Source organism: Sander lucioperca, chromosome 7, assembly GCF_008315115.2.
Source record: "Sander lucioperca isolate FBNREF2018 chromosome 7, SLUC_FBN_1.2, whole genome shotgun sequence".
Taxonomy (NCBI): domain Eukaryota; kingdom Metazoa; phylum Chordata; class Actinopteri; order Perciformes; family Percidae; genus Sander; species Sander lucioperca.
Genome location: NC_050179.1, coordinates 28242440 through 28303387, shown reverse-complemented (window position 1 = coordinate 28303387; position 60948 = coordinate 28242440). Strand labels below are relative to the sequence as shown.

The 60948-nt window shown below is 39.5% G+C and overlaps 2 protein-coding genes across 7 annotated transcripts; one reads left to right on the top strand and one right to left on the bottom strand.

Moving 5' to 3' along the window:
• Positions 1–5227: 5227 nt before the first annotated feature.
• Positions 5228–18002, bottom strand: LOC116057692 (DEP domain-containing protein 7-like). The gene is made up of 12 exons (XM_031310279.2): positions 17751–18002; positions 17241–17426; positions 16872–17013; positions 16671–16766; positions 15553–15716; positions 14348–14546; positions 13797–13948; positions 13325–13516; positions 11491–11633; positions 11146–11271; positions 8318–8393; positions 5228–5709 (listed from the first exon to the last, which is right to left on the bottom strand). Exons 1-12 carry the CDS (start codon positions 17845–17847, stop codon positions 5498–5500), a joined length of 1785 nt encoding a protein of 594 aa, XP_031166139.1. The 5' UTR covers positions 17848–18002; the 3' UTR covers positions 5228–5497.
• A 1213-nt stretch (positions 18003–19215) lies between these two features.
• On the top strand, positions 19216–49873 carry LOC116057600 (sporulation-specific protein 15). 6 transcript variants are annotated; one of them, XM_036002702.1, is made up of 23 exons: positions 19306–19476; positions 21449–21531; positions 21948–22088; positions 24678–24749; positions 24939–25010; positions 25113–25148; positions 25338–25412; positions 28501–28539; positions 32165–32300; positions 33565–33644; positions 34910–35032; positions 35135–35194; positions 37037–37141; positions 38456–38569; positions 38766–38906; positions 39703–39922; positions 40084–40976; positions 41034–41582; positions 45850–45978; positions 46825–46924; positions 47113–47249; positions 48675–48760; positions 49301–49873. In XM_036002702.1, exons 2-23 carry the CDS (start codon positions 21487–21489, stop codon positions 49476–49478), a joined length of 3531 nt encoding a protein of 1176 aa, XP_035858595.1. In that variant the 5' UTR covers positions 19306–19476; positions 21449–21486; the 3' UTR covers positions 49479–49873. The 6 variants fall into 6 exon arrangements, with proteins under 6 accessions (XP_031166001.2, XP_035858595.1, XP_035858593.1 ...); XM_031310141.2 differs by lacking the exon at positions 19306–19476 and adding an exon at positions 19216–19236 and having other exon boundaries at positions 40084–41582; XM_036002700.1 differs by having other exon boundaries at positions 40084–41582.
• Positions 49874–60948: the final 11075 nt, after the last annotated feature.

The following is a 60948-nucleotide window of genomic DNA, read 5'->3' as shown; positions in this document are numbered from 1 at the left end:
ATTTTTGTTCTGCCCTAGGTGCGACTGTGAGTCTCTCATCTGGTTTTCACCCACAATCTAACGGTCAGACAGAAAGAGCCAATCAGGACCTGGAAGCATCCCTCCGTTGTGTGGCAGCTCAACATCCAGCTTCCTGGGCGAGACACCTTCCCTGGATTGAGTATGCCCACAACTCCCTCACCACCTCTGCTACCGGCCTGTCCCCTTTCGAGGCGTCACTGGGGTACCAACCTCCTCTGTTTCCTGACCAGGAGAAGGAATTAGCGGTTCCCTCTGTTCAGGAGAACCTGCGTCGCTGTCACCAAGTGTGGAGGGACGCCCGTGAAGCGTTGCTCAGGACCACGGAGCAGAACAAGAGTTCGGCGGACCGGCACAGGAATCCAGCCCCCCTGTACCAGCCCGGACAACAGGTGTGGCTTTCTTCTAAGAACATTCCTCTGCGGTTTGACTCACGCAAGTTGGCACCTCCTTTTTTGGGGCCGTTTGTTATTGACTCAGTTATCAATCCCTCTGCTGTACGGTTAAAGTTGCCACGGACGATGAGGTGTCATCCTACGTTTCATGTATTGCAACTGAAGCCGGTCTCAGTCAGCCCTCTGTGCCCACCTGCGGTTTCGCCACCACCTGTACGCATTATTGACGACCATCCGGCCTACACAGTCCAAGGCATCTTGGATGTTCGACAGCGAGGTAGGGGGCTCCAGTACCTCGTTGACTGGGAGGGTTATGGGCCGGAGGAGCGGTCCTGGATCCCCAGACGTTTTATTTTGGATCCTCAACTGGTCAGAGACTTTCATCGTGCTCACCTTGACAAGCCGAGGCCTACAGGGACGCCGGGAGGCGTCCGTTGAGGCGGGGGTCCTGTTATGGGTAGCTCCCTCTCCAACCTGTGTTGGGTTTTTTTTTCTTTGTCTCTGTTTGTCTGTGTGTCTCTATGTGTGTGGCCGTGTGTTTCCACTTGGAGTGCTGGAGGCGTGTCCTGGAGGAAGTAGGTCAAGGGGAGTGGCCGATTCACCTGCACAGCCGTTTTCTTCTCAGCTGCAGCTCATCTACTACAATCACCCAGCAATACTTAAGATCTGGCTGATTCCCCTGTCGGCACCAGTTCGTTATCAACATTCAAGTGGTAACTTGGCTCTGTGTATCTAGCTCTTGTATCCAAGTTAGTTTTGTTGTCTAGTCCTGATTTCCTTTAGTTGATACTTACCTTGTGTTTCTGTTGTGCAGTGTCCGCTCCGAGCCAGCTCCTGCCTCTGCTGTACCTACAACCTCCAGTCTCACCACCAGCCTAATTCTCCGCCTGTGGAAGCCACTCCAACCCAACTCGATACTCATCCTCCCTGGATCCTCCTCTCTCAGCTCGGTTCCGCAACTCGGACAGCCAGGAATCCCCTCGCTCCTGCATTATCCTCACTCTTCAATTGAGTATAACTGTTCATTAAAACCTTTACAAACCACTCTTTCTGTCTGTGCGTGTGTAATCTCTGCGTTCTGGGTCAGAACAAACCCTAACAAATTCCTCTATGCGACAGTAAGTCGCGTGGTTATGACATAATCGTTAGCCTATTTTTACAAAAACGTCTGCTATGGAGCCATAACGTGAGGTACAAGGTAATGGAGCCTTTTATACATTGTCGTGTTTCTTTAGAAATAAACAATGGACAAATAGTCTTTAAACGCTTGAGATGTAAAGTTATTCGCTGTCAAAGTGGCGCCAAAATGAATGGCAGTCAATGGAATGCTAACGGGAGGTGATCGCTTTGTAGCATTAAAATGGCGCCATAGGAGGTTCGCGGTCCGAGGAGAAGCTTACCCCCTTGGTGTCTCCTCATAACCCGAACCTCCTATGGCGCCATTTTGATGCTAATAAGCCATCACTCCCCGTTAGCATTCCATTAACTGCTGTTCATTTTGACGCCACTTTGACAGCAAATAACTTTACATCTGAAGCGTTTAAAGACTATTTGTCCATTGTTTATTTCTAAAGAAACACGATAATGTATAAAAGGCTCCATTACCTTGTACCTCACGTTATGGCTCCGTAGCAGACGTTTTTGTAAAAATAGGCTAACGATTGTGTCATAACCACGCAACTTACTGTCGCATAGTAGAGAAATTACCGTATAGTACAGGAGAAGGTCGCAGACAGTTTCGACTTACATTAGCTGTTTAATTTAAATTACTAATGTTAACTATCATTTTAGTGATCAATAATTAGCCTGTGCCTATGTTATCTCCTTACATATACCTACGCTCTCCATCTCTGCTAGATTGGGAATGATTGAGATTTCTCTTGGCACAGCTACCAGAAGACTTCCAACTTTCAGACACGTTGCTCACGTCACATTTACGTTGTCTCTCTCAGTTGGAGGCTGCGCAGTAACGCTTGGCGCTCACCGGAAAAGTGCTTCTAATGGCCTTCACTGGTCTCCGTCCAGAGCAATGGGATCTGTTGATCCACTCTTATATATATACTGTCTATGGTTCATGGACATCGGAAAAAAAAATTTCCGAGTGAAAACGTCATCATTCACGTCACTTCCTGTGGGAATCAGAGGTGGGAAACTCGGGCTGGATTTTGCTAACCGAGTTTCCCAGTTGGTGACGCGTTGTTGACAACTGACGTTTGATGTAGGCGACTTTGGTTCACTGAACATATTTCAATGACAATAAACTTTGTCAAAACAGAGCAACGGGATCTGTTGGTCCATTCTATATACAGTTTATGGTAAGCTCCTATGGCGCCATTTTGATGCTACCAAGCCATCACCTCCCATTAGCATTCCATTGACTGCCATTCATTTTGGCGCCACTTTAACAGCGAATAACTTTACATTTGAAGCGTTTAAAGACTCTTATTTGTCCACTGTTTATTTCTAAAGAAACACGACAATGTATAAAATGCTCCATTACCTTGTATCTCACGTTATGGCTCCGTAGTAGACGTTTTTGTAAAAATAGGCAAACGACTGTGTCATAACCACACGACTTACTGTCGCATAGTAGAGGAATTACTGTATAGTACAGGAGAAGCTCGCAGGCAGTTTGCTGTTTAAGTGTTATTACTAGGGCTGTCAGCATTAACGCGTTAATCGCGATGCGATTAAGGGCCGAGCATAATGCATTACATTTTTTTAATCGCATGCCGCCATTTATTAATTTATTTTCACTTCACTCGCCTTTGCGTCGTGCCTAACAGGCTACTATTTTGCTGTACTTCCTCGTAACACATCCTGCTGCTGCAGGAATAGCAACGTGGATTTCGGTGCCTCATTCTGGTGCCACTGATATGCCTGCACTTCTCTCTGATGCTCTGAAACAGACGTTACAGGCAACAGAAACATTGCTGCACGTGACGCTAGTTAACACTATACTCAACAGCAGCTAACGTTAGCCTACCGCTAGCTAGTAGCTGGATTAAACACGGTTACAATGCTGACGGCTAACGCTACACGGTGTAAAGTGTGACTGTATTTCACTGTAGAGGATTCTGACACCGGGTTGTAACAATCTGCAGCTGCTGTTGTGGAACAACACAGATGGTGCGTTCAATGAAACTGGTAATTTACAGCGTCGTGGTGCATTCAAAGTTGTTGTTAAATGCCCTTTTCCCATCTGGTGGTTGTTTTTGTCATTCAACAGCTATTTACTAGTGAAATAAATTATTGTTTTAGTGATTACATTATTATTAAACATTTAATTTTGACGATATGGCCTTAGCAATAAACAAGCCGTTCTTTAATGTCGCCAACTGTTTAGTACCCTTCTTTTTTTTAACTTTCTTAAAAAGTATCGGTTCAGGCACCGTTAAGGCACCGGTACCGTTTTAAAAGTACCGCTTTAGCACCAGTATCTTAATCATGTGATAAAACATGCGATTAATCGCGATTAACTATAGAAATTCAGCGATTAATCGCGATTAAGAAAATTTAATCGTTTGACAGCCCTAGTAATTACTCATGTTAACTAGCATTTTAGTTAGCAATAATTAGCCTGTGCCTATGTTATCTCCTTACATATACCTACGCTCTCCGTCTCTGTAAGATTGGGAATGATTGAGATTTCTCTTGGCACAGCTACCAGAAGACTTTCAGACAGGTTGCTCACGTCACATCTACGTCATCAAGCTCAGTTGGAGGCTGCTCAGCCATCACCGGAAAAGTGCTTCTAATATCCTTCACTGGTCTCCATCCAGAGCAACGGGATCTGTTGGTCCAGTTTATATACAGTCTATGGTACTGACCCGGTTCTTTTTACTGTCTATGGTACTGACACCCCCCCCTCCTCACCAGCATGAGTTCCACTAATCAGAGGCATCACTGTGGGATCGTTCAGGATTGTGGGTAATGAAGTACTTATCCATGACATCGCGAGTAAAAGACATTTATTTCAAAACAAGGTTGGTGCCCCATGAACTTTTGGCGTTTATATGAGCATATACAATCGCTTAGTCATGTCGTAGCTGGTTTTAAGTCTACCATCGACGGTTACGATTTATGGCTTATACTCCAATTGTCAATTTTTTCGGAACCTGCTGTGGGCGGAACTGTTGAGCTCTATGAGGGTGTGATCTAGCATCTACCATAACCCGAAGCGACTCTTCCTGTACGGGTGAGGCTAACATGAAGTAACAGTCAAGCCCACACACACACAGTCTCACATTGCCAGACCATAGATATAAAACAATAGATGTGACATGAAGTCATAACTAATGGGATAACTGTCCGCCATCTTACTTGAAATTGTGTTGAGAAGATCTGAAGGTTATGTCCAATTCCCCAAATTAAATTTGGTTGTAAAGTGAGCTAGGTTAATGAAATAACAACTTTTAGATAATTCGGTAGAGAATTTTCACAACATATCTTGCAAGAAGACACTTTTTTGATTCACTGTTATAGTCAGTCCATCAATCCATATTTTTCAAAATTTGCTACACAAATTAAATTAAAATACACAAATACAGGGGTTGAGTATATCAGGAAACATACACATATTTACAGACTAAGAAAATTTTAATTCACAAAAGGCACTTTTTTGTTGTAGCATATAGATTTAGTTACTTTTGTTTGACATTCTACAATTGTTTTAATTAGCTTTACAAATAATAGGATACATCTTTTTGTTTCTGTTCCATTTGTTTTGTTAACCCTCACACCCATAAAAGAAAAAAACACATGTTTAAGCTTAACCACAGGAATATACTATATATGTTCTAAATTTTTTTTCAAAAGAAACAAGGCCAAACACATATCAACTGTTTATTTATTTTTTTCTTCAATAAAAGCAAATACATACATACAAGCGCAATTATATGCTGGAGGTATCTTTAAAATCTCCGCTAAGATTTATTGTCAGTCACAAATATGTCTTTTAAGTCAGTTAGCTTTTGTCTGAAAGACCAACAATTTACCAAAAATGTAAAAGGCAAAAAGTAGCTACTGTTGAAACTGACTGTAAAAGACAGAGAGATATATACTGTGTCATAGTCTTCACAAAACTACAGCACATTAACAGCAGATTCACCAAAGTACTGGGTAAATATCTCTGGGTGGGCTTGATAAAACTGTCCAAGTAGGCGCTTTTTCTCCTTGGCAGATCTCTTGGTGTCCAGGTGGATGCTGTTTAGCATAATCCACAGTTCCTGGTTGGTGGTCTTCTTTGTAGAGTCAGCGCAAGTCCTGCTGGAGACACGCTGACAGAACGTAAAGCCTGAAGGACAGAAAATAAAAACTAGTTTTAAAAGGGAGGGACTTAAGAGTTAAAATTAACTGCCACAATCATGAACATTGCATTAAGGCCCAAACAGAATCTGCTTGTTATTATTATTTTACAGTTTTCAGCAGTGATCCAGATTTAAATCTGCATAATTTAGCGGACTGTTTTTCTGCTTGTAGTGGAGATTTGTTAACATTCTGAGTTTAATTTAATTATTTTTTAATCTGCAGAAAATTCTGCGGAAAATTTTGCGTCTGCAGATTCAGTGTGGCCTTGGTTATTAGTTGTGGCCACTCAGGGGCAACACAACGTTGACACATGATTGCTAAGGGTGTTAAGTGTGGCCACTTACAAATCAGGCAGAAATGGAGCAACATTAGCATTCAATTTAAGTTTCTGCCCACTCGACAAATGTCTGGTCAATATTCACTTTGCTTTCAGCTCTGTTTTGTGTCCACCATCCTCTGATGGGAATATATAGCTCTATACCTGCTAAATACTCCGCTCTGTAAAGCAGCTAGTTGCTAACCTTGTCTGCAGTTTGGTGTTGGGGAGGTTTATCAGAACGTATTTGAGATTGATAAGAGGCCGTAAGAGTAAACAAAAACTAGCCGTAAAAATCAAACAATGAGCTAAAAGACACTAAGACACTCCACAGAGTTGAGGAGAACTGTAGGGTCCCGTGTTAATTATCTGTGGGTTCATCACGCGACCCCTGTCACATTTGATCTGTTGTAATATGAAAACATTGGTTAGTGTAGCTTTTAAGCAAGGCTGTGTAACATTTACTATAATAAATAACACATTCTCTCTTTTACAAATTGAATTTAATTCATAAACAATACAATGCACCTTTCCTTAATTCAGCACAGAGATGTTACTGTTATAACCGTTCTGTGTCTCCCCCCCCGAGTGTTCTGTAACTAGATACATGGTGGTATAGAGCTCAACAGCGGGTTCCGGAAGTAAAAATACAATGCAATTTCTCCATTGACAAATTGTATAAGCCATAAAATCGTAACCGTCGATGGTAGACTTAAAACCAGCTACGACATGACTAAGCGATTGTATATGCTCATATAGATGCCAAAGGTTCATGGGGCACCAACCTTGTTTTGAGATAAATGTCTTTTATTCTCGATGTCTTGGATAAGTACTCCATTACCCACAATCCTGAACAATGCCGGGAGCTGCCTGCACGATCAGTCATGTGCATGCCCAAAATGATAATCTTGTTTTACGAGGATTGACGACACTGCACGAAACACGATCGGTTCCACGCTTCTGTCGTTAGCCTCCACCGGGAAGCTAACCAGGGCTTAATTTGAGCCGGAACATGTTCCCTCACCTCCAACGTTGGATCCTGAACCTTTTTTATTGGATCCGGCACCTCCTGTGTCACCATGAAAAATTCGCCTAAATGAAAAAAATAAATTACTGTTTGTGTAGTATTCAATGTTGTTATCTGTCTTGTTAGTCTTTATTCCCCATTGAAGTTCCACAAAAATCTTGCGTTTGTATTTTCGATGCATTTTGAGGTGAATTTTCAGGGTAAGAGTGGGGAGAGGGATGGAGGGAGGGGAGGCACTTCAACAGCACGGCGCTGCACTTCAAGTGACACAAGCGCTTGTGCTGGTTGAGATTGCTGTTATAGCCTCATTTCACTCGGGAAAAATGTCAAAAAGACAACAAAGTTTGCTTAACTTTTTCAAATACGCTGGCCAGTCGGATCCCAAACAAGCAAAAAATGTTTCTGCCGATCAAGAATGTGGAGACCACGGTGGGTTTTTTGGTTAATTTAATAGTCCGATGGATAATTGCTGCTTGTGAAAACGATTGTTAGTGTATTTTTTTTACATTTCGCACCAATGCAGTGCATGTTATGAAATAAAAATAAACCATGCCCTAATGTACACACAGCGTTGTTTAGGCTTTTTTAGTCAGAGAAGCTACGTAGCCAGTGTAAATTCTTTTTTTTTTCGTTACCTCCAACCCCTGTTTTGACTCGCCGGATCCACCTCCCCTCTGCCTCCGGGACCTCCCACTTTACAAATAAAGCACTGAAGCTAACGTTAGTTTAGCTAACAGCTAATTTGGCTAACTGCTAGCTGACAGCTTGATTCAGTCTAAAATAACGTTAACTCAAACTAAACACTGGTTAAAGCAGGCTACAGCTGACGTAACAGCTGTTATATAGTTTAACGGTTATTTTCAGGTTTTATTTTGAGGGTCCTTTAAAGTTATTACATGCTCTCTCAGCTAGCGGTTAGCTGAATTAGCTGTTAGCTAAACTAACGTAGCTTCCTTTATTCAGTGGTGCGCGGTGGTTTATGGGATGAGTAGTTCCTTCGCTCGATAATGAAACTATGTACACAGTCTTGTACCTTTGACTTTTTTTGGATTTTCTGTTCGTTTTTTCACTCTAAATTATATGTTGTATGCTTAGGAGTCACGTCGTAGCTGGTTAGCCTAAGGCATGGTCTAAAACTCTTTATGTATGGATTTTTCCAGACGTCAATGGGAGAAATGAATGGGAAATTTACTTCCGGAACCCAAGGTCGGAGGAGGGGCGTGACTGTTGAGCTCTATTGCAGTCATTTACCAGTCACATCGGGCTGCTTCCCCTGTACGAGACTGGCCAGCTTGTCACTCACTCCTTTGTGCAGAGCCCCTGGTATCTGGAACAAAGAAAATAAAATCTTGGTGGCAAATTACTTACTGGCAGAAAATGCTTTGGGGATAAAATTACACTTGAGAAATTTCAATTTAAGTTTCCACTTATCCTTTTTACTGAAGCCCACACAAATGTCTGAGAAAGCATTTTCTATGGCTGTCCCGAATATCACTTTTGGGGCTTCAAAGCTAGTGGGATTACTATTTCTAATTTCATGGGCTATTTAAAATGTTTGGGGTAATGCATATAATAATAATAATAATAATAATAATAATAATAATAAAAAAGAAGCATAATAATAACAAAAAAAGAAGCAATTGAATACTGATTTGGGCATCGATTTCCATGGCAATGATCGAAGCTTTGAAGCATTAGGATCAGCCCAAGCATTTTCTAAAATATATTTTGCAACTCAATTTGAGAAATTTGTTCACGCAACAATGAGTTACAGTAGCACTGAGTGTTAAAGCTCAAACAAATACTTTAACGTCAGCCTCAAACCAATAAAGCAAATCCTGGGTTGACATTTTGATAACAAATTGTCAGGGCCATACTCTGGTTTACAGTTTGAGTTCAAGATATCAGATTTTCATTAGCCTATATTTAATCAGAAACAACACGTGAGTTTTGGTCTTTATTTTATGTGGTAGGCGTACAGAGTATTACTCAACCTGTGAAAACAGTTGCATAATGTCATCTGTGCCTCTGGAGCTTTGTCAAGTCTGAGAAACCCAGATGACATCATAGTGATGTCATCAGGGTTATCTAGGCTCAGCTTTAGGCTCGGGGCTACACATTTTTAACAGGCTTTGTTACACATTGCGGGCGTGGAGTTTAAAAAACATGCAAGGAGTGCTTAGGAAAAATTATATTCAGTTGTATTATGGGAGCTTTACCCATTTTAGGCATTAGAAGTTAGGACATCACAACCTTTTAAATTTGGACTATTCTTTTTTTAGGCATGCTAGCGGTGTGACTCTAGGGATGGCAATGTTGGGGCTGCCGGTCAACTCGGCCTAACACTTTGGTCCAGACTGAAATCTCAAAGCTATTAAAAGGTCCAATATGTAATATATTTACTGTAATAAATCCAAAAATGACCCCAATGCGTCATCAGATATTAAGGAAACATGCTAAGTTGAAATACTATCTTTTCTGACAACAATGCTAATGCCAGTATTTTCTCCTTTTGAAATTTCTGTTTCGTGATGGAATTTCTGTTTGTGTTTTGGCCTGTTTGTTGTTATCAACTGCCCAGTTTGTCAGCCAGGCCGGGTTGCCAGATATACCTGTAAAAACATAAACCCAGCGCGCTACAGCTGTAAGGTTAGTACAGCCATAAAAGCAACAAACAAATGAACAGGATCAACGGAGATTGATTTTGCCCGACAAAAAAAAACGGCATGTTTCTAATAGTTGCGTGACCAGAGGGAGATGTATTTGAAAGATGGAGACAGCTTAGAGCCTAAAAGGATTCTAGAGTTGGCTAATTTCCTCCTGAACAGGTAAGCATTAGCTTCAGGCTAATTTATCACAGCTACTAGGGACGGGCATTTTATGTCATTTCAACATTTGTGTAGCTAGAGTACCCGAGTTGGTTACTCGCAAAAACAATTGAGATGCAGCCAGTGAAGTGATCCGGCTAACGGCGCCATGCTAACCCTGCTAACTACTAACGTTACCAGGAGGACTAGGCAAGCAGCCACGGCTGTTTACAACGTGTAGCCTGTTCAGCGGCTGTAGCCGACAACGGTGAGTTATTTGAAGCCAAGAGAGGGGGGCTGTAAATCGGAAAGAGAGGACCTTGAGTTTGCAGTGTGTTTAGCGATTGTTGCCGTAATTCTAAGCCAATAAAGTGTGTTCAATCGGGTGGAAAAGGACGGCGAGGTAGTGGTATTTTTAGTGGTTCCTATCGTAAATCTAAGCCGAGGAAGTGTGTCTGTCTGGCGTGTGGAGAGGATGGCGAGGTTGTGGGATTTTTAGCAGTTCCTACGGTAATTCTAAGCCGAAAAAGTGTGTCTGTCAGTGGGGTACAGAGCTCCACGTGAGCATGGGCTTTTATGACTGTCAATATAGCCAGCATCTAACGTTAGCTACTCCGCTGTGCTGTGGAGTAAAGTCTGGCTATGTGAGACAAGCGTCTAGCAACATTGTTGTGGATGCTCCGGTATCAGCCTGGCAACCAACGTGAACTTCGAGTCTGGGGAGGAGGGGGTGGGGGAGATGACTCTCTCCAGTATTTTGAATTTGTACTGCAGTAACTATTTTAAACACTAGCTGTCAATTACATATTGCACCTTTAAATTACTTTAAAATGATACCTGCTGAACATCAGCGCGTTAGCATTGTCAATGTGAGCATAGCTCAAAGCACCACTGTACAGAGACGCTAGCATAGCTGTAGACTCTTAGGTGACCAAAACCACTTCCCTGTTCCCTCATTCACTACTCTTGCTATATAATATACACTCTGTGCTGTAAACTGAGATGTCTGACATTTATGATTCATCGTCATTTTTAAAATCACTGACAGATGTTGAGTCACAACTGTAGTTTTTGTATCTAAATGTGATACACTGCATTATGGGATTGTTAGCAGAATATGTAAATGCAATGGACACTACTTTTTATTCCATTGTGGGAATTCTTCAGGGCACAAGAGGAGAAGTATAATGTCCACCAAAGCATATTCTTGTAAGTGTTACTTACTTGGCAATAAACCCTTTTCTGATTCTGATTATTCTGACATTCCCTTACCTTAAAAATGTCCTTTATGTTGCTGAGTATGAAGACCACCATCAGGTCCTCTTTCTCTTTTGAAAGAACCCTGCTGTAGAGTATTGCCCTCGAGAAAGACCTCTTCACTGCCTGTCTGTTCTCCATCTACACATTCCGCAGTACAACTTTAATGTCAAATTACAGAAAAAACAGGTTGCACAGTTTTGGAAAAACAAGCCCTCTATTTTACATGCTTCTTACTTCTCTAGCTAAAGACAGGTGGAAAAGTGGTGCCATGGTGATGACTTTCAACTTTCAGACATTATTTTCTTGGACATTTTAATAATGCATTATCCAACACTCGATTTAGTCTCCAACTCTTACCTCCTTGTCCAGTTTTATCCCTTGCGGGTCAGCTGCCAGAGCCATGAATGTAAGCAGCTTGCGCAGCTCATCTCTGCAGCCAGAAGGCAGCAACTTCAGACACAACTGCAGAGCTTCAAGAGCTATGCCCAATTTAGCATTTACTGGGAAGGCAAGAGACACACACTAATTTGATATAAAAGGGTTAATGCCCAATACCAGAACCGTCCGACGAGCAGCCAGAGTTCCTTAATTCCTGATATTGGACACCTGGAATGTCATTAACCGGCTCATACCATGGTCAATTGCACACAAAAAATTTAAGACCATTAATTTATATTTTCATGAGTTTATCAATCAAAATATAAAGTTATTTCAAATAAGTAATTTGTTTCCTTGGTAACACCTGAGGCTTTGACTAATACCGGGAAAATTCATTCCAATCCCATGAGTTCCTTATGCAATGCAAACGTTGTTCACTGCTCCAGTAAATAGGACAGATCTTAGATCTGACCTGGCAACAGATTTCTAGTCCGCTCAGCTCATAAAACTGTTTGGCTCAGCCAAAGCCTGTCTACGGAAAGCCTTTTCACTCCCTATTTAGCCCCATTGTACCGAATTTGGTTGCAGTTCCAACAGAGTTCCACTGGGGGTGATCGCAGGCGAGTGCAAAATGAAGGGGACTCTATTGAGCTAGACGGCTAAATTTGTCTCTTTCGCTTGATTGCCGTTGAGAAAGCTCAGATTTGATTATAGTTTTTGCAAGTTCAACATGGATTATAGGTCGAAAGTTGAATCAACAAGCACTTATGTCCTTTCAATTTCTTACAGGTTTAGTCGTTGTTGCCCATAACACGCTAGCATTCTGCTAATGAATGCTGATTGGTCAGTGAAGGACTGATTACGACCAGAGATCCAGCCTGACGGCATCCGAAGCGGAACCAGAATGTCAGAGTGAAGATTTCGGCGTAGTCTTTAAAACATTAGCAAACCTCTTTCTAGCACGTATATTGACAGGGAGAGCTTGCCGTAAAGCAGTATCTCTGGCCGTACGTTGTGTATGACGTCATTGACATTTTACTTTTAAAATGTCAATGACGTCATACACAACGTTTAGAACAAAAAAGCGACTTTAAAAAAAATCTAACACCCAGCAGTGTATATTTTCTTTGCCTCCCCTTTCGAATGCAACATTCAAATTACTAGACAAAAAATTATATCCTGAGAAAAGTGGATTTTGAGGGGTATAGTATATATTATCGAGAGTGAAACTTCTTCCCTTATTAGAAATTCTTTGACTGCCATGTTAATGTTGCCAAATCAATATCAAGACTTTTACAACAAATTATCAACATGTGTACTGTCAGCCACAGCCTGAAATAGCTTGTTGAACAGCGACTGGGATGAAAGATGATCGCTGTGAAACAGTAAAAGTAAGTTCAGAGGGGCAGTGCAATTATTTCTTGCAGCTTGTGTGTTAGCGCCATTCTGTGGTGTTCAGAGGACGAGGCACTGTTATTTCCACACTCAGTGTTGGAAATAACAGGTTTACATTTTTATTTTTCATTTAATGCAGTACATTAATTTCGAATGGTGAACAGTCAGTTTCACTGGAACTCCTTTACTAAGTGTCCAACATCACTTTTTTATGGACACCCTGCAGCCAATCAGAATCAAGTATTCACCCAGACCATGGTGTAATGAAGTTAAAATGCAATGGGGGCAACTTGGGTAGGGAAACAGGCTTGGTTGCGAACCCTGGTTTGTTTTTGCTAGGACAGTGTTAATCTAAATATGCGACAAAATCATTCTTGTGAGAAACCACAGTTTCTAAAGTCACAATCCTAGTTATTACCCAGCAGGTCAGTGATGGCTGTGTAGATGTCAGTCATGTGCTGGGGCAGCAGTGGAGGTCTGTCTGCGTGGCTGTAATGTTTCACCAGGGTCCCGTACAGCAGCAGCTTACATTGGGCCAAACCCCTCTGGGAGAGAGGAGGCTGCTCATCACTGTTGTTGACTGGGGTGGACACAGACCTCAGAGACTGCACTGAAGCCAGAAATACAGAAATTAAAATGTATACTGTAATATTGTTAACATTGGCAGTTGTATGCTTCCAACACAAACCTGACACACAGTATTAAACCTAACAAACATTTCTTTAGAGCTGACACGAGTAGACTGTAAAAAAAGCATATACATATTGTATTTCTAAAAGTGAGGACACCAAACACAATCAGGTAGTGGCACTAGCCTTTGTAAGACACCAGTTTCTTGCCTTGCTCTTGAAGACCAACCCCCCCATTGTGATACTCATCCAAGCACTTGCCTCGATCTTGTGAACTGCTACCAGCTGGCACTTGCTCACAGCTGTCCTGATCTTGCGGGAAACAGTGCGGCAGCTCCCTGCTCAGCTCCACCACTGGCTGATCAGGGAGGAAGTCCAGACAGTCCAGAGCTGCACAGATCCACTCATCCTCCCTGAGGGATAATCAACAAAGATTTTTTCATTAAATTAAAGATACTATATCTTTATATTTATATACGCTATATATTTGATTGAAACCACTCTGTCTGCACTGTAAATATGAAGCTACCACCAGCTACTAGTTAATTTAGCTTAGCACAAAGACTGGAAATGGGGAAACCACTAATGTGGTTCTGTCTTATATTTTTTTAATGTTTGAAAGAAGTGATAACATGGAATGCAGGCATACTTTTTTAATCCAATATTTTGGATAACAATAACATTTGCATTAATAGCAATCGGCTGAGGAACCAGTAACAGATGTATGGAAAATATAAATATGCAGCACAGTATTGCAGCTTAGATCGCTAATTAGTGTTAAGTAAGCAGCAAATAATTAAAGCCATACATACTGAGAGTCCCTGAAGGCCCTGATGATCTGCCTGTCCAGGTGGTTACTGCTGTAGATCAGGTCTGGGTTACTGTGAGCCAGCAGGTTAATTGGAGGAGGGGATGGGGTCTGGCTGCATTGAAGCACCCCTTCCAGCAGGGGGAGCTCCACCAGGTTTAACAGCCTGAGCAGAGTCTGCTCCTGCCATACCTCGTTTACCACTGGGGAGTGGAGCGAGACAACAAATATTAATCATACTGTACTGTTGTATGGTTTTCTATTCCAAGGGAAACAGGCCTTTTTAAAAATAAAACTAGAACCGGACAACCCGAAAACATAATGCCTTCGGCCATGGCTGTCTCTGGCACTGAGGCATAAAAAGAAATCTCCCCTAGTATATTAATTTTCTGTCTTTCCTCTCCTCACTTTTTAGTCTTTGATTCCAAAGGTGCATAACACACTCAGGCTTTTTCCAATCACACTACTGTATCAGCTAAAAATGTAAATTAAGGAAAAGAGTAATGTCTGGAAAAAGAAGACAACACCTAGTAATGGGATGTGGTCAGTACTTCTGAATTGATCCAGAGTGAAAATAAAATATGAAATGTGGTAATAATTTGGTGTCAAAAATGCTTTGTAGGCATTAAGATGACTATCAATCAATAGGGTTCCATTTGAAGGAACTGGCACTCATGACCAAAACTATATCATGACATGTACTTTGGTAAAACTCAGATCTGCCTCTTAAAATTCAATGGAACTCAACCCTGGTGGTACCCTAATGTACCCTTAACACTGCAGACATTTAGACTTGTCATAGTAGGAAAAGCACAGGTGAAATTAACAGTGATTCAGTTCCATTGAGAGTCCCAGTAAGTTATTCCAGTAAGCCAGCATGCAATACCAGGGGCTCCATAAGTGGAATACAACCATCATTAATGCTATTAAATGCACCTGTGCTTTTCCTACTATGATTATGTCTAAACTTCTGCTGTGAAAAAGGTCTATTTGAAAGAGCTATTTCTTTCATTTTTTCTCTTTGGTGTCCTACTACGGGGGTTTTCTTGCCTTTCACTCAGTGTATGTTGAGAGAGGCTCAAAGCCCTGTGACCATGAGTAAGTTTGTAACATTAGGAGAAAAAATATTAAAATAATTAATTTATGCTTTAACAGAGGAAAAGTGGCACAACAGGAAGAAATACACACATGCTGACATTAGTGTCTTACATGATTGTGGTAAAACAGTGTCAGTCTGCACTCTGCTGGGACTCACACTGTCCACCAGAGGCTCTGGAGTGTCCAGTTGGTTGGCTTTTATGGATGCCTGAGTACATTTGACAGGGGTGGACATCTGAACATGTGAGCCAGTGGGACATGTCTGCTCTTCCTGCCTGGAATGCAAAACAGAGACAGCTGAGAGCTTATGCTGGTGACATGATAAAAAAATGGGACTTCTTGTAGAGATTTTGCCACATATTTATAGTGTCTGCTCTCCCTTTAATATCTCTGCTTGTATTAGACATTGTGGGCAATGTTCCAAATCAATGAACCGGACTGTTTAATGGCAACGTTAGATTTACAGGGTTTTGCATCAATGTGATTAAGTACTTGGATTTGTCAGGTATTCAATTTACTTGACAAAAAACAAAAACATTCATATCTGTTAATTTTCAAATCTTTAAAGGGGAACTGATAAATTGCCTTTTAAAATCTAAAAAATCTGGAGGGGTGGAGTTAGAAAGAAGTGAGCTAATCAGACCCACTCCTCATCTCTTGCTTGAGGCTACTGGCTCTAGCTACATTAGCCGTTACTAGCATAACACACACACAAATCTCCAGCTAATCTGTTGGTGATTGTGTTGCATTGTGGGTAATGTGGGTGCCAGATTTTGACAAGGAAGAAGAATGCAAAGAATAAAAAAAAGATGTCTCTGGTTCTGCTGCACAGATTTTTTTCCCTTTGAAACTGTCCATCGTTGAATCTGACAATATTATAGTGCAATGCTAAATCGGTGAAGTACTCTTTTAAATGTTTTTTAATAGACTTTCCAGAAAATGTAAATCATGGTATATACTTTTATGCTATAAAATGCTGTATACCGCGATCAAAGAATATATATATATATATATATATATATATATACACACACACACACACACATTTACTGAGCAGTTTACTGAGTACACAGACAATTTTTGTGTGACTTTGCAGAGACTGTATGAGATAGGTTTAACTATATGGTTATTGCGGAGGCTGTAGTTAGTGGTGGTGTTGTATTGAACTGCATTATATGATGTTTTTTTAATGTAGACTTGTGACTCATAAAATGATTTAGACGTTGTACCTGTCTGAAGGAGCACTGCAGAAGAGTCTTTGGATCCCTTTCACAAGCAAACCTCTTTCCAACTCATCGACCGAAGGAGAACACACACCTACAAACCTGTGTGTAAAAAAGGCACCATGTTAACACATTCACAGCCATTGTGAAGACATTTTAACTGCCGAAAAAAACAGGTAACTTGATGAGTATGTTTGTGTGTATAACCTGTAAAGAGCACTCTTGCTGTCCTGAAACACATCTTGCTTCTTGTCTTTGCCAAACACTTTGGTACCCACTGCCTCAAACACATTGCAGTCCAACAGAGCCTGGCACACACACACCACTTTGTCCCGTGACACATTGGCACCTTACATTTTAACCAAGCAGAAAGGGGAAATGGCAATTTGTTGAATGTCTTTTGGTTCATAAAGAAAAAATGATGAGATGGCTTGAGTCAAATGGAACCCTTAAATGTAAAATCGAGGCAAATATTTGATGTAAAACTTAAGAACACAGAATGCTACCATATATCAAATCCACTGCCCAACAAACAAACACACACACACACACACACACACACACACACACACACACCCTCAAAGACTTTGACACAGCTGATGTGTTCTGCCACCACATCAACAGCCTCTGAGCCGGGGAAACAGTCATTGTGAGACTTAAGGTGAACTCGTCGACGTTTCACTGTCACATTAGACCTGAGGTGGGAGATGAGGCCACTCCAAATGGAGGGAGACTGGACTGGTTTACTGGCCACTCCATGAGCTAAGACAAAGGCACACAGGAAATCAAGAGTCATATTTTAGGCTACATAGAGGAGGGTGTATAGAACAATCTGAGAGATGACAAAACATGGAGAAGAGGAAAGGCTTGTGGAGGAATATGAATGACAGACAGTCGAACTAACTACTTCACCAGCGGGGGGTTGCTTGTTAATAAGTGAGAATTGACCAACAACTTAAGTACATTTTAGTGCGTTTAGTTTATCGTAGTTGGCCAAGATAAAATGAACTAATCAGACACATGAACAGGCCTCCATGATCTGCAGAAGTCCAAACACCTCGTTGAAATGCGGTTTGATTAACATACCTTGAGGAGGCACACACAGTTTTTCTGCAAGGTTTAACGCCGCGGCTCTTTCTTTTATTGAAGCCATGTATACCAAATGATGGAAAAGCCGATGCATATAAGCTCGTTTCTTTAGTTAATAAAAGGTGGGTGGACACGCAGGAGAAAGCAACCAGTGAAACAAACCACGTCCAAGCAGAAGCTCCTTCAGTATGTACAAGTTTAATATTTAACCGCTAGATGGCACAAATGGCTAAGTCACACCGTGACTTAGCCATTTGTGCCATCTGACACAGGAGTTTAATGGATCCATTTGTAGCCTACATAGGCATACCGCCAAATATTCTCCAGGTCCACTATGTTGACATGATGTGTTCATATTACACGCTGAAACAACAAATCCTAGTGCCAAAAATGTAAAGAGCACTGCCTGAAACCTGTTTACATAATTTAAATCAGTTAATTAATTTGTGCAATTTTACCTATTAGTATGCTACAAAAATAGATGGAGATATATGAATGTGTATTCATATCTTGTGTGTGTTTGGACTATTTCAATCATTTCATTTGTGTTTTGAACATAGGCGGAGTTTGACATTCGAGCCAGGGGGGGCAAAAAAAAAAAAAAAAAAACTCATTGTAGAAGCTGAGACCTGGCCTACCACTTGGGGAACACAGCACGAGCACATATGGATAAAACAAACATGCTAAATAAACATATATGTTTATTTTTAAAGAAGATTTTAAATTACATTCTAACAATTTAACAATTCGCTCTTATGAAATCCAATCGCGGTACGGCTATCTGGATGTGGGGGAATGCCCTGACACTTAAATTCAACTAAAATGTAACAGTGAACAATCAGTGTTGGACCTCTAGTCTGTTGAGATGTCTCTCCAAACGCAGAAACCAAGCGCAGTCACACCATAAACCGTTAAGACACGTTAAGAAATAAGATCCGTATTTTGCCGTAATCCAATGACACGGAAAAAAGTAATCCACAGCGATCAGTAGATCCACGCCGTTTAAACAATGTGGAATAAAACGTATAAAAGTCCAAATCTACACAAAACGCACAATCAATTAGTAAGCTGACAGCAAATTTATATAGGCTGCATGGCATTTAGGCAACCTTTATTGCAACGTTGGCACGGTAAGATGTCCAGACTAGTGCAACATTCATTTTCATTTTTTGCGTCCTGCATATGCGTCAACAATAGTCTCAGGTGAGAGCCAGAGCCCTGAAAAAATATTTTTTTTACTAAAGCAGTAGGCCTAGGCTATATGAAATCAGATGTATTACCTAGCACAATTCAGTTGTTTTGTGTTATTTAAAATATTTATAAAATATCTGGTCATGCCATGAAACAATGCAATTACCCGCTTCAGCCGCCAGGGGGGGCAGTGCTCCACCTGCCCCCCGCAAACTCCGCGTATGGTTTTGAACAATTTTCAGTGTCCTATATGCCAATAGCAAACCATCAAAGGTAGTCTACTCAGTGGCAGGTGAGCTTCTTTTGATCGCATGGCATCATTTCGTTGTCACTTGCTCTAATAGCACTCACACACTACTATTGGCCAAGCGTCCATGCTTAGGCAAGGTAACCCGATTTGTACAGGTCCTATCCCCTGACCAATCGGCTATCCTAACCTTAACCACTCGAAGTCAATGTCTAACCCCCAACCAATCGAGCTGCTTCGTAGGGCGTGGCCATAGTAGGATTCGTAAATACGCAACCACCAAAGGTAATGTAGCAGCGTCAACAAACCACAATTTTACCAGACTAATTCACTTTAAACAACAAACGTTTTAATTCGTAGGGACATAAACATATTTTTAACAATATTACCTTAAAATTGAATGGACAAACTAACGTTATCTTATTTTTTGGTTTACGTTAGCAATATGGAGGATCATGCTAGCTAACATGTTGTTGTAGTTAGCTAGCATTAAGTTAGCTTTCGGTTTTATGTTAGGCTAAAGTTTTGGCTAATTTTAAAGTCTGGTGGTAATTCCAATAGAACACTGCATTGTAATTAACTTTTCTTTAATTTCAGTCATAATTTAGTTGATTTAAGTCAAAGTAAAAAAGCCTTACGCTAACCAAATGTATTTGGAATATAATACATTCTGACTGAAAAAAGGGTTAGCTTAGGGGTTATCATTAGCTAAAGCTGTTAATTGGCACTTGGAAACAGTCTAAACAGTAACTTTCACTGTCTCACTCCTTTTAAAAGAATAAGTAACTATCTCTCTCTTTAAATAAAAAGATAGCATTTTTACTGTCTCAGCCATTTTAAAGAAAAAGTTGGCATTTATAAATAGCTTGCTATTTTGCCTTTAGTTGCAATATAGCCAGGGAATGGAGCAGTATAGTCCTTATTGATAAATTGTCAAAAACCTGGTAACATTACTGTCATTTAAACTCAAGCGTGCTGTGTATTAGGCCTTTTTCACAGCAGACATTTTAAATGGTCTTAGTAGGAAAAGGGGAAAAGCACAGGTGTTCTTAATAACATTAAGATGCATGTCCCAGTAAGCCATGACTTTGTGACAGTGAGCCATCATGCACAATACTAGGACCCTGTAATTGAAGCAGCTAAATAAAATACAGCCATCATTCAATTTGTTTTTTACACCGGTGCTTTCCCTTCTGTGATGTGATAAATTGTCTTCATTAAAAGGCCTATTGTAGTACACTTTAACACTAGTCTTGCAGTAGTTCAGTTATTGTATTGCTGTTAGCTGTAATGTGAATACTACAATCACATGGCTGTGGTTTAACTTTCTTTTCTTCAGTGAATTACAGAACTGTAGCTAACATAACTCACCACAAGCTACAGACAGCATGTTGCTTGATAGAAATGTTCCCATTTAATGGAGGCAGTTCTTTTAATTTGTCTTTTCATGGCTTAGAGATGGTGGTTAATACCTGCTCAACTGAATCACAGGAAAAGCAAATAAAGACATAGTTGTCTATTCCCTCACTCCCAGTCACATAGACATTCACAGTATGCACATAAGACAAAAACACTATCGCTTTGACACACTAACACACGTTTGCACATCCCCTCCCTCCTCAACCTGGGGTCACACTGTCATTTTATGATAGTAGCCAATTCTAGCAGGGATCATTTAATTCTCCAACATGATTGATACCAGTACAGGTTAAATGGGAGAAAAAGGTCTGTTCTATTAAGAGATCAGTGGCTAGTGGAGACCTCCCACTTAAATAGTAATATTTTCCCTTAAGTGTGTGTGTGTGTGTCACTCACTCAGTTTCTTGGTTATGTTGAGGGGACAGAGACAGTTTCAGAGAACCATCCACCGGTCAAATTAAATAACCTAGATAATTTAAAAAGCATTGACAGTGCAATTTGTCCATTCAGTGTTATTGCCTTGACCCCTATTAGTGTCAATGGGCTGTTTCATTTGAACCTAGATGCCTTATCAAGGTGTTATCTTCTCACTGCAGTGGAAGTGGTGTAAAACAAAGACAGAAAAAACCATAATGGTCCTTTCAAAGCCATTAGCTTAGATTGTAGTGATTGAGAAACATTACGAGGCTTTAATGTGCTAGCATGTTATTTCTAATAAAATCATTTAGCAGTAAAAATTGCAGATGAGGAAGTAATTATAAGCATATGGGTGGAAAAGCAGAGAGTTACTGCTTATTAAACAGCCAATTCTTCTTTTTTTTTTTTTTTTGATTAACAGACAATAGAGGGGACCTTGGCCTGCCCTGAAACAACTCGATGGATCTCAGTGCTGACTCCGGGACACTCCCCTCCCACACCACTGTAAGTTACTACTTCTGACAGTAGAGGACAAAGCAAAGCAAATTCATAAACTGATTTGTTTATTTATTTATTTTTGGTAAGATTTCAACTAAAAACATTTGCTATAAATAATTCCTGGGAATTGTATCTGTCTCAGTTTTGTTCTCAGAAACAAATCATGGAATATTTTCTATATGTTTCCTGACATTAAGCTGCAGGACACCTGCAGTAACTATACTGCCAATGAATCATGAATTACTCATTCAAGTTGTTTAACTGTTAGCTCTTTGTTAAAAAAAACTCTTTCAAGCTTTCCTATTGTGTGCAGGAGGAAATTACTTTCTTGAACATGCACTGTCTTTGTCCTACAGCCTCATCATATAGCCTAATTGTGTATTTGAATAGGTAAATTATAAGCATACATTTTTCTTATGTAGGTAGGAGGACCTGTGTTGGAGCAGGAGCTGTCTCTGCCTAACGCTCGATGTCAAGCAGAAAGTGGAGGCACCATCTTACTACAGTTGTTGGAATTTAAAACCCATCTACTTGAGGCTGTAGAGGAGCTGCATATTCGGAGGGTATAGTAGCAATTGTAACATTTGCCATATGTGTGTGGCTTTTCATATTGATGCAGGATTGATAAAAGATCTCTTTTGATTAAGATGTCCAGCACTATATTGTTCAAGCAGTTACTGAAACTGAGCTATGGTATATAGAAGGTACACTGTAAAAAAATCATATAGGAATTGAGTAAAATCCACTAATCTTTTCTCATCAACTTCAATGAAAATATATAAGTTTTATTAATTTCATGTTAATCCAACTTAAATTTTTTGACTTAAAATGATGAGTTGAATAAATGTATAGAACAGATGGGTTAGGTACATGTAATTCTGAGTGTACAGTCAACTCACTGAATTAAGTTTCTAAAGAAACATGATCAGCACGTGACCATTCTTTGTATAGCTTGAAGAACACATATGGAAACTTGCTGTGTGTCTTTAATACATGTCAAATGAAGTCATCAGTGTTTATTTCCTTAACTATGAAAAATGCGACATAAAGAAGGCTAGTATCAAATTCCATCCCTACCCCCTTACGTACACATAGTTTAATAAGTTCAGCAGCAGCCGTCTCGCTTATCGTCTTTGTGCTAACTGGTACAAAGTGGCTCCAACAGGAGCAGCTGCAGTTGTTCTTCATGCCAAATGAATAATTGACTTTTCACACTGAGAACATGTAAATAGAAAGCAAATCATACTGTAACATTTTAACTTCATTACACTAGTTGTCTTAAGTTAACTTAACTCAGTTGGTTTTACATTTCCAAAACTAATAAGATGACTTCAAACCAATTATTCAACCTTAGTTCAGTTAACACATTTTTAAGGCAGCTTAAAATGATTTACAGTGTAGCTCTAAAAGAAATGTCAAATTATGTCTTCCTCTGCATCACATCACTATTTACTGAGTAGAACTTAGACACTAATGGCTCTCTGTTTGGTTAAAGAGCAGTGTGATTTCATAGAAGAAGTAGGGGAGTTGGTATTAAAGTGTCCTAGAGAAAACCAGCTGCCCCTTTCAGCTATCTGGATAAGAGGCACATTGCGTCGAGATGGGGTCACATAAGCCGTTAGACCCCTGACCAATACGTGGAAAGTAAATTTGTTTGTAAAAGTAACAAAAATAAATAATAATGCAATCTACCCTCCAGCAAGTGCTTTCAACCTGACAACACATTGTGAGTGTGCTTAAAGGTTAGGCGAGCAAAAATGGGATGTTGGTCATTTGTTGCCGTTTAGTTTTTATTGTTATAGTCATGTTAACTGGGACACGAGCATAAGATGGTATATCAGTCTGATCCTCCTCAGGCACTGCTGTTATCAAAGTAGCACTTTGTAGTTGTGGCGTTTATGGGGTGGAGAGGTTAAGAAGCGAGAGGATGTCATGATGGTGCCGGACATTCCTGAGCAGGTCAAATTCCATGGGTTTGTTTTCTTTTCTTTTTTAAATACAGTACAACTCACTGCTTTAGTTGGTGAGAATGTGCTATACTTAACCCTAAATGGAAAAGGACTACATGTATGAAACATGTATGTGTTGTCAAAGGTGAGTACATATGACATTTAGTGTGAGATAAGAAGCTTTTTACAATAGTCAAATAAATACTAATTATTCTAATTGAAATATAAATGAAAACTTACATTGCCTTACATTGACTTATCACAATAACACATATAGGCTACTTGAAAACTTTAGCTTTGTCTAACTTCTTCCAACTAGACTATTAAATAAACTATAACTTTTTCATGCCCAGATACTTTTTTTAATGTCCAGTAAAAAGCATCTATTCAGTAAAGAGACGGCAATAAAACAGTAAAGAGATGAAAAGCTAATGGCAAATATATTATGTTAAGTCATGAATTTTAATACAATAAGCAAAATCAAATATTATGAGATATTGTTTAGACAAATACAAATGAAAAGGTTTTATTGCCCTAAGTTGATCTGCAGTTGCCTACTTTGATTTACATGGACTACCAGGCTTAAACACACACACACACACACACACACACACACACACACACACACACACACACACAAAATAAGGATTCCTCAGTGGAAAAATAACAGCTTCATCTCCTTTTTTTTAAGTGCAGTGCCACGCTGGTAGCATAGTTTAATTGGAACTTATAAAATAAACTCAGTGAGTTAACCAGCTCCCACATGCACATAAAAAGTCCCATGGATGTAGAGAGCAATTGACTTTTACCTGCCTTCTCCCAGGGAAGAGGGAGGATAGGGATGACTTTCCACAAATATCACCTCCCCTCTAATGTTCCTCTTTCTGCTATGTGTGCTTCTACAAAAGATACGGAGGAATGAACCAGGAAAACATACTGCAGTTTGCAGTTTTGGCTCAACTCCAGAGAGTTATCTGCACACAGAATTGAAGAGATAACAATTTTTTAGCCAATACCATGCCTGCTAAGATCGCATTGTACCAGCCATCACCCCATCTAAATTTACTGTCTAATTTCATTAAGCAGGTGTCACCAAGTTGTCTGTGTGTCTAATTGTGAATTGCTTCTTACTCAGTATGTGTGATTGTTCCTTGGATGGTTGAGTATCAGCTGTTATGTAAATGATGCCTTTCCATATTACAGGATGCAGAGACACGCTTTGAGGATCAGATCAGTAAATTGGCGTTGGAGAAACAGGAGCTGGACTGGGAGAAGGTACAGCTGGGCCTAGTAGGCATTACATCAAGATCTTTAATATATTTATGTTGGTACTTAGAAATATGGACATTCACAAAAGATCATACGTACCCATATTCTTATTTTAAAATAATTAATTTTGATATTTTATACTTCATTAATCATCATCAATTGTTTTGATCGATTAAGTATTTTCCTGTTTGACAGGAATCCCTACAACATCAAATTGAAACAGTGGCAAACCAGCACACAGAGTCACTCATCAATGTTAAAAAGCAGGTATGTTTTTACTGTTTGGTTAAAGTTTTTATATACTGTATCTAAAAAAAGACTCAACAATTCATTAAAACCTTCTGAAGATTTCCTTTTTTTTCCCTCAAGCTTCAGGCAAAAATAAGAAACATTGAGGAAGAGAAGGTATGAAGGTCATATTCCTAAAAACGTCAACAAGATACTCAGAGCATTTTATTCAATTAATGTTTTTAGTGCAGTAGTACATTCACTCATCTCAGTTGCATAATCTTGGCCCTTGGAGTGAATTCTTTTGTGCTGTGATTTGGTATTTATTTCTTTTTTGACACTCACAATAATAATATAACATTTCAGGGGAAATACCAGGTCAGTGCTGAGTTAAAGGATAAGGAGATTAACAACTTGAAAGAAGAGCTGAAGACGCTTCAAGTACGGAGATGTGCAACACTCACAGCCTCTTCTCTCTGTCTCTATCACACACACACACACACACACACACACACACACACACACACCAGCACTCCCAGTCAATTCCCTCTTTTTTTTCTGTCTCTCGTTCTTTCTTTAAAATCAGAATAATTTGATTTATTTTTACCAATAAACTGTTGAAAGAGATAAGTAAATAACGAAAGCTAATGCCCAACCACAGTCAAAGGCTTAGGGCGTTAGGCTCAGTCTGGCTCCTAGAGTGTTCGTCTTCAGGATTGACACCACAGAGCTGATATACAGCCATCCCCACGGTCCGCTGCACTTTAACAACCCAGCCATATTACAGAGACAATAGAGACTGTTTTTGATATTCTATCTGGGAGACCCTGACTGTGTTGTTTGGCTAAAGTGAGGCCCAGTTGTGTTAATTCTTGTGACATGGTCTGGTGGGTTCCTTTTAATTTAACACATTTTCACATCAGTGGCAGCTTGGATTGAAGTGATTTAATTGCCATACCTTGACAATTTGCTAAATTACAAATTTGAGCTCCAGTGGAACAGTATGGTTCAATTAACCCTTAATAAATCTAAATAATTCATCATAGCAGTGTATTTCAATCTCAATAAATAACCTGGTTGATGAATATCTATAGAAATAAAGTTCAGTATTTACTAGATAAATTAAAGTGTCATTTTTACTTTACATTTTTTAATCTCTACAGCTCAGTAAGCAAGCATCTCATTGTGTTTCTTTTTGAAAAAAAACCTTGGACCTTTGTAGTGTTCTCTGTTTGTTCTCCAGTTTACAGTACAATACACTTTTATAACACCTCACACAGTTAACTGTTTAAGGATGCTCAGGATTAGCAATGACAATAAAGCAAAGTGTGCCATAACTACAGCCAGCAGATGGATGTGCTTAACACTCTTTCAGCAGTTAGGCTAACTCAGCAGTGAGCACAAAGCAGTTTCTATATAAACAATAAAAAAATAATAGAGCCTTATACAAACAGGTCTTACATAACTGCTCACAAAAAACTATTATTGGTAGCCACAGGCTGCTGTAAACAAACACCAGTCTCACTGTCTTCATCAAAGAGTCCAGTCAAGACAGTAAAAAAAGCTCAGCTATGGTGAGAAATGTTGAAACAGAACGTCAGTAGAGTTAAGTACAGTATCCCCGTTAATCACACAGTACAGTAGGGCGGGACAAGGCAGAACACTCTGTTGTGACACGCCTCGGCAGTCGGCATCTGGCCACATTTCTAAATAAAAGCATAGGGCCTCTACTAATAATTATATATAAAAAAAATCAGATTTTATGCAAGCAAATATGTTAGAAACAATGCATCTGCGAGTTCATCCTAAATTGTATCAGGTGCACACTTTTTTAATCGATGCACTTGCATCATGCACTCTTATCTTGGCACACCAATGCAAATTGGTGAATCTTACCCTTCCTAGTCTCAAAATCAAACAAATGACAGAGGGAAAACTGCCCACAACTACACTAATAAAAAAGGCAAATGTAATCTTTATATACAATGCAGGTATAGACCCTCTTGATTTACCATATTTCAGCATTTATTAATAATTAACCATATATTTTGGAAGGTTATTGATTAATCCTTGTACACATGAAGTGTGTTTTGGAACAGTCATATTACCCTCTAAAATTAGCATAAATTGCTGCTGTCTCAAATAATTGGTTGTCTTTGTAAGCAGGCTGGCAGACGTAGACGGTGCTTCTCAATCTGACCCCTTTAACACATTAAACAAAAATGTTGGAAAAACCTATATGGTTGTAGGTTTATGGAAGACTTAGGTGCGCGTATTTGGCGGTGGTTTAGGGGTCCTACCTCAAGGAAATGTTTTGTTTTTCAATAAAACAAAAAAGCAATGTCACCTCATTTGGACCATTATTATTACCATAGCTGTGTCTAAAACGATGGAAAAGCTAGAGCAGATAATAAATTAATAACACTCAAAAAGCTTAAACACTTGGTAAAGAAGTCCATTGGGGACCAACTACAATCATTAGATCGGAGAAAAGTCATTTAGTTAGTTTTGATGCTCACATTGATTTTACATTTATTCGGCTGCGGTGCTGCCACCTAAGTCTTATAATAATAATGAGGGGCAACCCTGATCTAATTGCGTCCAGAGGCATTTTAGTCTTCACCATTGATAACACCCCTTGGAAATCTAAATGAACTGAGAGGTTCTAGACTAATACACATTTGCAAATTAGTGTCGGGATGCCACGCTGACAAAACAATTTTACCTCAAGGTTAGCTGATTTAAAATATTTTATTACGATTAATCGCATGATTGTCCATAGTTAACTCGCGATTAATCATAAATGAATTGCACATTTTTGTTTTTAATGCTCTTATCAACATGGGAGCGGACAAATATACTTGCCTTATGCAAATGTTTAATATTATTGCAACAATCCAAAACCTGACAAATACTGTCGAGAATATTCACCAGAATAACCTCAAAGTTACTACATGCTCAAAAAATATGTATGGCAAACTTAAGCCCATCAAGCAACAACAGATGGGCACATATGACATCTAGCGTTGCCTGCTTTTGGTGAGGGGGAGGAGGGTTTCCTGCATCAGCCGTATGCTTGGCCAGCAAATGGTATTTGAGACTCAACGTACCCCGGTGGTAACTCAATTCACATCGACAGTACATGCAAATAAGACTTGTCAGAGAACCATCTTGAAGGGCTTTGAAACTGAACTGGCCATTCAAAAGACCCTTTTCTTTATCCATTCTGCTCAAGGAGGTTTGTTACTGCTAACCATGCACAATGGTACTGCTACTGCATCGCTTCCTGATTTCCTAAACTACGGAGCGGCCCGAGGCCCAAATCACAGAACTCGCATGCATTAATCGTGCGTCAAAAAATGTGGCCGTGTGTGTGTATAAATATGTGGCATCTTGATTTATTGTGTACACAAATGTTGGGTAAATGTGCAGAAACTCTTGTAACTGATTTTTTTTTTTAAGCTTCACTCAAATTAAGCCACAATGTTTGGATCATCAGAGTTGATTTTCTTTCACTTATGTTTCACAGTTACTGAAGTACAACTTGGAGAAGAAATCAAGTGAGCTGGTAAGTAAGGATGTTCTACTTTCTATACAAATTGTAGACAGAGGATGGAAGTGAGAAAAATTAAAAGAGGAGGATAAGGGAATGGTGCTAAGGAGGGATAGGTTTAGAGGGAAGAGCTTATCAGAAGTAACGGATAGGGAGTGTGTGACACTTTGAACTGCCAGCACAGCAGAGAAAATATCTCTATTAAAATGTTTTATAACTGGGCCTCGCTCGGTTTAACCTTCTTCACATAACTGGCTCAGCAGAGTGAGAGGGAGTCGAAGTGAGCTGGTGTATTGGAGAGAGGGATAGGAGGGAGTGAGAATGAGAGCAAAGGAAGGGATTGAGTGGGAAAACGAAAGTGAAGTAAAGAATCTGCTCAGCTTAATACAGACAATCAAACTATAATGGCAGTTTGAAGAGCGATAAAGCGCTCTGAGGCATGTATTGAGTTGATTCCTTTATCCCACAAAAAAGACAATCCCTTGACATCGGTTTCCCCTGTAACAGTATGCTATATCTATCAAAATGTGCCACTGCCATTAGCCTCCTCTTGTTTTGTGCCTGCCTTTTAAACTGAGCAAACTACATGGAGCATGCTTCTTTTTTAAAGTCTAACTCTTTTCCTTAAGGAAAACTTTGACATTTTGGGGAAAGCATCTATTTGCTTTTTTTTTGGCTGAGATTTAATCTGATGTCTGTGCGCTGACTACAGACCAGCCAGCAGCCAATTAGTTAGCTTGACAGAAAGACTGAAAGCAGTGGGAAACAGCTAGCCTGACTCTGTCCAAAGTTACAACAAATCAGCCCACCAGAACCTTTTAAAGCTCACTAATTTCCATTTTATATCTTGTTTTTTAATTCATACAAAAAAACGAAGTGTGAAAATGACATGTTTGGATTTTACAGGATGTTTTTTGCTAGACAATTGCTTGGCGGTGATTAACTGGAGCCTTGACATCACTTTAGTAGGTGGATTCTTTTGGACAAAGCCAGGCTACAGGGTTTCCGCGGGGTCTTAAATTTCAAAATCAAAATTTAAGGCCTTAAAAAGTCGTAAATTTGCTGAAATATTGGGTCTAGGTCTTAAATTAATTTTAAACAGGTCTTAATTTCCCTAGGTCCATGTAACACTACCTCTAATGCTCATTGGAATGCTCTCGCAGCACTTAAGAATGTTTTTTTTCTTTTTTCGCCGTAGCGCAGAGATCGACAAGTGGCTGATGGTCAGCCACTCTGGTACATAGCTCATTACAGCAGCATGTGCCGGTGGCTGATTGCATATACCACTGTGACAGCGGCATAAACCGATCCACTGGCGGCACTGGCCGCTCACTAATAGGCCTGGCAAACTCGATTCTTTTTAAAGATTCGGGTTATTCTGAGTCACTCACTAAACTGATCTGGGTTGTGCGAGTCACTTGAGTCAGTATTGCTAAATCGCAAAGGAAACTCAGTCCTACTCACCACCGCATGCAGCTGCTCACAGGAGAGCCATTTAGTAGGGGTGTGCAAAAAAATCGATTCGAATCGCGATTCAAGCTCTACCGATTCAAAATCGATTCATAGAATCCAAAAATTGATTCATTTTTTAAAATTATTTTTTATTTATTTTTTTAAATTGTATGTCTACTGCAATCACATGGGAAAAGTAACTACATTTACATACTGTGAATTGTTTTTTTAATCAATCAAGAATCGTTTTTGAATCGAAAATCGTTTTTGAATCGAATCTTGAGCCTGAAAATCGATATCGAATCGTGACATTTTCTGAATCGTGCACCTCTACCATTTAGTCTCGGGAAAGAAAGCATTTTGAGCCAGACTGTTTATTTATTGTCTTAACTTAGTGTAGCCTAAGCAATATATAGGCTTTCAATGTAGACATAGAAACAGGAACGGAGAAATGAAATTGATATGCTACATCTATACACCAAACCTATAACCTATAAGCATGTTTTTTCAGAAGTGAAAGAATGGCTTTTGTTGTGGCTTTGCTTTTCACCCTGACTCGAGGAGAAACTAAACTCCCTTGTCTGCTACAGCCACTCATGACAACGTAGCCGGCTGATTCGCGCAACTCATGAGTCATACGCGACTCATGAGTCCCATGTTCTACCGAGCTTGCAATTTTTCGGACTGTCTGCTCTACCTAATTTTAATATACTACATTTATACACCAAACCTATAGGCCTAGTCTACATGAAGAACATTGTATGTTATTTCAGAAGTGAAAGAATGGCTTTTGTTGTGGATTTGCTTTTCACCCTGACTCGAGGAGAGACTTGACTCGCTCTACAGATCCACTCATGACAACGTAGCCGGCTGATTCGCGCAACTCATGAGTCATAATGACTCTGCTCTGTCATAATGACTCATGAGTCCCATGGTCTGCGAGCTTGCAATGTTTCCGGCTCTGAGTCTGCGGGTCGGGAAGTTCCTATAACCTGTCTCGGACTGTCTCTGTTCACTCAGTCGCTTGAGTTGACTTGTGGAGTTGCGGTTGCCTACGAAATTGTAAGTTATAAAGCTTTTGGCAGCTGAGATGGCTAGGACTAGTAGTAGCTAATGTTGCAAGATGTTTGTGTGTGGCACTGTTATCATTTTAGATTGAATTGTAGTAGGACTCAACTGATCCGAGTTAATGATACTAGAGACTCGCAACTCATGAGTTAATTTAAAGACACGGATGAAAGATCCAAGTGAGTCACGACTCAAACAGGTTTACTCACTACACCGACCTGTGCCAGTTGTGTTCCACCGGCACACCGTTTAACGGCATGTGAACGTGGTAACTTTAGGCAACTGTCAGTGACAAACTGACTGTGTTAAGTCATTTAATATATGCTTGCAGATGTTCCCAAAGTATTAGCGCTAACATGAGCTAACATGGCTATACATGTTAGCCTCACTACCGTAGTGGCTAACCGTTTATGTTACCGTTACTCATTAAAAGTGGCCTTATGGTGAATAATAAATAATGTTATGTATGCCTGGTTAAAATTCCGTAATGTGTAGTTTTGTATGATGGAATGTGTGATCACATTCTACTATTTAACATACCAAAGGCGAGCATAGATATACAAATATATGTATAATTATACAGTCTATACTGGCGGTATAGGCACATTCTCTCATATTCTGCCACTTGGGCAGAGTGATTTGCTCGCAGCACCTGAGAAGCCCCGTGGTGAGGAGCAGAGAGTAACAACGGTGCTAATCACTCTGCCCAAGTAGCAGTGCTTCGCCTTCTGAGAATATAGTTCCCAGTTTGTATACGGTTAGAAGATGGCTGTGTCTCATGTGACCTTGTTATTTGTACACGCTGTGACTATACAAATCACAACATGTAAATAGGAAAATGTTGGCTTTATCTGATCTGTGCTAAGCTAGGCTAGTGGTGGGTGCGTCAGAGAGAGTTACGACACGCACGGAGATGAGAAGGGTATGTATGGACTTATCTAACTCTGGGGGATACGGTGAATAAGCTAAAGTCCCTATAAGTCGGCATGTTCCTTTAAAAGACAGATATGAGAGTGGCATTGATCTTGACATTTTTGTGCTAAGCACTTTGCTATTGCTGTATTGCTATTTTTTTTCTGGCACTCATTTTTTGTCTGTTTTAACTATACCCCTTACACAGGAACAGAAATTAGCCTTGCAGACCCGGTCAAAGGATAGCCACTTGAACCAGTTGGGGGAGGTTGAGAAGCGTTTCAGTGCTCTATCCAGGCAGTGTGCCATGGTCAAGCAGGCCCACGAGAAACTAGAGCAAAATGGTAATTAATGGATGTATGGATGGATATATCATCAGAAAGGTATGTGTATATATATTAATGTGTATGTGTGTTCTCCCTGTTGTGAAAGCTGTAGGTAAGCAAATTATACAATGCTGCAAAGACACAATTTTCCAGCCAGCCAGAACTGTACTAACAACGTTCTACAGGATACTGTGCAGTACAGCAGTTCATGCTATTGAATGTTACTGAGGTAGCATACCTAAAAAAAGGTACTCAAAGTTGACTTTATTAGATCTTACCAGAAAAGGCCCTATTTTGCTTCTAGAATACCCTAAATTAATCTTTAGGGTCTGAATATACAAGGTGCTGGAAGCAATTCACAGAGATCTTGGTCCATGCTGACTTGATACAGTAGTATGAATCAGCTTCTGCACGAGTTTTTGCAGCACGTTCATTTCTACAAATGTCCAGTTGCACTTCATCGCAAATATATTATTTTGTAGTTGAGATCTGGGTAATGAGCAAAGGTCACTGTCATGTTCCTTTTAAATGCTAAAGGAAGTTAATGTGAGCCAATAAAACATTACCGCAACATTAAAACCAGCAGCCTTTTCTGTTGACATGACTCCATGGATCCATACTGTTAAAAATAAATGAAAATTATGCATCCTGCTGTTAGAGACATTTGCTGCCCTTAAGCCATCCACCTGGTCCACCTGTCCATTGTAGCTTACTCTACTTTTTGTCAGCTGATAGCAGAGTAACCAGGCATAATCTGCTACTGTAGCCCAGGTGCTTCAAGGTTTAATAAACTGTGTTCTGAGATTTCTTTTTGCCAACTATGTTGTTTTGGACCCCGACTATCCACTGAGTGGATGATTTTAGTGTTCACTCTTAATCACTCTTAATGGTGAGCTCTAGACAGTATAGTCTCAAATCCCAGCAGAAGCTAAAGCTGCTTAAATCATGTCAGTAAAAGAGTAAATAAAACCGCACTCTGTTTTGAAATGTATGCATAACCCACTGTTTATACAGTTGGCACATTCTGCGACGGCGGTCGCTTATTTAAAAAAGTCTGACACCCCTGGAAATTGTTACACTGATCATTTATTGTAAGGGACACACAACAACCAGGGTGAAAATATTAGTGCACTAGTTGCAACATATGTTGCTTATTTTGAGTTTGTGAGTTTTAGAGGATCCCTTCCCTCATGTGTGTCACTAATTACTAGTAATGTAAGACAATTGTAGTGATGTCATAGCATTATGTATGATGGTGTCTTGCCGTGTGTAATTCTTACAGTTGATGAGGCCATGAAAATAAATAAGAAACTGACTATTGCAAATGAAAAACAAGAAGCAACCATTGTCTCACTAAATAAGGTATGTAGAATTGTGCTTTAACATTTGGAATTATTTGAGGCAAGATGTCAAATGTGTTATACTGTATCACAGCAAATAAAGATCCAAGGTTGCCCAGGAAATAATATTAAAGGAGACCTATTATGCTTTTCTGTATTTTCTGTCACATCTATAATGTTACAATGTTGAATGTTCATATTAACATAGCCAAAGCTTACAGTAAAATAATTAAGTAAATGAATTTAAAAGAAATCCCTGTGAGCCAAAACCTCAGATTTCCCACTGTTCTGAATGCTCTGGTTTCAACAGTTTTTCTACTCACTCTCTCTCTATCATGTCACTTCGGGAAGGTTTTCTGGATATGGTTATCTGCTACATGTAGCTATATGCTAACGTCAGCAAAATCTGTAATCTTGGTTGATATGTTGTTAATTTCTCCCCAATTTTGGGCAAGTTACAACTTGCAACTACCTACCATGTGCTGGTCTACAACTTTCTGAAACTGCCGACCTGACTTGAATAGCTGACTTTGCTATGAGTTGATAGGGTATTGAAACAGGTGACGTTCCTTATGTTCTAAAACCAGCCACTGGCAACAAGCTGAGTCACAGGCGACACTATCAGCTGGTTTAAGGCGAGCTGAGATGGGCCAGTTCCGACCGCTGCAACTTTTGCCTGCTATGTTCTCAAATGGTTTTGTCTCAATGCATATCTTCGGTCTGATCTGGGCTCTACAGTCTATTGCTAACTACATGTAGCTACATGCTAATGCCAGAAAAAGCTGTAATCTTTGCTGCCTTGTTAATTTCTCCCCAATTTCGAAAAACGCATTCCTGCTGGAACATGTCCAGTTGTGTAGTATTTGATAAAGAAGCCTTTATTGGTGATTTTTCCTGGTTATAAAGTCCCGCTGTATACTCTGTTGCAGTTAATTTGGCTGCAACAGAAGTAGTACAGAGACAGCAAGAGTGGAGCGAAGAAGCGGAAATGCTGACCAATCAGAGCAGACTGGGTTTTTTCGGGAGGGTGGCTTAAAGAGACAGGCACTCTAACAGCGTCTCAGACTGAGGGTAAATACAGGTGCAGCAATGGGCAGTATGAGAAAAATAAAGTGTTATTTGAACATTAAAGCATGTAAACATGTTCTAGTAGAAACACAAAACACAAGTATCAACCTAAAACAAGTATAATATGTCTCCTTTAAAGAAATAGAAGTATTTAAACAAAGTAATCAACTTGGAAAACTATGTTCTGTTGAAATGTTTGAATGTCTGGTGCTTTCTCAGGAGTTGGAGGAGGTCAGTAACAAGCTGATCAAGGCCAAGATGTCATCAGTTAGACATGACAAGGCCCATAGTCCTTCAGGCAGAGAACAGCATTTTCAGCAGCTGCAACAGAAACTGAACATGGTGATTTCTTTTACATCAAAATCAAACTCCAATTCTGACACACAATTAGCCAGAAAGCTAATAATGGCTCTTTATTTTTCTGTATTTCTTTCGCATGTTTAGGAAACTGAAATGAACAAGAAACTCTGGGATGAAAATCTAGCTATGAGAGCAGAAAAGCAGGTAAGAAACTAGAAAATAGGAAGGGAACAGTGTGTGACCACAGTGTGTGACCATATATATATATATATATATATATATATATATATATATATATATATATATATGCAATCTCGCCAGATTTCATGAAGTTTATGAGTGTTATTTGTTTATTAAAAAAACATCAACAGTGGCCGGGTTGGCTCAGTGGGTAGAGCAGGCGCACATACACTGAGAGGTTTATGCCTCGACGCAGAGGTCCAGGGTTCGAATCCGACCTGTGAAGATTTCCTGCATGTCTTCCCCCTCTCTCTCCCCTTTCTCACCTAGCTATCTAAAAAAAAAAAAAAGCCCAAAAAAATAATCTTTAAAAAAAACAAAAACATCAACAGTGGTTGACAAACAGCGGAATGAACTGTCATAAGGACACAGATTATTAACACAAAACAGAAATTCAAAACGTACCCTACTTACTGGAATCGCCTTAATGAAATAAAACATAGAAAGAAAAATATCTTACTTCTGTGTGTGATAAACTGACAGTTACTCGTAGTCGCTACAGTCCTCATTTATTACCCAGTCCCTCCAGGATTTTGCTGCCTTTTTTTGAGATTGTTGCGACCCAAAATGCCTGATTTCACGGGAGCTTTTGTAAAAACCAAAAAAAAATGCTCAGGATGCTGCAAAAGTTGGTATAATATGAAAATGGCTGGTGGATTTAAGACAAAAAAATAATAATTTATATGAATGAATCAAATTTGAACACGTGTCAGTGGCATGTTGATCTTTACATTGTTAGTTAATTTCCTAACCTGGCCTGGGACACACATTCATACGGTTTGATAAAGTACTTATTGGACTTTAACTTATCATTGATAACGAGCGCAGCTGTCCTCAATTTAGGTCATCGTGTCGTCTCATCTCCTTTTTTTCCTGCATCCACCGTGTGTGTTGTTTGTGTGTTTGTGTGTGTGTGTGTGTGTGTGTGTGTGTGTGCAAGTGTCAGTCGCGGGGGGAACCGAGCTGCAGCCCCGCCCGCTGCAGAGAGCCGACAGGATTGAAACGGCAGCAACGTCAGCGACTTTAGAGAGAAAAAAACGTCACAGCGTACATTGATTTCGCTGTACGATTTGTTGGTAAATGTGAGATGTTCGAGTCACAGATGTCTCGTCTTCATATCACAAACAAGGAAATGATCAACCCGTTCTCACTCCCGCTTGGTCATTGGCTCTCAGAGTGCACGTGGGACTGCAGTGATTGGTTGAAGTTGCGGTGAACTTCAGGTTATTGGTCAAATTTGCGGAAAAGTTGCGGTGATTGGTTGAATTCACGTGAATTGGCGCGATCACAACATCGCGAAATCCTGGAGGGATTGATTACCCTCATTTTGCACTCCTGGTTAGGGTTCCACCCACCACCACCACCACCACTGGCAGACTGCTTTGCTGGGAGGAGAACGCGGAAGGTAGCGCTGCTCTCCTCCTGACAAAGTAGTCTTGTAGCCGCGGAGGGACCGTCCCAACCAGTGCTGCCGCTGGCCACCAGCTCGCTGTTCTGTAACCAGTGTAGCATCAAAGCATGGTGGAATTAGTAAGCTAGCTAGCTAACTAGCCAGCTGCTAAATGAGTAAAATTTAACAACTTAATTCTTCATTGTCACAGCGTTGAAAAGCACATTGCTAATGTCAGATGATAATTTGTTGTTTAGTAATGTTATTGCAGTCATGCAAGGCTGCTAGGACACATAAGTGGGGGGTTTGGGTTTCAAGGCTGATTTCAAGGGGCAAATAAGCTAAAATCAAGCTTGAACGGTCATCTAATGACTTCATTGTGGATACCTATATTGTGTCTATGTGTATTTGTATAGGAAGTGATGAGGTCTCTGCAGCATACCCAGCAGCTGTTGTTGAGTCAGACACAGACAGTAAGCAGAGTAGAGCTGGAGCTCCAGACACAAAGAGAACAGTACCAGGTCAGACACTTTGATCCTCTGCTGGTTTATGAACATAACTGTACATCAGCACAGATTTACTCTCATTCTACTACATACTAAATTGCCTTTTTTTTTTCAATACTTTTTTCTTGCCGTCTTGGCCTAGATTTATACAATGTTGTTATGCCCCCGCCATATATTTTTTTGATGCGTTTGTTTAGAAATAATTTAAATTCACTTTTAATTGTCTTATTTAATTTTTTGAGCTGAAAAAGCAACTTAGTGGAACTCTTACAAAATCATAAAAAGTCGTGGACTGTTAAATCATGGAATTTATTTTATGAAACAATATGTAGCAAAACTGTAACGTGTTGCAGAAATGCATGACAAGTAGCCACAATTGGCTGTACTTTTGTTGAACTAATAAAGATAATCATGCAGAATGGGGAAGGAAATAATCTCATAGACTGTCATGTTTAACAGAAAACAGAATGAAATTCCTCCTTCTGGGTCATCTGTGGACATACTTTTATCTTTTAGGACAGATAAACCTGACAAACATCACATTGTGTAATCATGCAGATTTATACTGGAAATCGTTTCATTCTTAGTAGGTTATAATTTAAGGGCAAATCAATATTTTTAAGTGAATTGGAATAAAACAGGTGAATTGTCAACTCAGAAGAACAATTGCTATCACATTTCTGAGATGTAATGTAGAAACAGTGTCTTGGAAAAATATGCTAAACTCTGGTGTCACTTTTGTTCTTCTTGATTTACCCCTTCTTTTTTTATTTTTTGAGTGCACATATCCATCAGTGTTATGCTTTAACTGATGTAAGCAAATGTATGCCAAACTAAATTTGATTGATTGAGAAAGTGGTGTTTTTCTTCAGGTAAAACCCTGCAACACCTATTGGGCCCACACGGATCAGGAATTGTTTAGGGTCTATTTAAATGATTATGGAGTGAATTTACACAGGGACAGAAATAAATAACTGCCATAGTTTCTTCTCATAAAAGTGATGAATATGGTGTTATATATCACAACATATACATTAGTAAATATGGTCTCCTCCGCAACTGAATGATAGTTAGTGTGTTTATTCTCCATTTATGGCTTTACAGTTTATTATTCTCTTTTCTTCTCTCTGTACCCCCTTCTCAATTTTAATTCACCTATTCATTAATGTATTAAAATCATTATTAAAATGACACAAGCCAACTGATTTGTATTAGCAAGAAGTCCTCTCTCTCTCCCTGTCCTGTTTAAGACCTTCTGTTCATGTTAAAAAAAAACATAAAAATGTAGTATTGCATTAAAAATCCTATGGGTGATTAATTTTACTGCAGGCCCTTAAGCAGGAGCATCACAGGGTGATGCGAGAGAAAAGCAAGGCAATGGAAGACAAGGTGGCCCAACTGATGGAGAACTACGCTGCTTCCAAGAACATATGGGACAAAGAGGTAGAAGAAATATTGTAGTGCGACAGAAGGCAGTATGGTAGTGCCATTTTTAGTCTACAAAAGAATTTGCCAGGTTAGATTGTACTGTCAAAAAAGAGAACCATGTTAGTAATTAATTGGTGTTTGTCATACTGAAACATCTGAAAAGAACATTAAGGTCTTTTTAAATTTGTCTTTGTTGGTTTGTATTAAACAGAAGTCAGTGTTTCTGGATTGCATCAAGAGTGAGCAGCAGGACCTTCAAGCAGTGAAAGAGGCTTACAATGAGCTCCATCAGGGACACACTGAATTGTCCTCACAGGCCAAAGTTCAGGCTCAGCATATATATGAATTGGAGGTACAGACACAAACACATGCATAGTGGCTATGTGTAACCAAAACACACAGGAGTTAGTAATGTTACCACAAATAGATGAGTCATTCATACAGAGATAAAGCTATTTCAGGGCTGTTCTGACAACCATACATGTTTTTTCTGGTTAAAATGAATTAATAATGGTACCTGGTGACCTACTGAACATTGATTTATTTTTCTTTCACATGAAGATAGATGTAAACATTCACTAGGTCCTAAGCAGATGTAAGTCACATCTGCCTACTACGCCTATGAGAAGCATCTGCTTGACAATTTTATACGTCTAGAAGTGAAATAAGGTAGTCTAACAACAAAGATTGTATTTATTTATTGATTGAGGTATTGCTATGGTCAGTTTGGAGGCTGTGGTGTCGTGTTGGATTCCATTACACTTGTTTTGAAAAACAAAACTGAAAAAAGCTATTGGAATGCACTGACACATCCATAATGAACTATTGAAAATTCAGGGATTGAGTAGCCACAAGTTAATTTGACTACATTATTTTTTCTTTGACAGTTGAATATAGGACTGGTTAGGAAAACCTAAAATGAGAGGTTTGTTAGTAAACTGTGCTCTTATATATGTGTCATATACTGTAACAAATGTGTGTGCAATTGTAGCTAAACATACTGATGTCCAACATGTGTGGTCATCTGCTCAGCTCAGTGCTATTCACCATCCATGTACTGTGCCACAGCTGGTGGTGTTGTGGTAAAAAGGTGTAATAAAAGCAATTGTGCATCCTAAACATGTGACTTTCTATTTTTCTCTACACAGATGAGAGATGGCGGTCAGAGCCTCAGTGTTTCTACAAAGGTCTTCCCCAATTTAGTGGAGGAAATCAGAGAAGAGGAAACTCTTAATGAACCCATCTCCAGCTCTGAGCTGCCGGGCTTTGGCAGTCTGCAGCCCTTGGCCTCCAGTCAGACCAAAAACCCAGACTGTCTGGAGGACACCGGAGCTGTGACTAAGCTAGTTGCCACTAGAGCAACTGGAGGTCAGCCAGCTAAATAAAAACATACAAGACACACAAGCAATTTACTGACAAACTACAAGACAGTCACGTGTTTGCATTATATACTTTTATTTAGTAAGATATGGCATTTTTATGAACAGTACAATTTAACCATCTGTTCAAAAAGTTTTTTTTTTCAACAGAATCAACTGTATCAAGTCCTGGTTACAGGTCTATCGATGGATCAGTAGACTTACTAAGCAAAGAAAAGAGTGACGAAGGGAATGGAGAAATGAGTGAGAAAGAACAGGGATGGAAAGATGATGTGAAACAAGTAAAAAACAACGGAGAAGAGGGGGAAAGAATTGAGGAGCAGCAGTGGAATAGAGAAGAAGTCAAAGGAGAAGATGTGAAGGAAGGAGGGAGTGCTGGAGTAAAGAGAGGAACGCTCATGGCCCAAACAACAGATAGAGCAGACAGACAAGACTGTAGCCAGGGGTCAACAGAGGATGCAGGGGACCCCAAACAGCCTGAAACGGAAAAAAAAAATAGAGCAGAAGGGGAAGGGACATGTGGAGCGGAGGAGAGAGGAAATACAGGGCTACACACAGCAGAAACCCAGATACCGTCCCAGACGACTACTGATACGACTACCAAGAAGAGCAACGCGCAGCAGATCATTGACTTCATGGACACTGAGCCACTACTGGCTGCCTGTGAACCCTCAGACTGCTCACAAAGTCTCTTTCAGAAAATCAGTGAGAAGGATGTTGACTCCAGCCATGTGAACAAAGAATATGAGATTAGGAGAGAAGTACATACCTTTTGCTCTGATGAGCACCAAAGTGGCAATCTTGGGCCAAACTTTGTCATTCAAGAGGTGCAATCCCTCTTTCATGATGAGGACCAAACCTTTGCTAAGTCAGTTTCTCAGCTGCCAAGTCCAGTTCATCAAGTTTCTGAGAAGACTAAGGAAGAGAAACCATCCAACAAATCAGCAGCCAATATACTCACTGAACCTTCTGGACCTCTGAATCAGTCAAGTATTTGTAGCTCACAGACCAATAGTGCACCATTAGCTGCTCCGTCGGATGGTATTGTCAGTGTCCAAGAGTTCAAGACAACTACAACGCAAACACAACTTAATAATCCGTCTGACATTACGAGCGACATGAAGCAAACGGATAAAATGTGTGATAATGAAGAATGTGTTTTAGTGACAACAATGGTTGAATCACAAGCATTACCTCAAAGTCAGGTAACTGATAATGATGATAATGGGTATTCAAGTGCATATAAGAAGAAGGAAAGTCAGTCAAATGTAGACACATGTGAAAATGATGCCTGGGAGACTGCCCAGGAACTTATGGAAAAATCTAATTTGAAGGATGCCTGTGCTGATATCACGATGGATACTGTGAACCTTGAATCTTGGGTGGAGACTGGCAGCTATCAGGAACACATGGAAAATGACGAAATAGAAGACGCAGGACATGCAAAGACGACTAAAAGTGAGACAGTTTTGAAGCTGTCTGTCCATCCAAGTCACGAGAGTAATGCATCACCAGAGACTGGCAGCAAAAAATGCTATGAGCAGTCTCCAGCAAAAGAATTGCTGCTTGATGATACTATTGAGTTGTCTCTGCCCAGCAATAAGACTTACAGGTCAGCATTTGACTTGGGCAGTGCTCAGAGAAAAACAGTAAGTCACAGAACTATGTCTCCATCATACATCAGTTTGTTCAGGTATTACAATTAAAAAATGCTAGCATTACTCAGGGGTGTGATTCTTCTGGAAATCCGGCTTTTCCGACCTGAAAATGAGGCTCTCGTAAATCATGCAAATCCGCTTTTTTTTGTGGGGGGCGCAAGGCACGGGTCGGGTATTGGTAAACATAATGACCGGTACCTGCTGTCAACGTTTTTTGTGTCTCTGATTCATGTCTTCATATCACTCCGCAAGTAGTCCATTATTTTGTCACAATGTAACTTCATTCAAAGCAGAGCTCCACCAAAGAGCCTGCAATCGTTGCAGAAGGTTATCTGAATAAGAATTTTGGACGTGTGGGGGCGAACTATCTTCTTAGCTGAAGCCGACAACGGGACAATATTTTTATTTTATGTTGGCAATGCAAGCTGACGACGCTACGAAGCGACGTCGCAGATGACGTTGAGAAGTTGCAGTGAGGAATATTTTAGGAGCACCATTTTCGGCAGTGCAGAGAGGTAGTGGCCCACACTAACTTAGCGTTGAGCTGGGAAACATGGCTAAAAGAGCTCTACAGCGGACAGATGTGCTGGGCGAGCCGTCAGTCGGTGGAAGCTAACAGAAGCTAGCTGGCGTAAACTGACAGCTGACCAACGCTACCAAGTGATCGGTGGCAGGGGCGGATTGGCCATCTGGCATTTCTGGCAAATGCCAGAGGGGCTGGACCTTTTTTTAAACGTGGGCCGGTCAAATGTATTGTTGTGTAATATTAAGCATTTGGCCAGTAGGCAACGGCCGGCCTGGTCCCGAGATGGGCTGACCGACCCAATCAGAGGTTATTTAAATTGGGACGTTCAGTCAAAATCAAGCACGTCACCTTCAAACGGGATCTCCGTTTGCAGGGTTCAGGCTGTACCGGACCCTCCCGGTGATTATGCTGCTCTGGGGGACCGGCTGCTGACACAGAGCTCTGCCGGAACTCCGACTGCGGTCTGTCCGCGCGGCCGTCTGACGGCATCAGTATTAAATTGAGACAGTTTCATTACCGGTTAAAAATGTCTCGTTATTGCGTTAAATAGTAGTCTAATTCGGTACAGTTGGTTTTAACGCCTGATGCGAAGTGTAGGCCTATATAATAGGAGTACACATGAAAACCCTGAACAAGCAGCCTCGTTCTGCTCCGTCTTTCTGCTGTGCCCCATTCATGTAGTGTTTAGTTTTACACTATGAATGTTAAACTCTGCAATTAATCCACAGTTCACATGTATGCATGAACTGTGGTAGTCCATTACACTGTAGGCTATCTTCAACATCACTGATTAAGTAGCCTAAGTCAATCCTACATTTTTCAACTTGGGAGCAAAAGATGCTCCTTGGGGAAAAAGAGTTACCATAAAGCCCTGTTCATGCTAATTAAACAACTGGACTTTGGGGTCAAGTGTTGTCGTATCTGGCCCATGTCCCAGATGTGAAAGCCCCCTTACTGGACTACTGAATATAATAATACTCCATTATATTTTGTATTTTGAATTTGTTACCTGCCACCAGAATTTTGTGATTTCCTTGCAATAAATATAGACATTTTTACCATAAATTGGTGCCTAAAAATGTATCAAAATGCAGGAATTGAAGTCTTTTACCCTCAAAATTTCCTGGGGGAGGACTCCCGGACCCCCCTGCTTTATGTACCCCCAAAGACCAATTCTGAGCAAGGAAAAACCCTGAAGTATAATCACAGACAGCCATAAAAAAGATTTAAAGGACAATTCCGGCGCAAAACAAACCTAGGGGTTATTAACAGATGTGTACCCACTCTGTCGCTCTCTGGGACATGTTTTCATGCTAATCGAATGAGTTTTTAGCTTGAAAGACGCTAGCGCGGACCGCCGATTAGCTTACAACGCTAGTATTCGGGGCACAGGGAACGTAAAAACAAATCGCTATTTATACCACTAAAAAGGCTCAAAATATCACCAAACTTCAACGGTAGCATAATGAGGGTCCCTAAATGTTAACCGAAGCATTGAGAACTTTCTAAGTGTAAACACGGACAATCGAACAGACAGTGACAACAAAGAACAACATACTGTAGAGAATGACAGTAACAGCATACAAACGGCATAAACAGACAGACAGTATGTGTACATTTGTCATAAACGTGTGCTCTTTAAAAAGTAGTAAGCATTGTTTGCCTGTTACTTACATTAAATGTTTAAAAATCTGTTATATAAGGTACTGCTTATATTATTTCACCATCTGTACACAAATTGAATTCATTCATTCAATTTTATAGCATTTGAAATTTTTTATTTCATTTTTTAAAACAGTATCCTGACTAAACTTTAACATACACCAGTCTGTGATCCACTTGTCAAAATAATTCATAATTTCTGCTTTTTTACCTAAAAAATTAGGTATAATGTCATATAAAATCGGTTTATTGACCATGAATAAAGATAACTTTGAAAGCTTGTTTGTCGCAAAGCATGTTTGTTGCAAAAAGCGACAAACATGCCAGAAAAAAGCGCAAAAAAAGTGAATTTTCAATTTTGACCCAGAAGGACAAGGCAAGACAACACAAGGGTTAAACATGACAATGACTAAGACAAATAGTTAACAAAAAAAAACTACATGTAGTAAAACATATGATTTCATAAAAACGTGAAATTTTATGTATACACACATGGCCACAATTTCTGTACCTTCCTTTTCAACTAAAACAGTTAATATGTGGTGCTAATGACATTTTTCCTCAGGTATTTGGAGAAATCAACAAAAATCTGTATATTCTCAAATAGTATGGTCTTAGCCACTGTTAGTTGTTTCCAGACAGAGTGAAGAAAACATTCAGATAGATAAAAATCAGTTTAAAGAGTTTTCATTTTGCCTAAAAACCTACAACCTAAAGTGCTTGTATTTGCTAAATCACCCATCAACGGTACTATTACACATCTCATAAAGAACGTGTGCTGAGTATGCGGGTTAACAGTCTGGCAGATGCATTCAGTAACTCTAAGCCATCTAACTGACCACAAAGTAACGAAAACGGTATATAACGAAAAAAAACAAAAAAAACGTTATATAGCCTTCCTAAAATGATAGGTTGACATTCAATGTACACTGTTTGCACTGTATTTCATGAAATGTATATACATTTCATGAAATACAGTGCAAACTGTGTGTGAGCGGTGGGGGGGTGCTGTCGCAGCGTCATGGGTGCGGCGTATATTTTCCTACTGTTTTGTCCTTTCCCAATCACACCTATGACTACTGTAGTGGCAGCATGTTAAAAACCTTCCTCGCCACTTCTTGCAGGATGTAAAGACTTCTGACTCATGTAGACCCCTCTGTCAAACATTAACATGCAAGGCTATCCAATGATGACGAGGCTTGTAGAGAGTGAAAAAACGGTTTATTCCACCGATATGATCAAAAATAAAAAATAAATCTTTAAAAAAAAAAAAGTATCCATATGCAATGCTGGATTATCAAAACACTGACCCTGTGCTGAAATTGACATTCTTATAACCAAAAAGACAAGAAAAATTGTTGCTACACATCCTGCTCTGTAGCTTAACATACACTAACTCAACTTAAAGAAACCAACCCAAAATTGTCCAATAGCAGAACAGCCTAGTGGAGCACAAGTCTTAATAGGGCAAAACGCATCACATTGTACAATATGACCAGTTACCTGAATTCTAATGTATATTACATATTTTAAATGGCCTAACAAAAGTTACTTTTGCAATGGGAATAAAATACAACTGTAAACAATACAACATGGCCCTTACCATTTAGTGGCCTTCAAGAGAGCCTTAAAGGTGAAATTGTATTGGTCATGGTAACATTTTACTCACTAACTGCAGACATTTAGTGATGCAGCTTATCACAGCTTTATTATAAAGTATAAAGAGCAAACTACAATTATATTCTTAAGCAAAAATAAAGGTTAAATGAACACTAAAGTATCACGCAAAATGTCAGATGTAAACATCCTTGGAAGACAAGGTGGCCCAACTGATGGAGAACTACGCTGCTTCCAAGAACATATGGGACAAAGAGGTAGAAGAAAAATTGTAGTGCGACAGAAGGCAGTATGATAGTGCCATTTTTATTCTACAAAAGAATTTGCCAGGTTAGATTGTACTGTCAAAAAAGAGAACCATGTTAGTAAATAATTGGTGTTTGTCATACTGAAACATCTGAAAGGAACATTAAGGTCTTTTTAAATTTGTCTTTGTTGGTTTGTATTAAACAGAAGTCAATGTTTCTGGATTGCATCAAGAGTGAGCAGCAGGACCTTCAAGCAGTGAAAGAGCTCCATCAGGGATACACTGAACTGTCCTCACAGGCCAAAGTTCAGGCTCAGCATATATATGAATTGGAGGTACAGACACAGACACAAACACATGCATAGTGGCCTATGTGTAACCAAAACACACAGGAGTTAGTAATGTTACCACAAATAGATGAGTCATTCATACAGAGATAAAGCTATTTCAGGGCTGTTCTGACAACCATACATGTTTTTTCTGGTTAAAATGAATTAATAATGGTACCTGGTGACCTACTGAACATTGATTTATTTTTCTTTCACATGAAGATTGATGTAAACATTCACTAGGTCCTAAGCAGATGTAAGTCACATCTGCCTACTACGCCTATGAGAAGCATCTGCTTGACAATTTTATACATCTAGAAGTGAAATAAGGTAGTCTAACAACAAAGATTGTATTTATTTATTGATTGAGGTATTGCTATGGTCAGTTTGGAGGCTGTGGTGTCGTGTTGGATTCCATTACGATTGTTTTGAAAAACAAAACTGAAAAAAAGCTATTGGAATGCACTGTGACTGACACATCCATACTGAACTATTGAAAGTTCAGGAATTGAGTAGCCACAAGTTAATCTGATTATTTTTCCTTTGACAGTTGAATATCATGCAAAATGTCAGATGTAAACATTATTGACCTTTAATACTTTTACATTGCAGTTTTAATCACCAATTTCAATTGAGGTTTTCATTTTTAAATAAATGGTTTAAATAATTGAGGTAAAACCCATCTGATCATCTAATTGCTCATGTTGGATTCTAAACCTGTGTCTACAGGTATCATGGTAAATGTGTTTAAGCACAAAACAATTCATGAATGTTATTATTAATGGATACAGTATGTGATCAGTATTTTTATGATGCTTGTTTTGTCTCTATAAAACCTTTCTGTTTTTTCAGGGATCCCCTATGTCTCAGCAAAATAAAAGTGGTTCTGATGGAGTCCTCAGACATCCTGCCAGCACAATACCCATGTTTCTAAAGAGCAAGCACAACAAAGGTGATTGTTGCATTTTTATGATCCATTCCATTAAAAGGGCATTATGTCATTGTGGAACACAGTAGTACTGCTCCACTGCTGACCTCTTACATAGTGAACTCGGTGTACATCTGTATTTCATACCGTCGCTAATAATTATTCATTCTTACCCTCTTGCTGTTTCTGCCATCTCACCTCATTCTTCCTAGTCCCCTTGGTGATTAGTAGGGCGTCGGATCTGTTGAATGCCTCCAGTGTCTGTGGAACTGCAGCTTCCACAAGGAGACAGCAGGGAGAGTGGAAGGCTCTGGGAGAGACCTTCAGAGAGACAGCAACAGCAGACATGGTCAGTTACAGAACCTGTTATGAAGTTAGAAGCTGCTCTTTTGCGACTTTTTCACAAAATGATACTCAAAGTTTACTAAGCTCCACACACTATAAACCACCAACTTGCATGGAAAGGACCTCAGCTTGAAACTGGCCCCAATATTACAGGCAACAAGTAAAACAACACTTCTGATTTACATGTCCCTATATCTCATATGATGATAGATGTATTAATGACTCACTGTATGATCTCAACTTGCAGCTATGGAGAAAATTTTATTTTAACTGTTGAAGCCTATGTCCAAGTATATTTCATCACAGGAAAGCCACAACATTGTTCTGCATTACAACTTGATGCTGAACAGCAGGAAATGGCCACAGTATGATGTTCACATAGAAACATATGAGCTGCCTCAGAGGAAGTTACAATGACCCCTATACAATATTTTCTGACATTACCAGGTCATTTCTGTTCCACAGATTCTAAGCTTTATCATTTTATAAACTGTGTCTGAGTGGACCCCAGGGGAAATTTGTGCTAGAGCTTAATGAAAAGGTCTGTCATATCAACCTGACATGTGCTCACAAGAACTAGACAGTATAATGCTTTTTCAACATTTTTGTGGTCCAGAAAACTTAGAATGTAAGAGCAAGCAAATATTAGCTGAGGCTAACACATTTAACCAAATGTACAGAATATTTGACAGAGATTTAGGACGTATAAAACTTTGACAAATCTTAAGTCAGGTGTTGAGTGAAAGGACGTAGCTGATGTATGCTGAACTCATAGATGTCCTGTAGACAGACAGACAGCCAGACAGACAGAGAATGAATGACCTGTGGAAGAAAATCTACCTAATGACGCTTGGGTACCTCTTCTCTCTCACTTACTCAGTCTTTATCCATCTCCTCACTCTCTCTCTTCCTCTCTCACTTCATCATCCATCTCTCACTCACTTTCTCCATCCTCTTGCTTGCTGTTTCATTTTTTTCACTCTCACACACTCTCATTCTCTCTTTTGTCACTATCACCGCAAACTGTCACTCTGTGTTTTATAAGATCCAGGTGCTGGCAATTGAGGGAGATAGAGTGCAACATGCCTAGGGTATGAGAAAAAACTGGTCTGATAGTTTAACAAATTGTAGTGAGGGCCAAAGCCTTTATTTTCTGCAGACTCTGAACACTGGGAACGTCACACAGAGTTCAGTCTGGGCCTGGCTACTTTCTCTGGGCTGGATACTGTTACATATCAATTGCCACTGGTTATTGTCTTTGTTTATCGGTTAAAGTTCCTTTTACTCAAAAATGTTGGCTTCCTCAAGAGGCACTGAAGTTTGAAAAAGAATGAATCATTTCACGGCATTTTCTTTAAAGGCTAAATTGAAATTCACAGTAAATGTTTGAGCTCTACTATTTGTACTTTTTGGTGTCATTTTTACATAGGAAAGCAGAGCTTCTGTGTCAATTACTTCTTTTCCAGTCTCCACATCCATCACAGTCAGCAGACTGTCATGGCCAACGACCCCAGGGTAGGTCCATTTACCATACACAAAGAGGACCCCCAACCTTTGAACCAGAATATATGTTGTACTTTGAAGTTTTTATTTTTAATTTTGAGGGGAAACCTTCCTTAAAGCTAAAAACATAACTTCACACATAGTCAGAAAGACATTGAACTGATGTTCGAACTACAACAGAGGTAGCAGATCATTCACAATCACCCTAGTGATGTGTTTTCATTGTGTTGCTGTGAATACACAGCTATTTAACTGAATGACAATGTCCTTGACTGGCTAGGTAGCTTCTGTGATAATTCATCATTCACTAAAGTGATGAAATTAAACACAAAATGAACCTAGGATGATATAGATTTTGTAGAATTTCTCAAAACAGTATTTATGCAAAGCAGAGTTTATTGGTATTGTCAGCCCAAAAGGTAGTGGTTACAAAATATATTTCAACAAAAATAAGTTACAAATTATTTAACAATGAGTGAAAGTGATTTCATAATGCTTTATGTCAAGTGTGTATCTCTCTAGTATAATTGCTGTTGTTTCTCCTTACACCAGGTGTAGCAGAGCTCCTACCTCAGCTGTAGGTCCTGGTTCAGAGTCAGATTGGGAACCCTCTTGCTCCCAGGAGAGGGAAGACCAACAGTCATCGTTCAGAGCCCATATCTCCAAAATCGAACAGTTCCTCAACACAGAGAGGCTCCGTCTGCCCAAAAGACGAAAAACGGAAAACTGAACCACAAAACGTACTGTTCTGTTGAGGGATGCTACTGTATCTAAAGTCTTCTGTAGCACTTATTTGGTAAGTTAAGCAGAGCCTTACCTGTGGAAAATTGTGCAAAGATGTCTAGTTGTTGGCTTAAATCACTGCCTGTTCACATTACTGTTATGAAAACATTTCTTCAGTTTTTTTAATGGAAAACTGCTCTGTTCATTTGTTGTTTTGACATGGTATATTTGTAGGTAAGCAGGAAAAGAGGATTAATTATTCCACAGGAGGTTTATACATTAATCTTGCTATATTAAGATTCTTGAAGATTTTATTTGAACACAGTTGTGTGTGTATAAAGCAGTGTTGAAACGTATGCATTGGCATATAAACAAGAATAAAACATTTGGCTTACATTTGGATTTACTTGTGATTTGTGCTGTTTTCAGTTGTATCAGTTGTTTCCAAATAATAGATGTAGACAATACTATGTTATCACTTGCACTCGCAGTGAATCCTTTTCTGATTCTGATTTGGTCTAACCCTGATATGTTCTTCTCTGCACAAGAACATTTTAATCAACAAGTACAGTTCAGCCAGCTTTCTACTGCCTCACTAGTCTGGCTCAATGGTTGTACATGCTGGGATAAAGCTTTAAGTTTTATCCTTCCCTCTCGCCGCCCAGGACGGTTGTGATTGGTTAAAGAAATACAGCCAAAGCGTTTTTTTTTACCTATCCTAACCTTACTCCATTGCTGACACCGCCCTGTGGAGATGGATTTGGCTATGCAAGACTACTGCATCACTGACCAGAGCAACATAACTTGGCACAGCAAACCCCACAAACAGTTGGCTGTCCTTTATAGGCAAATGTATTGAAACAACAAAACGGTTTGCATTACATTTGGTTTATGGAATCGTGTGTTCACAGTATGTCATGCATTTCACAGCAAACAGCGAGATAAATAAACCGTAAAGGCCAAGCACTGCTGTCAGTTTAAAAGGCCTGTAACTGTTAACATGTTAATTAACATTAATTAGCGTCATGGCCAATCAGGGTTGCATGTCTCAGAGGAGCTTTAATTGTGGAGGCACCATTGGTTGGCACCATGTTGTGGTTACTGTTGCTGCTGCTGCTGTTAAGGAAATTACAACTTGGGACACAACTGGTCAGAATCTGTCATCTATTAACATAAGAGATAACAATTAGCACCCACTCCACCAACCCTAATTAACAAAAATCAATTAGCAAATTGAATTAACACATTATAACAAGCCTCTCGTTAACTTTATGTTCCTTGCAAGGATGATGGAGGAAAGAACATATGGCCCTGTTAGCATGAACCAGCTGACCACAGATGCCTAGCTTGTTATTAGTTTGACTGCTACACATGTACTGTAGTTCATGTCTGTCTTGTGAGTAGGACAGTTATACTGCAAACTGATGTATTCAGATAGAAAAAACCCAGTGGTAGACAAAAGCCAGCTCTTCAGCCATCGAAGACAAGAAAATTTAGGCTAAACTCTGGCTAAAATATTAACAAACAGGTACATGCATTGCAGTCCTTTTGTCATTCATATCTTCTTAAACCTCATTTTTAATGTATGGCTTTTCCTTAACTGATGGTATTGTAATTGCTTTTCATTATTTTATCTAAATATATGTTTGATCCTTTTTCAGATTGTATTAACTTTTTCTTTGTTTTTACTGTAAAGCACTTTGTAACTTTGTTTTTGTAAAGGTGCTATATTATTATTATTATTATTTTTATTATTATTATTATTATTATTATTATTATTATTATTATTATTAATTTACAGCTCAGCAAACTTTGATGGCTGTATGATATAGTGTATGCCTTGTCACAAGACTATGTAGGTGGGTTTAGTATTTGACCAAACCCCTTTATTAAAGAATGTATCTCAGTATCCCAAAAAAATGGACTGTACTCATATAGCACTTTGAGCTCAGGTTCACCACTCATCTGTGGTGGTTGTCACTTGTTCTATAGCAACCAAAATTGTGGCAGAAAATGTATGGAAATTTACTAAGGTCTATGGCGGACTTTTGTTGGAAGGTCTTATTATCAAATCTGCCAAATGAGCTACATAGTACTGTTGGTCTTTGGCTATGCACATTTGGGGTTTCTGTTAATTGGGGATGTGAACAGGGGAAAAAGGACTTGTGAAAAGTATGAAAGTCAATTAAAATACTTTTGTTTAAGAAATGTCAAACTACTTTCATGTTTTTCTAAAGCAGAAGCACTAGTTTTTATTGTACATTTTCAAAATCTTGCTGTAGGCCTACACGAAAAGGGACATTTCTGTAACTGGCTGGTAAAGATCCATAGCTGTCCCTGTTGACTTGATAAAGCAAAAGAGACCTCCGCTCCCTTGAGCTCTCACAAACATTCTGCTCACGTACTAAAATTAACAGTGCAAATTTTGATGGTGGCAGAAGGTCTCTGCTTGGTCCATCTTACTACACTTACTGATAATGAATACGCCTGAATGTTAATGCGCTCATAAAGAAATCTGGAGCGTTTGAGTGGCTCTGCCCACCACTGCTGACCCTTATCCTTATTGGGAGGAAGAGAGGAGAGGTGGGGGAGGTGTAGAATATAAAGAAGTTCATTTTAATACACTCACACACACAAACACATACACGTTCGGTTTCTCTCTTACAGTTTCAGTCTCTTTCTCTCTCTTACACACAAACACACACACACGCAGCCTGGGTTATGAAGTGTTGGAGGTTTGAAACAGTCAATTACCCTCCGGCTAGGGAGGATACCTGCTGATAATTACTGCTCAGTGTTTTATATGGAGAGTAAATAAAGAGACCGCTGACATTCACATTCCATCAATGTGTCCCCCAGCACACATTTGTGTGTGTGTGTGTGTGTGCGTGTGTGTGTGTGTGTGTGTGTGTGTGTGTGTGTGTTTTATTTGATGTTAAAATAACCCCTCAGAGGTGGGCACCATGAGAAAAAAGACTTGTGTCTGTATGTCTGTATCACTTGCTGTATTTCTGCAAAACAATAGACTAGGTATATTTTACCTGTGCATAATGAAATATTTACAGTACATTTGTCCCACTTTATTTCATGAAAATTTAAACAGGTTTAACCCTTACATTGCTAAAATGCAAATGACAACAGTTCAATGCAGTAATGGACAGTGCATGCACTCCCACAGACACTCACACAACCACAACACCCCCCCCCCCAGCTCAAATACAAAGGCCTATACAGTAAAAGAGCAGTCACAAGTTTGAATTCGAGCCTGATTTACTGCCCCATTTTATTGAAATTCTGTACATGACAAGGGAGTAAAGCAATATATTTGCCAATCCTCCAGCTAAATGGGTTCCACCACTAAACATTGTTGAATATTCCAGGGTTATGGGGCCATGTTTTGTCATATTATACCTCTTTGCCTCAAAAGCCATCACAGTAAATCTGGCCGAGAAGTCGTATTAAACGGTGCAGTACATGTCTTCTGAGACAGAGGCTGAGTGCAATCCTGGCACTCTGAGTGTACTCTGCAGTCTTAAAGTGAAGAAGTGCAGCTGCTCCCTTGGCCCTGTAAAAATACTTAAATGAGCAGATTATTAAGGAGAGAACGGATTCTGCTCCTCTTACCTTACACTGTAGAATAGAGCCTACTTTTTTGTATTTTTCTCTACTTAGCAACTATTTTAACATGTATCAATTAAACATCTATAATGCATTTAAATGTAAGAGTAATTTCCTGTTTTGATAAAGACATTTAACATGGGTATTGGATAGATGCCTTTCTACCTGTGAAAACACCTCTTCTCCTTTTTATTTTAACTTATTGGTTCCTAGTTGAAATATACGGAGTCTTAAAAGACCATACCACTGTGTTTGCAAATTTCTAACCCTCAACTAGAAATGATGCATGTGTATAATATTTTACTACTGTTCTGGGCAACCATTGGTTTGCATTTATTTCTGTCTGATATTAGAGTTTTTTCCAACTGCTTACACACGTTTTCAAAACTGTGTCTCCTTTTTTCAAAACTCTACACACAATTCCCAAAACTGCACACACAAAATGCAAAATACCGCACATCTCCTTCAAAATTAAACACTGCATTCAAAATACCATAAACACATCTCAAAATGAAGCATTTGCATCAAATGGCAAACACTTTTTTCATAATAGTACATTTTTGGATATACCATGTACACACTGTTGTTCTAAATCTAAAGCACTTTTGTCTTTCATAGGCCTATATCTATATTTACAATGTTCTAGAGCAGGGGTGGCGAACCTGTGGCTCTTGAGCCGTATGCGGCTCTTTGCCTGCTCCTGTGAGGCTCTTACTGTGTGGCTGGGGGCTGTGTCATTGGTTGATTGTTGTTTTTAACTTTTCTGAAACATACAGTATTTCAGATAAGTAAAAAACAACAACATTTGAATGCATCTGCCAATACATTTGCCAATTATTTTAAAATGGAAAATAATGCAGCAGAGTTTTGAGGAGGGGGGGATTGTATGCACAAACAAAGTCTGATTGATTTGTAATGCTGAAATAGTCATTAGATAGTTGCGTGCAATATGGACGCCATTGTAAAGCTACTCAAGATGGGCTTTTCTCATGGTCAATCCGTGTTGATCACATGATGAATAAGTGTGGCCCTGATCTCATCAGAGATGGCTCTCCTTCCTCTTCTTCCCTCCTCCTCCTCGTTGTCGTCGCGTCTGTCCCTCCTCCTCCCCTTGCTCTCTGTCTATTGTTGGCATCCATTGTTCAAAACAGGTAATCTGACCTTTGACCTCTGTATAGGCCTATACTAAAGCAGTGATTGGTTAGTGTTCAGTTATGACATAATGTGTTTGCACATGTGAGGAGTGTGTGTGTGCCCTGGTAAATAAGTGTAGCATTTTGATTGGTTGTGTTTAGAAAAGGAAAGCAAGTCACTTCCTGTTAGACTTTTGTGTCTTAGGTAGAGAATTGTGTGTAGTGTTTTGAAAAAAGTGTTTTATGCAATTGAAAACTGAGTGAAAGGCTGTGTAATTTTGCACTTTCAGTGAGAGGTTTCAAAAATCGTGTGACATGAAAATATTTTGTGTGTAAGCAGTTTTACAGCAAAAACTGTAAAATAAATGAGGAGACTTAAAAATTGCTTGAATTGTTTAACCCATTGCAGTTAAAATCCAGTCTGTATTAGTTATGGTCAATGTTGCATTATCGTTGATAGTGGAGTGTAAATTCAGACTGATTCCACTGAAAAATCTGCACTGAAATATCTCACCAAACATAATTGAACTTTGATAAAAATCAATGCAGATGTGATGTTCACTATGTTGGATTACACAACTCAAGCAAATTTAAAGACTTTTACTTTATTTCATACAGTAAGGGAATAAATGGAAACCAATGGCTGCCTGGAATAGTAGAAAAAGGATAAACAGCAGCAAGAGTTGCAAAAGGGTTATGTGACTTGTAGTAAATGGACTAAAACATACACAACCACGATATGGTCCTTTAAAGGTGTAGTTTTCTTGTAAATAATAAAGAATATATTAAAGTTAACAATATGAAGTTATCCGAAATAGGAGAATAATACAAAGATAAAGACTTGTTTTGGGATGATCACCTAATTGAAGTCACATCTTTTATCACAATGCTGTTCTGTGGACACATTCATTGTGCCATGTGCAGTGAAACAACACACTAATAGAGACAGAGCGCCCACAACAGAGGGGAAAACAGTTCATCACTCTCCATTGACTTTGTATTGCGTGAATTCCGTCTGCTAGAAAACAATAACCGATAAATAACTTAAAGCCTTTTCTTTTTTCAGCGCTCTCCAACTAGGAAAAGCCACACCAATGGTTATCCGTGTTTGTCTTCGCTGCCGGTCACTCTCTTTTTTTTGGATTTTAGTCCTTCTGCTGAACGTGTAGGTCTTTTATTAGCAGTACCTTTTATTAGCAGTACCATGACTGACGCTTCCTTGGGTTTTGAGCCATGCCCTTACCTGTTGCAGCAGTCCTCTTCGTCTCCAAAGCTGAACGCTGCTGTTGTCCTTTTCTCAGCGGTGACGTAAAACACATCACTTGAACTTCTGCGTGCGAAAGTCGCCGTAATACACCATTTTGTAAACATAGCCATACTGAGAAATAGGCTACAGAGAGAGTTTTGTGGAGCTGATAGGCTTAATCAGCTTTGTAACTCATTTGGCAATGGCTTGAATGTAATGGACATTTATTTATATAAAATAGTTGCGCCCTATAGCTTTAAAGCTGCTTTGTGGTGGGATGCACTAACAACAGGGTCAAGAACCAATAAGTTTTTATAAGCTGCTGAACCGAAAAATTGAGCACAAAAGTGGATACAAGCAACTAGCAGGAAAACTGGAAAAACTTTGGGATCCTGACACTCACACTCACACTTTGCCTAACATTACATGTGTAGCAACCATTTTGTCCCTAAGTCAAATATCCAAATGTCCGTTTTAGGCTAATTATATTTCATTTTGACAGTATGCAACTTGTGTCTTAGTGGAATGTGGATAAATCAGAAAGTTATGCAGTATTGTTATGTTTGAAAGTGCCTTAGCTTGCTAACACATACAGTAGCTAACATTAGCCTACTAACAGGTCATGTGTCCTCTCTGTTAGACAGGGTGCTAAAATAATACTTTGGCATGCTTGAATCCAATTTTTGCTTTGTTGCTGGCTATGGGCATTTTGCTAGCAGTTTAACTCTTGGCTGCATATTGTGGCGCCAATAATTTTCCCTTCCGATGGCCGTGGATTTTAGAGAATGAAGCATTGCACTCTGTTTAACAATAGTATCATTATATGGCACCATCCTTGTTTTTTTCCCTCTCATCATTTTACTAAGCTACATGGAATACCTGTCTAAATCCATTCATCCCAAGCCAAATCTTTGTTTCTCCCATCAGCTAGGGGATATGTGTGAGTTTATAAACACAGTAAATCAGTTAACTACCCCTTTAACAGTTAAACACATTAGTAGAATTAAAAGAAAAGTAAACAATAGACATCTAAACTAAAACCTCTCAGTGTTTTACGGTTCTCTTAGCATAACCTTTCTTATTCTCAGGTTTGAAATATAGTTGTGCCATTACTCTTCTGTGGTCTGTATCTCTGCACATTTTTACTGCGGTGAAACCTCACGACGCTGATAAATAACAGGCTTCACCTTTTCTTAGCGAGGCTCAGCATGACTGACTGCACTCCTAGTCTCTCTGAGAGTAAGTCCTCAGCTGTGAATCACTTGTGTTCAACACACACCTACGCTCACAAGCACACACACAGTTTGCTCGTCTTTCACCCGGCGAGGAGAGAGCAGAGCAGATAATCTCTGAAACGTCGGCCTGCTGTCAAAGGTCAGCAGAGTTGAGAGGTCACCCTCCACATCATTTATAGGCTCCTAAATAAGCCCAGACCTCATTCTCCAGCCAACTCTCCTGTTTCAAGCAGTTATCAGACATCTGCAAATTATGAATTATATTAATGTCTATGCATTGAGCGATCAGAGAAACAGTGAAAGAGACACAGAGCATTGTGGAAAGAAGAGATATAAAAGAGAGACGGAAAACAGCAAAAGCGTGCTTCCTGGTAATTTATACTTACCTCTGCTCTTGCACACTGTTGCCAACTAGCAGCTGTTAACTATGGCAACAACCAGGGGGAAACATGTGAAGCTGAGTAATAAGATCATTCATTACAACTTCTTCTATTTTGTACTTCTTAGCACTGACCTTCCAACCTTTTTCCGTATTGTTTAACCCCACTTGTCAACATCTGTATGCCAGACTCTTGGATTTTGCTTGTTGTTTTCACAACAATAGCAGTTATAAGCTTTACATTTTGTCAACCTCATTATATTGAAGGTAAAACTATAGTTCATGCTGTAATGTGATGCTATAAATAAATTAATTACTGAATGGGATATGATAGACTTTCAAAGACATTTCCTGATTATCCAATTTAAAAGGAATTCAACTAAACTGAATGATTGGCTTCATACTTCCTACATGTGTGAAAAGCGATGGCCAATGTGTGTACAAAACAACTGATGTACCAATGTATTGTTTTAGAGCACAAAAGTGTAATGCATAACAGCAAAAAAAACTGAAAAGGGTGCTGATATTTTGACATAAAGCCAGGGTCAGACTGCAGGAGTTTGGGGCCGATTTATCCCTGATTAACCCCTCCCAATAATACAAGGAGAAAACTGGTCTAGGACCTTGGTCGGTACAGATGTTCCGCCCAGATTATCTGGTAATATGAGGGGTTTACAGATCCAGGCTTATACCTCCCACACTGCTCGCAGCACTGATCATTTCAAACTTATTCGATTTTTAGGCGTTTAAATCGTGATGATTATGATTACATGTGTCCCGGATCTGCTGCCGGTGTTGCTAAGCAAAGGTTAACATTCTAACCCTTGAGGCTAATGTTAGCTAGCATACTACTGTTGACAGATATTCAAACTGACAGTTAAAATCTTATCTCCAGTTCTCGCTGAAGAGTGGACAACGCGTGTTGCCTCCGTCTCCCCAACCATTTTATTATCCAGACTCGTAAAGCCTTCTGCTCATTGCTCCCTTTGGCATGATCATCCTAATAATATCCTGTAGTGTTTGATGGGCCATTATTTTCTAATCCTATAGTGTGTGCATGTTTGAGATTAGACAAAACATCTGTGACGTTTCTTATGTGCATGATGCAACCAGATTTCAAAATTGGTTAGGATTTTAAAACTCCTGTAGTCTGAGCCCAGTATTAAAAGAAGCTGAAGTGTCTAGAGGTATTCATCATGGCAAAAGATATAACAAGTTAAAGTCAGATGCTTAATACAGTTCCCAACATGTTTATCCTTAAAGTCACCAAAGTAAGCAACATTACATCTGTGAAAGGGCACATAGATGTTTATGAAAAATGCTTTACTTTTAGTATTAACATTTACAACATTGTCTTAAAGGTATAACATGCAATGCTTTCCTGCAAAAAAATTGTATCGATAAAAGTAATCCCTCTCAATCATCACTTATGACCCAGTAAAAGTGTGTGGCGGTGTCTGTATTTTCTCTTTTGTTCTTATTTTGGTGTGTGCGGGACATTTGTGTGTGTCAACAAAGAGCCTTTGGGCCCCCTGTGGGTGTGCAACCCCCAGCCGATAACGGCGTGCAGGTTGTGCAGCCCATTCTCATTCTCAATCGCCGCTTTGCCCCTCGCATCTCATATCGACGCACAAGTCTAACTGACAAAGACACAGAGAAACAGACATGATGAAACTCTGCATTCACTCATAATCCGGCAATGCGGCACCCTCCGGCGGAGGTGTGTGTGGATTTATTTGGGCTTTACAACATAACCGCTGTGCAACATTCGAAAAAGATCGTTTTACCGGTATTTCTCTAATTCACTGCTTTGTACAGCGCCCCCTTTCTTCATTCGATCTCTGGCTTGGCCATTGCTGCTCTCTCTCTCTGGCTCTGAGCCGGGGAGGAGGGGCCAACTTTGAACACTGTGTTTACAAAGAGTAATATGATACTCACTACATATTCTACTTTTAAGATAGTCACTACCAATTATCTCAACATGATATCAACACTCTTCAACAATGACTAGATGTAATCTGGCTCTGCAAGGATAGTCCTTGAGGGAAAATGTTACCTTAAAGGGCTCTGTGACCTAATGTGAGTACAGTAGGGGTGTGCCATAAAACATTTTTTTTTTGATACTCTGTGGACTGTGGTGGTGACTGAATTATCCTCCACAGAGGACCACCGTGGCAGCAGACATACGTTTCTGATTTCCTGGGAAGGCTTTAACTTCTAATGGGTACATGGTCCTCCCACAGACCAAAACTGTCACTGATGCCTATATATCTACAGGAATGTGTGTGTGTGTGTGTGTGTGTGTGTGTGTGTGTGTGTGTGTGTGTGTGTGTGTGTGTGTGTGTGTGTGTGTGTGTGTGTGTGTGTGTGTGTGTGTGTGTGTGTGTGTGTGTGTGTGTGTGTGTGTGCGCGCGCGCGTGCGTGCAAGAGTAAGTGTGTGTGGTTGTCTCTGCACATGTACTACTCTCCAGAAGATGAAACCAATTTGTTATTGATGGAGTATTAGGTGCCTAAAGCTTGGGTCATACAGACAAACAATTATGCACACATAGACTACAGGAGGTGTTGGTGTGTGAGCCCCTCCCTCAGCGGGTTGCTTGCTGTCAGTATGATGGAGAACTATTTTTCACTCCAGGAGATCCTATAAACCTGTCGCAACCATGGTCTCTGTCTCTTTTTCTCTCTTTCTGTCTCTTTCTCTGCTTTTTTTTTAATCTTGTCTCAAGATTGCCAGTTTGGTGTTTGTTAGTAAATGTTACTTTTCAAATGTTAACAGTAAAAAGTCTCACACACATCTCTCTCTCACACACACACACACACACACACACACACACACACACACACACACACACACACACACACACACACACACACACACACACATGCACACGTGAACTCTAAATCACAGGCCCAGAACGACCTGCCAAGCTCTATTATGCTACAAATGTATTTTGTTACCAACCTCGAAATGTCAGAGATTGGATCCTCTCTGCCCGTAACAACACTGTTGTGTTCTTGTTTTGATGTTGAACCATAGCTTGAACTCATAGATAATGGCTGCTATGTTTGACCTTGTTTTCTTAGATTTTGTTTCAAATAGATGGGACCTGTGGGGCTGACACAATAAATAGAGGGTGTCATGTAACATGTGATTTGTGTTTACTCCTGACTTGAAAAAATGTTTCTGAATTTTAACAGTGGTTCGTTGATCATAGCAGTAATACCTGTTAATAACTTTAAAGTATTGAGAGGAGCGTGTGAAGGCAAAAGCTAAACCCATTAAAACCTGAAGTCCGGAGCAGGAGTTTAAAGGCTCATACTGTACTGTACTGATCTAATGTAGCTGGATTTAATTTACACATGGCATCATGTTTCTGTATATACATTATGTATATACATACAGTAAATTTACTATATTGAGACTACTCTACCCAGTTACATGTTCTATAAAGAGGGACTGACCTACAAGGACAAGTGACATGAATTATTACTTAAAGTCCTAGTGAAACTTCTTCAGCTTCTGTACTGTGATGTATTTCCTAGTGAAATGGAATATTTGAGCGGTAAATAAAATCCTTTGTATTTGATTGGACCACTAAATTGTGGGCAGGCTTACAGTTTAGCGCAGTATGGAGCAACTGTGGTATGTTTTGATCGATTTGTATATAAACATAAAAAGAATTAAAAAATATATATATATATATTGTTCAATAAGTGCGCAGTATGACGTGCGCAGTAAGGGATGTGATCTAAAGGGTTAAAAAGGCATTTTTAATTTCATCTCGACTTTAAAGACAAACCACCTAAAGCTACATGCCAAATTAAAGCACCTGTGCACTAAACCCTCACTGAAAATATAGATTTTT

Coding starts and splice junctions, on each gene's coding strand:
- LOC116057692 (XM_031310279.2), bottom strand. CDS start 17,847: ATGCATCGGCTTTTCCATCATTTGGTATACATGGCTTCAATAAAAGAA. Junction 13,517..13,796: donor TAGCAGTTCACAAGATCGAG/GCAAGTGCTTGG, acceptor TTCTGGCTTCAG/TGCAGTCTCTGAGGTCTGTG. Junction 11,272..11,490: donor GGATAAAACTGGACAAGGAG/GTAAGAGTTGGA, acceptor CGGAATGTGTAG/ATGGAGAACAGACAGGCAGT.
- LOC116057600 (XM_031310141.2), top strand. CDS start 21,487: ATGGATCTCAGTGCTGACTCCGGGACACTCCCCTCCCACACCACT. Junction 24,750..24,938: donor AGGAGCTGGACTGGGAGAAG/GTACAGCTGGGC, acceptor CCTGTTTGACAG/GAATCCCTACAACATCAAAT. Junction 35,033..35,134: donor TGCAACAGAAACTGAACATG/GTGATTTCTTTT, acceptor TCGCATGTTTAG/GAAACTGAAATGAACAAGAA.